We start from the raw sequence: 72,089 nt of genomic DNA on the forward strand, positions 1-72,089 counted from the left end.
CTCCGAATATTCCGCATAGATTGGTCTTCTTCGACTCTTATATTAAACGAAATATCTGCACTCTCCAGCGAACAAAGGAATCCCATGATTTCCTTCCTTGAGACCTGTTACACCTACTCCCACGCTCTCCACAATCCACGTAGCCTCGTGGCCAAATATGCGTGGAAATTGTTGCGCATCCTCGAGCAACCAGTGGTTGCTTCGGCCCCATGCCACAGCCGCTTTGCAGGTGATGACTTTTCCAGCGGTACCACCCTGTCTCTGAAATCGTTCATTGAGAACTTTCATGGAAATTTCTTCATTGAACGCTTCCATGATTCTGCAACCAATCTTCACTATATCTTTCATCACAATTAATGTTAAATTAGATCGTCATCAATCCTGAAATGATCGATGGTCGATCAGCAAACTTGCAACACAGGTTTTGACTCATTTATAAAACACACACAAGCGTACACAACATATACTAGAACATGGTTATATATATTAAACAGAATAGTTACATACTAAGGCCTTTCAGCCTTAGAAACGAGCTCACGATCGACTACATCTTGCTCTCTCAAATTTTCCCACAAAATATATATCTCACGCCCTCTCGATCTCTGTCTTATATACGAAGCGTTAGAAAGGAAGAACCAATCAGATCCCCTCCTTGTTTTTCTCCAACTAAAGACGCATGCATGACAGATAAGTATCCATCTTATCCGCTTTAAATCCATTTTTCTACTTTAAAACAGACTTTTCTTTGCTTTTCTCCCGTGGCCCACTTTCACTTGCTTTGGTGTTGGATGCTCCTGCATAACATTCTCATCTCATATGTTTTCGATTAAGAAACTATGATTGCACCTAAAATTCATACCTACTATTCAGACTGGTATCGTTCATAGCTACCAGTCATTTCAGTGATGGTGTAACTATTTCCCAGCTGATTCAGATTTGCCCCACACATTTTTGTGATTAATTAGACTATATTAATGTCTAGCTTTAGGCAAGATCACGACATCAAAATCATCGAGAGAAAGGAGAAAATATGGGAGATCCTCGATTTGTATCTGGATCAATAGCCATTCTTATTGATAGGGTAGTTCAAGTAATAGAGGGGCACATCAAGATTTCTCTTTGTTGCGGAAAAGAGTTGGGGATTTTGGAAAATTTAGTGAAGGAGATTCAGCCTATAAACATGGAAATTCAACAATATGGAATAGCTATTCGGTAGTCTCAGAGTGATTTAGTTAACAAGATTGAACCTATTACAGTTAACAACTGGCTTCAAACATTGAACAGAATTATGGAAGTTGCAATCAAAATAGTGCATAAATGTCAAGTTCCAGCATATAATATGGTATCTCGATTCTTGTTGAGCAAGAAGATCGGGAAGAGTATTGACAGTCTGCAGAGTCATCTGGAAAGAATGCCTTTGATTGGATTCACTCAACAACTCCTTTTTGAACTGCAAAGCATACAGTTACAGAGCCATGAAGCTGCTCAGAGCCAATCTTCAATTGCTCCAACAAGGTAGCCAAGCCTTACAAGTTACAGGCAGCAGCTAATTCAAGAGGCGTGCATCGTGGGACCAGATGAGGTATTCGAAACCCTTAAATGTCTGCTAACAGATGATAACGAAATCGCAGCCTCCGCGACATCCAGAATAGGCGTTGTTGGCATGGGTGGATCTGGAAAAACTCTGCTCCTCAAGAGAGCCTTGAATGACAAACAAGTGCAACAGCACTTTGAGAAAGATTTGATTCTGTGGTTGACAGTTTCCAAAAATTTGTCAATCATAAATCTCTGCAATAACCTTGGGGGACAAATAGACCTCCATTTAAGTGAGGGATTTGACGTGAGATGAAGCCAAGAAGATTGCAAGAGATGGATTTATCAAAAAACTAGTAGCAGGAGGTTCTTGCTATTTTTAGATCATATTTGGGACGATAGTGAAAATCTATTGGAGATTTTGGGTGTACCAGATGATCAGATGAATGACAGCTCCAAGATCGTTGTATCGACAAGAGATTGAAGATTCCTTTCAAAAATGAGAGTGGGTACCCAAATTGCCATGGATAGTCTGTCTGCATATGAGAGCTGGAGCCTCTTCTACTTTCATTTGTTTGTAGGTATTCAACACACTCCACATGTTGGAATCAAAAAGATTGCCCGGGATGTCTGTGGGGAGTGTGATCGGCTACCGCTCGCTCTCAAAGTAATAGGAGCAGCCATGGTGGGCATCACTGCGCCATCAGATTGGCGGTTGACTCTAGAGAAGTTGCAAAATGCGGATAAAGTGGACCCTCACGTAGAGAAGAAACTCTACAATCGGTTGAGATTGTTGGAACTACTACACACTTACATGCAGACTCTTAGTTAGATCATGGGACTACATGCAAGATTCCTTCTGCATGATTTACTCCTTGATTTGCTCCTTCTTCAACTCCGCTACTGGTTAGTTCTTCTACATGATTTACTCCCTGATTTGCTACTTCTTTAACTCCACAATTGGTTAGTTCCTCTGCATGATTTACTCCCTGATTTGCTCCTTCTTTCATTCCGCAAACTGGCCAGTTCTCTCTTGAGAACTTGTTGTAGGTGTTGAGTCTTTTCATTGATCACCACTATGGTGCATTACCTTGGGATCTTCACCCAGTAATGCTATATCATGAGCATTGTAACCTATTTTCTAATGAATCATTCTTTTGTTCTTTCGATTTTCTTTTAGTGTTTTTGCTCTGCAAAGTTGTGTGTTCAACCTTTACTAGCTAGATTCATCTGTGCAGGTTTTCTAACACATTTACATGGTATCAGAGCCCACAGGTTTCTAAATAAAAGGTGCACCAATACTTTATTTTGCAGGTATTACACCTTGGAGATCGAAAATCGACAGAAAATTGGAGTTTCCCAAAGCATCGATCCTAACATCGTACAACTATCATGAATGGAAGGACCAAATGGCTCGATACCTTCGTCAAAAAGGGTTGTACAGGATTACCATGGCTGCAGAAGTGGAACCAACTTCATCCATAGAGAAATCCAAGTACCTCAATTGTATGGATGAGGCCTGCGGATCCATATGCATGTGCATCTCTCCAGAGTTGCAGTTTCATCTATCTGCCTGCAATACTCCCAATGAGATTTAGAAAAAGGTTGAAGAACTCTACGGAAAACAGGGTGAGATGAAAGGACATCTGCTCGAAGTGGAGCTGCTGTCATTGGATCCACGGAACTATGACAGAATTCAAGAATTCTTCACCAAATATAATGATCTATTGCTGCAACTCAAGGGTTGTGGAATTGACAAATCCAAGGAGGAGAGTCGCCAAGTTCTCTCTATTATGTCAAAGCTCAGACTAGAATACTCCATCTTTGTGTCTACATTTCATTCAGTAAAGCTCACAACAGGTAAATCCTACACTATGCCTTCTCTCAAAGAGTTCATGGAGTCCCTTGCTTTTGAGCAAGGTAAACTCATTGGCATGGGGAAAATCAAACCTCCAAAATCGCATGCACTTGCTATGCATGATGGCAGCCACAATAAAAATCATAGATTTGATTCAAATCAGAAAAATCAGCAGCAAAAAGACAAGGGAAAAGTGCATTCCCATCCAAAGAAGGAAGGGTACACCAAGCCCTTCAATGACTCCTCCGGCTCGAGAAATGAGAAAGGGAAGAAAGGAAACAGATGCACCTATTGTCAAAGAGGATTCCATCTAGAATCCTCTTGCATGAAGAAACAAATTGACCAAATAGCAGAAATCCTTTAGAAGCACAATCTTGGGGACCACATCCCTCAAGGCGCCAAGAAGAAAATTGAGGGTCTGCCACACGGGAAAGGTAACAATTTTCATGCTTTAGTTGCACTTAATTCTTCCCCTGATGCATGGATTATTGATTCTGGTGCATCACATCATATGGCTGCTGCAAAGGAAGTCTATTCCTCTTTGAATGCATGAAAAGGACCTCCCATCCTCATGGGAGATGACTCACCTATTGAGGTCACAGGAAAAGGTAGAGTGGAACTTTTACACAGAAGCTTTGAAGATGTGCTTCATGTTCCAAAAATTTTGGTAAACCTGCTTTCAGTTTATCAGATCACTCATTCTGGCACCAGAAAGAGAGTGGAATTCTCTCCAGATGTAGTGAACATATATGACCTACATAGCAGCTCCAAAATTGTAACCAGTGAGGTAAACAATGGAGCCAGACTGTATACATTTTCTGAATTTATTAAATCTGAATCCTCCTTATTGCTTACACATGCTGATGATAGTAGTAGGATTTGGCATGAGAGGTTTGGTCACTTAAAAGCAGTAGCTAAGCAAGCATGAGATGGTGGAAGGCTTGCCAAATATCAGTTTCTCCAAAGGAGTTTGTGAAAGGTGTGTCCTTGGCAAACATCCTAGAGAAAAGTTTGACACTGAAAAGACTCACAGAGCATCCTCTCCTCTAGATCTGATCCATAGTGATCTCATGGGGCCTTTTCCTCATCCTTCCATCAACAAAGCAAGGTATGTGCTTACATTTATTGATGATTTCTTGCGGTATACTTGGGTGTATCTTCTCAGGAACAAATCTAAAGTTTTTGCGCACTTTGAAGATTTCAAAGCACTAGTTGAGACACAGTCAGAGAGAAAAATCAAAGCCCTCCATACAGACAATGGGGGGGAATATGTTAACACAGCACTTCAGAACCTTTGCCTTGAGTCTGGCATACAGTTGTAGTACACAGTTCCATACACTTTGCAGCAGAACGGAGTTGCTGAGAGAAAGAACCAATCTTTCAAAGAGATGGCTTCCTGCATGTTCCATGCTAAGTCACTGCCTCATAAGCTATGGGCGGAAGGACTTAATTATGCTAACTACATCCAGAAAAGATCTCCTCATAGGTTTTTCAAGGATCAGACCCCCTTTGAGGCCTGAAGCAGCACTAAACTAGAGGTCACCCACTTCCGTGTTTTCGGCTCCTGAGCATGGGCCAGGATCCCCTCTAAAAAGAGGAAAGCTCTTGATCCACAGAGCATTAAGTGCATCTTTGTTGGATGCCCTGATGGTGTGAAGGGATACCAATTCCTGATTTCCTCTACGGACAAGCTCGTCATTGAGCGAAGTGTCAAATTTTAGGAAAGTCTCTCGCATGCACCTCAATTTCCGAATGCAGACACCTTTTATCTACCTCATGTCCGAGATGATGACTCAGTACACTCAAATGCAGATACAGAGCATGCAGATGCCGTGGTAGAGCATGCAGATGCAGAGACAGAGTCTTCAGATACAAATCCAATGCATGCATATGATGATCCACATCCAAGCCCGGATCAGTCTTCTAGCAGTAAATCAAATTCCCCTGTCATAAATCAGAGAACAAGGAGCTTACGTGAGATATATGCACAAGACCACCCAGCTGCTAGAAATGGTCTTGTGGGGGATAATTATGATCTACAGAGGACTAGCTTAGAGTTTATTGAGCCTCCTCTTGTCCTCACTGCCACTGAACCATCGCCATCCTGGCATTGTCATTTGGTTTAGTCTTCTGATCCACAATCTTATGCTGAGGCTGTTGGGCATCCATCTTGGGAGTCCGCCATGGAGGAGGAGTATAACTCCCTCCTCGAGAACCAGACCTGGGATCTGGTCCCCCTTCCTTTAGGAAGGAAACTTGTCCGATGAAAATGGGTCTAGAGGACCAAGAGTGCTGCAGATGGGCAAATCACCAGATGGAAAGCAAGGCTAGTAGCCAAAGGATTCCAACAAGTGCATGGCATTGATTATGATGAGACCTTTGCTCCAGTAGAAAAGATGGATTCCATACACCATACACTTTCCATTGTGGCTACCCAGGGATGGGAAGTACATCAGATGGATGTGAAGAATGCCTTTCTTCACGGAGACTTATCTTAGGAGATCTACATGGAGGAGCCACATGGTTTCATTCAGGAATCATCTTTTGTCTGTAGACTGAAGAAATCTCTCTATGGCCTTAAGAAGGCCCTAAGAGCTTGGTATGCAAAGATGGATTCTTTTCTCTTATCACAAAACTTTGAAAGATGTATGTCTGATCCGAATGTTTACATGCTTAGGACACATGATTCTCTTCTTATCTTAGTTTTGTATCTAGATGATCTCCTAATCACCAGTAGCTCGGCTTCAGCCATTGCTACAGTCAAGAGGGCCTTGCATGATAGGTTATTGATGACGGACTTGGGTCCATTACACTTCTTTCTTGGTCTTGAGATCAGCCAGAATGCCACAAGCATCAAACTCTCTCAGGCTAAGTATGCACGAGATCTCCTCGAGAGATTACGCATGACTGAGTGCAAGCCAGCACCGACTCCTTTTCTGTCTGGGGTCTGCCTTGAGGATGGAGGTGACACTCCATTAGTTGACAGCACTCTCTACCGACAGCTAGTGGGGAGCTTATTTTACCTCACCCACTCTAGACCATATCTCTCATATGCAGTAGGGGTAGTTTCCAGATACATGCAGGAGCCGCATGAGCTACACTAGAATTATGCCAAGTGCATCCTCCGATATGTGCAGTGCACCATCACCTTTGGGATTCACTATGCAACAGGAATTGCATTGAATCTCCTTGGCTTCACAGATTCTAATTGGGCGGGAGATAGCATTGATCGTAAGTCCACCTCCAGATATTCACTCAGTCTAGGATCTAGCCCTATCTGTTGGCCGAGCAAGAAGCAGGTTGCTATTGCTCTCTCTTCGGCTGAGGCCGAGTACAGAGGAGTAGTCAACATCACCATTCAGGATCTGTGGCTACAGCACTTTCTCACTAAGTTGGGCATCCAGTTCCACCAGCCCATTGTCATCTGGTGTGACAACCAAAGCACTCTCAAATTTTGCAGGGATCCAGTACGGTAGCAGCGGACAAAGCACATAGAGATCCATATGCACTGCATGATCAGGTCATTGATTTGCAGTTCTATCCTTCAGCAGAATAGACTACAGACATCTTTACCAAGACATTCACTGAGCAGAAGTTTCGCTCTCTGCACGCTCGTCTTGGAGTGAAGGACACAGTTGCTTAGCAATTGTCTTTTCTTCCTCTTTTCTTTTGATTACATTGTATTTTGAGGGGGGGTTTTTCACATGAGGTTTTCCCTCTTTCCTCAATTTTAGTACAAGTTGCAGCCGGAAGGATTTGAGACCTTCGATCATGAGTCGCATGTGTGCTGACTCAAGAGAGCTTTGTACGGGCTGAAGCAAGCACCTCGTGCTTGGTACACCAGGATTGACAGCTATTTCAGCGGGTTGGGCTTCACAAAGAGTGAAGCGGATGTGAACCTTTACCACATCATGGTAGAAGGTAAGCCATTGATCACTGTTCTTTATGTTGATGATCTGATATTGACAGGTGATGATCAGTTGATCAAGTCTTGTAAGGAGGACCTTGCAAGAGAGTTCGAGATGAAATACATGGGTGTCATGCACTACTTTCTAGGCATGGAAGTGTGGTAGAAGGATGGGGAAGTGTTTGTGTCTTAAGGAAAGTATGCTAATAAGATACTCAGGAGATTCCACATGAAGAAGTGCAAGCCCATGTAGACTTCTCTAGTAGGTAACTGAAGGAAGGAGGATGCTACTTTAGATGAGGCAGTAGCTACTACTGTTTATCGACAACTTGTGGGTTCATTGATGTATTTAGTGAACACATGACCAGATTTTTGCTTTGCGGTGAACCAAGTCAAGCTATGGTTCAGCCTATTAAGCTGTTTTGGAAGGCAGCAAAGCATGTGCTGAGATACCTCAGAGGAACATCTCAGTATGGATTATGGTACAGATGGATAGAGGGAGTGAAGCTTCAAGGCTTCACAGATGCATATTGGGCAGGGAGTCCATCAGATTGGAATAACACTTCAGGAAGAATTTTCAACCTTGGTTCAGCTATAGTTTCTTGGTACAACAAGAAACAGAGGTCAGTTGCACTAGCTCAGTAGAGGCTGAATACATGGTTGCTATTCAGTCAGCATGCGAGGCCATTTGGATGTGGAAAATTCTAGTTAGATTGTTTGATCAGAGGTCGGATCCAACTGTGATATATTGCGATAATCAGAGTTGTATCAAACTCTCTGAGAATCCAGTATTTCATGACAGGTCCAAGCACAACGATATTCAGTATTATCATCTTTGAGATTGTGTGATGAAGAGGATCATGTTGTTGCACTATGTTTCGACCGAGGAGCAGGATGCAGATATTTTGACTAAGGCATTGTCAAAATGAAAATTCGAGTTCCATAGAGACAGGATTGAGGTGGTAGATAATCCATTTCTTGTTGAGAGGGAGTGTTGAAAATAGCAACAAGAAATGCTAAATATAGAAGTGCTAAAAATAGCATTGCTATAAATAGCATTTCGGGATACATTCAAATTTTAGTTAGTCCCTGAACTAAAATTGAGAATTAAAATTCGAATTTGATCTTAGCAGCTATTCGTAAAATAATTAATTAATTCATCTTGAGTTAATTAGTTGGAGAAAATCAAACATGAAGTCTATGTGAAGACATGCAACAGTTATCCATTTGATTGAGGAAGTTATCCCTTAATTAAGGAGATCAGGATGAGTTGTACTTTGAGTTATAATTAGTTACCTCAGTTAACTGAGTTAAGTCCAGTTAGATTAGTTCCAACAGTTTCTGGAACTGATTGTGAGTTCAGTTAATTAATGCATGCATGCATGTAACTAGTGTACTTCAGATAACTGAATATTCTCTCATAAATAACTCATGCATGTCAATTCAGTTAGAGGCCCAGTTGAGATCAAAGGATGGGACAATATACTATCAGTTGCAAGAATATTCCATTGAGGATATCTCTTGCATGCAGAAGGAATTCATTCCTTGAGGATTGTGCAGTTATTTCTGAGTTTGGGAGTTGTGTGAGAGGTAAATTCACACAGGTGGCAGCTAGAGGACCCAGGAGAAACTGCGCAAGGAAATAGGAGGCTTGGAGGACTGAAGGAAGGCATATGTTGTGTCTATTCTATCTATGAGCAACATTGAGGGATTGTACTGAGATCTGGGTAGCTTGTGAGCTAAAGCTTTGTGTAATTCGGAGATGTTTCCACTTGTATGATAATACAGATAGCGAGGTTTTCAGCTGTGGCTTTCCTCAGAATATTCTTCTGTGTTCATGTGTGATTGATTTCTCATTCTCTGTTATATGTGTTCTATTTGATCTTGCTCAAAATCGATTAAGCTTCCACAAGTTTGTTTGTAGAAGTAGATCAAGTATTTTGCTTTAGTATATTGCATTATCAGGTGTTCTACAGTGAGAATTTCTACAACACCAGCAAGTGACATGTCAAGGTCACAACTCCAAGTAATTATTTACTTTAACATTTAAAATATTTTCTTGCCTTCAATCTGATAAGTTCAGATAAGCACAAATACAAAACGATTTTTGGTTTATGTCCTTCTAGATTTGTTTCTTCAATTAGTCACAAGCACAAGCACATCTTAGTATGTTACATGTATCGTATTTATGTTAACTGTCCACATTTGTTTCTTCAATTGACCATAGAACTTAGCCCTACAGCTAGGTCTTCGACATGCTCTCTTCACATACAGAATTGAGCATTTCTCACTTGAAAATATTGAATAACGATATTCCCACGTAGCCAAAGTTGAGGAAGGATATTTGTTTGACGTTATGCAAATATTCCCACGGAACCAAAGTCGAGGGGAAATAGTTATTTGACCTTACATATACTTCTAATTCTAGATTTCATCAAACTCCATTCCCTTAAAAAGTATAATATTGTTATGTAAACATAAGATTAATCTTTCTTCTCTTCATTAGAGGACCCTTAATTATTCCCATTGTTCTCTATGATTTAATTCTAGGGTGAAGCATTCAAGAGAATGATACCCATGATGACATGGAAGATGTGTCCAAAGGGAAGGAATTATGCATATACAACATAGAAGAAAATAAGTAGGGCATAAAAATGTTTTTCTTTTTTGGTTTAGCCTAGAGAAACTTTGGGTTGAAAACTACCTCCATGCTTGTTAGGAACCAGCATAGGCACCTACATTCTCCCTGTGGATTGGAAGGTCAAAAACCAATCCCTTATAAATATTTTAGCTATAATGGTAAAATGACTTATGATTTCTTTAATAAAAATTTCGGTGCTTCAGGGAAATCTAAGTTAAAATTCTCCTGAAAGGATGCAACCAAACAACTCTAAGAAAAAGGTAGTAATCAAGTGATGAGGCTAAATTGGAGGCAGGGTCGATTTGTTGTTGAAAGAATATTTAGCTGAAAGGTAATTGTTAGAAAATTTTTACGAGGCAAAGGAGAAGAGTCTCACTGAAAATTTGGTTGCGGCAAGCAAATCGCAACTAATCTTAGGTTGTGTTTTGGAAATCGCAACTACACATAGGCTTAATAAAACATAGAATTAATAAAACAAAGTAAAACATAAAAGATTGCGGTAAATCTACTTGTCAAAGATTAATACCATAATGTGACAAGCCACACTTTATATTATATGCCAAAACATAAGGAAAGACATTAAAGTGACAAATGGAGGTTGCAGCTCCAAGTGAAAAACACAACAAACTTAGTGTGATTTAGGCATCACTAGGTTGCGAAGTAAAAATGTTTGTAAAACTGGTTTTCACGTGCCCACAAATATTTCCTCCACGATTTTCTCCTCGCTACCTCAAATACTCTCTCACTCTCTAACTTGACCAACAATACAAATGACTTTTACATCCATATTTATCTCAACATACAAATTTGACATTAATACATGACAGTGCAAATAATTAATACGTAGCATTGGCAATTTTACATAGTAATTGGTTTTGTGAACTTACAAGTGTTGTGGAGTGTGAGCAATAGTCAAGGAGTAAATGTTTGTCTATGTCTATTTACCAAAATTTATTGAATGCCTTAACTTCTGTGCAGTGGTTGACTAGGAAAAACATGGTGTTTGTCAATGTGTTTAAGGCAATGGTTGGAATTAATATTTCCAACAATAACGACATAAACATCTTACTAAGCATATTTTTCGTTAGGGTAACAAAGACCATAAAGGTTGTTGTTGATATTACCTCCATATCCGGGCGACGGAAGTTAGAGGGGATGCAATTTTGCGACTCCCGCCGGCGGTTATAGCAAGGAGAGGCCACTGATGCCTTACTCAGATGTAAAATTTCAAACCTTCATTCAAATTTGAGTGCTAAAGTGTAATAACTGTGCTTAATGATTGAAGAGAAGGAACATGTTTAATAGCCATGCTTATAGCATTTCTAAATATTCTATTAACAACACATTGACCTAGATTTTAAATATATTTAGCAATTTATAATATTGCAAATAATCATTAAAAATGGGAAAAATATTCATTACAAATTGATGAATTCATTGCAAATTGATGGATGTAGCTGATTAAGATATTAAATGCATCTTTCTTTTCTATCAAATTCAGTTGGATTAATGCTAATTTTTTCTATATTAATGTATTTGGTTGTTTGTTGTTGTACTTTAGGATTGAACTCTTCTATTTAGGTGCAAGATCCTATTATTTAGAGAGTGGTTCAAACCACTAAACAATATATGATTTTATATATACGAAACTTTGATTGAATGAAATGTGTTGAGGGCTTAAACATTCATTCTCTAGGTAAAAATTGACTCACTTGAAAAACCTCTTCATTTTATCTCATACTTTTTCCCCTTAAATTCCGTTGTCCAAGCGAAAGATATTCTACCACTCCTTGGCAAGCAGATACACTATGAACTCATCTACAATGGTTCAACCATATGTGTTGGATCCATCCTACATCAGGCTATTGGAATGTAAGAAAGGCACTGGAACTAGACTTGCCTTGCCTGGGCTTTTTCTGTGCCACTGTACCACTTTTTTCCATATTTCCACTTTGTTGTCTGTTATGATTTCTTTTAAGTCCCTACAGAGGACCCTGGTAGTTTTATTTTCGTTCTGGGCTCTCTCCAACATTCGCTCTATTGTTGAAATAATAATTTCACCTGCCGCATTTAATTTCTGAAAACCACCAGTTTCCCTTCGGACCGCTTTTGCTGAGGTAGTGGTATTCTCTCAAACGCCCCCGATACAATCAAAATTTGACGCGTGTGTCCAGTACGTTTTGCAAAACAACTTTTTATCGGGACGTATTGTTCGTTTAGTTTGGGCAAGCGATATTCATCCGATTGCAAGGATGGATGATGTCCGTTGATTAAAGTCAAAGATGCATACAAGCCTGCAACATGACATTGCGTGAAGTTTTTGTTTGACCGTCGTTTACTGCAGTAAAGTAATTAATGGTATTTACGTTGGTTCGTAGATTGTAGGTGAAATGTTTCAATTTTAATGTTTTTTTATGCACGGAAGTATGGAAAATTAAAAGATAGGTATGGTCATTTTTTTTGTTAAAAAAAAATCATATGCAATGTAATATGTAAAAAATTGGAAAAGCTTGTGTGTCATTTTTTTTTTTGTTGTTGTTTAAGGAGATACAAGGGAAGCAGAGCGCAGGTGAAAACACACACAACAGTGTGAATGGTAATGCAAAGCAGCGTGGAATTTTTTTTTTTGTGGAGCTCATGCATTGAAATGCATAGCAATGAAATGTAAGTTTTTTTTGTTGTTGGAGAATATGTAGTAAAAACACACAGCAGTGTGAATACGAAAAATGCAGCAGCATGAAGATTTTTTTGTTGTTGAAGAAACGAAATGTAATGGGCAGCAGCACATGTAAAAGAAATTTTTCTTTACAACAGTAAATGTAAGATTTTGTTTTTACAGCAGTGAATGTAAAAGAGATTTTTACACACAGCAGTGTAAAATCTCAGGAGGAGACAGAGTAATTTTTTTTGTTGAAATGTCCTTGGTGTAATCCCTCAGGCAGAGGAAGAATATTTTTGTAACAACAGTTTTATTTTAATGAATACAAAGCTTTTGTGGGTGTGTGTAGTACTCTGTTCTTAGAAATCAATTGTAGCGTCCCTGCTCTAAGATCCTGTGGCAAAACAGAGCATTGTCTCTGTGTTCAGTTTATTTGTTTTGGAATTTATCAGAAAATTCCCAACAGTGGTATCAGAGCATGTCCAGGCTCTTTGAAGGTGTCAAAGAAGTTGAAGGGAAGGATTTTCTTGCTGCAGCAGCTTCTCCAGCAGAGTGAATACTGAGTCAAGAAAGGATCCAGGTATTTCTCAAAAAAAAAAAATGTGTTGCTGTTGAAGACACTCAGTGATTTTCAAATACACAGTCAAATATTTGAAACATAGCTGGGAGTGCAAGGAATGGCTGGCTCCAGCACCAGCACTAGCATGGGTATTTTTAATACTCAGCTCCCACAATTTAATGGGAAAAACTATGACTATTGGGCAATAACCATGAGAGTCCTGTTTGCTTCTCAAGATTTATGGGAACTTGTTGAATATGGGCTTGAAGAACCAGCAGATGAAGAAGAGTTTAATAACTTAACTCAGGCAGGGAAAGATCTATTGAATAAGAAGAAGGATTCAAAAGCCCTGGTATTTTTATATCAAGAAGTGCATGAGAGTGTGTTTCCAAGGATAGCAACAGCCAAGACATCCAAAGAAGCATGGCAAACTCTCAAGACAACCTATCATGGCATGGAGAAAGTGAAGACAACAAAACTAGAGTTGCTGAGGAGAGATTTTGAGAACCTATGCATGAAGGAGTCAGATAATATTGACTCATTCTTCACACATGTGATTGGCCTACTCACACAGATAAGGTCTCATGGAGAAACTCTTGAAGAAAGGAGGATTGTGGAGAAACTGTTCAGGGTCCTACCCTCAAAGTTCGATGTGATTATCACCACCATAGAAGAGACAAATGATCTCACAAACTTTTCAGTTGATGAACTTCATGCATCACTGATAACACATGAACAGAGGTTGAGTAGAAATTAAAACTCATCTCTAGAGCAAGCCTTCAAGACCCAGATGTCCTTTGGAATAGGAAGAGGTCAAGGCAGAGGAAACAAGAGAGGGAGAGGCAGAAGCCAAAACAGAGGTGGAAGGAACAATCCAACAAATGCTCAAGGAAGAGGCAGCAATCCAAATCAGAACCAAGGCCAAGGCAGCAGCCAACAAAGTGGACAACAGCATGCTCAAGGACAAAGGTATGAAAAATCCAATCTCCAATGTTATTATTGTAAAAAATATGGGCATTATGCAAATGAATGTAGGAAGAAGCAGCATGATATGAGTAATAGATCTAGTGCAAATATCACTAGAGAAAATATCAGCCAAGATAATGTGCTTTTAGCTTGTAACATGGCTGAAACAAATAGTGATGATATATGGTTTCTAGATTCCAGTTGGAGCAACCATATGACAGGAAACATAGCCTTGTTTTCTGCTTTAGATCAAAATGTGAAATCACAAGTCACACTTGGGACTCATAGTAAAATTTCTGTTATGGGAAAAGGAGAAGTTAAAATATTTACAAAGAAAGGTGAAAAGAAAACAATAGCAGATGTTTATTATGTTCCTGGAATGAAGTGTAACCTCTTAAGTATTGGACAGCTTGTTCAAAATGGGTACAATGTTTTCTTTGAGAATGATGTATGCACCATCATGGATAGAGCACCCAACAAACGATGTATTGCTGAAGTGAAGATGACGAAGAACAAGATGTTCCCTCTCAGAATAAAGGTAGATTTGAAAAATAAAGAAGTAATTGCAGCAGTGACACAAGAGGCTTTCCAAAGCATACCAAAGGATGAAAATTGGTTGTGGCACTTGAAATTTGGACATCTCAACTTTGGAGGTCTTAACTTGTTGAGTAGAAAAGGAATGGTAAGAGGATTACCGTTGATAGAGAAACCGGACAACCTTTGTGAAGGTTGTATCTTGGGGAAACAACACAGAGAAAGTTTTCCATAAGGGAAAAGCATCAGGGCAAAAGCACTCTTAGAGATTGTCCATTCAGACTTATGTGGACCGATGCAAACTCCATCACTAGCAGGCAGCCAATATTTTCTAACATTCATTGATGATTTCACCAAAAAGACTTGGGTTTATTTCCTGAAGAACAAAAGTGAAGTGTTTGAAAAATTTCGAAATTTCAAAGCACTTGTAGAAAATCAAAGTGGGTTGCATATCAAAGTTTTAAGAACTGACAGAGGAGGTGAGTATATCTCCAAGGAATTCCTACGGTTTTGTAGAGAAAATGGTATACACAAACAGTTTACCACAAGGTACACCCCGCAGCAAAATGGAGTTGCTGAAAGGAAGAATAGGACAATCATGGATATGGCGAGGAGCATGTTAAAGGCAAAGCATTTGCCAAATGATTATTGGGTTGAAGCTGTACACTATGCAGTATACATTTTGAATAGATGCCCAACAAAAGCAGTCATGAATAGAGTGCCGGAAGAAGCATGGAGTGGGAGAAAGCAAGGAGTCACCCACATGAAAGTTTTTGGATGTGTGGCTTATGCACACATTCCAGATCAGCTAAGGAAGAAGTTGGACAGCAAAGGGGAGAAATGTATTTTCATTGGATACAGTGAGGAATCCAAAACTTACAGGTTGTATATCCCATCTACCAAGAAGTTTTTTGTGAGCAGAGATGTTCAGTTCATTGAGGAGGAAGCTTGGGATGGAAGCATAGAGAAAACAGTGAATGTTAAAAACTGTTTGTCTCATGATGAAGATGATGAGGAGATGGCTGAAATACATCTCCAAACAGCAGCACCAACACAAGGATAGCAAGAGACACCTTTGAGGAGAAATGAAAGTGCTTCTACAAGCACACCACAAGGAGGAAATTCAAATGCTTCTTCAAGCACTTGCACACCAAATGAAAGAGGTAAGAAGTTCATAAATTTAAGTGACATTTATGATGAAGGTATGAATTCTTTGTTTGCTTTATATTGTCATGTTGATGACCCTATTCATTTCGAAGATGCAATTAAGGATAGGAAATGGATAGAAGCTATGGATGAGGAGATTAATGCCATAGAAAAAAACAAGACATGGGATTTGGTTGAACTACCAAAAGGAAAAGAAGTCATTGGAGTCAAATGGGTTTACAAGACCAAGAGTAATGCTGAAGGAAAAATAGAAAGACATAAGGCAAGACTTGTTGTCAAAGGATATAAGCAGTAGTATGGGAGAGACTATGAGGAAACTTTTGCACCGGTTGCAAGAATGGAAACCGTGAGAGAAGTGTTGTCCATAGTAACACAAAACAAGTGGAAAGTTTACCAAATAGACGTGAAGTTAGAATTCCTAAATGGAGTGTTAATGGAAGAGGTTTATGTTGAACAACCTCTAGGCTATGAAAAGAAAGGCCAAGAGCACAAAGTATGCAGATTGAAGAAAGCTCTTTATGGGCTGAAGCAAGCACCAAGAGCATGGTACAGTAGGATAGATTCCTATCTATTGGAAAATGGATTTGAAAAATGTGAGGGAGAACCCACCGTCTACATCAAAGAAAAGGATGGTAAAATTCTAATTGTTGTGTTGTATGTTGATGATGTTATTTTCACAGGCAATGATGTTTATCTTATTGAAAATTTCAAAGCAATCATGAAAGAAGAATTTGAAATGACTGACATGGGTTTGCTGAGATACTTCTTAGGAATAGAAGTAGATCAAAATGAAAATGGAATTTTTATTTCACAAGAAAAATATGTTAATGAAGTATTGGAAAGATTTAAGATGCAAGAGTGCAAGGCAGCAATCACTCCCACAGTGATGGGATTAAAACTCACCAAAGAGGACAGTAGTAAGGATTTTGATCCTAGTTTGTACAAGAGTATAGTTGGCAGCCTTATGTATTTGACTGCAACTAGGCTGGATATAATGTTTGCTGTTAGTTTAATTTCCAGATTCATGGAGAGGCCAAAAGAAGCACATTGGCAGGTAGCAAAAAGGATTCTGAGGTATGTTAAAGGTACAAAAAGGTTTGGCATTTTATATACTGTTTCAGAATGTTCAGATTTAATTGGATACACTGATATTGATTGGGATGGAAGTGTAGATGATCGGAAAAGCACATCCGGTTATGTTTTTCACATGGGTTTAGGAGCCATCTCATGGGCTTCTAAAAAACAGCCTATTGTAGCGCTGTCTACAGCAGAGGCAGAATATGTGGCAGCTACAGCAGTAGCATGTCAAACAGTTTGGATGAGAAGAATGTTAAGGAACTTAGGCCAAGAGCAGACAAAACGCACTGTGATTTTTTGTGACAATAGCTCAGCTATTGCATTATCCAAGAATTCAGTGTTTCATAAGAGAACGAAACACATTGACACAAGGTTTCATTACATCAGGGAATTGGTAAACAATGGAGAAATTGTTTTAAAACATTGCAGGACTCAGGAACAGGTTGCAAACATTCTGACAAAGCCATTGGACCAGAAAAGCTTTGAATTTTTGAGGAAATGTCTGGGTATGACTGATAACCCAGCAGTTGAAATTAAAGGGGAGTGTTGAAATAATAATTTCACCTACCGCATTTAATTTCTAAAAACCACCAGTTTACCATCAGACCACTTTTGCTGATGCAATGGTATTCTCTCAAACGCCCCCGATACAATCAAAATTTAATGCGTGTCTCCAGTACGTTTTGCAAAACAACTTTTTATTGGGACGTATTGTTTGTTTAGTTTGGGCAAGCGATATTCATCCGATTGCAAGGATGGATGATGTCTGTTGATTAAAGTCAAAGCTGCATACAAGCCTGCAACATGACATTTCGTGAAGTTTTTGTTTGACCGTCGTTTACTGTAGTAAATTAATTAATTGTATTTATGTTGGTTCGTAGATTGTAGGTGAAATGTTTCAATTTTAATGTTTTTTTATGCACGGAAGTATTGCAAATTAAAAGATAGGTATGGTCATTTTTTTGTTAAAAAAAAATCATACGCAATGTAATATGTAAAAAATTGGAAAAGCTCGTGTGTCATTTTTTTTTTGGTTGTTGTTTAAGGAGATACAAGGGAAGCAGAGCACAGGTAAAAACACACACAGCAGTGTGAATGGGAATGCACAGCAGCGTGGGATTTTTTTTTTTTTGTGGAGCTCATGCATTGAAATGCATAGCAATGAAATGTAAGCTTTTTTGTTGTTGGAGAATATGTAGTAAAAACACACAACAGTGTGAATATGAAAAATGCAGCAGCATGAAGATTTTCTTTTGTTGAAGAAACGAAATGTAATGGGCAACAGCACATGTAAAAGAAATTTTTCTTTACAGCAGTAAATATAAGATTTTGTTTTTACAGCAGTGAATGTAAAAGAGATTTTTACACACAGCAGTGTAAAATCTGAGGAGGAGACAGAGTAATTTTTTTTGTTGAAATGTCCTTGGTGTAATCCCTCAGGCAAAGGAAGAATATTTTTGTAACAGCAATTTTATTTTAATGAATACAAAGCTTTTGTGGGTGTGTGTAATACTCTGTTCTCAGAAATCAATTGTAGCTTCCCTGTCCTAAGATCCTATGGCAAAACAGAGCATTGTCTCTGTGTTCAGTTTATTTGTTTTGGAATTTATCAGAAAATTCCCAACATCTATGTTATCAGGTTATGGAATTTCTCTTTCAAAAGCTACAGTAACCTACAAATTGAGTTATAATTTATATATAACTATCGCAATCTATAACTATTAACATTTAATATGAGTACATATCATTTTTATTTTTTATTTATATGAATCAATCATCTGCCATTTGTATTTTTCTCTTCTAGTCGATAGCTTAGGGCTTAGAATATTTTTTCTGAAACATTCCTGGTTTTCTCCATGTTGGAATTTCTCTTTCAAAAGCTAACACAGAGTCAGCGTCACTGCTTTTACTTTTTGAAATGTTAAAAGGCATGACTTTACCTTGGGACCCAAAACCTTCAGCAACTGTAGAGAACAAAGTTATTTTGACAATGTAACAAGGGTAGAAGCCTTTCCTTTCCATTCAACATACACTCTTCTTGGAATTTTACCCTTAGGAAAGCAAATATTCGACTCCAAGTTACAGAATCTTAATTATTTTGACAATGTAACAAGGGCGGAAGCCTTTCATTTCCCATTCAACATACACTTTTCTTGGAATTTTACCGCTGGAAACCAAATATTTCACTCCAAATTACAAAATCTTAAGTTAATTGTTGAAGTTGAGTGCAAGTTCCATCAGACAAAAATAAATAAAATATAGTAGTGCAGCGTCACTTGGTAGGTATACCTTCTTCTTGCATACTTGTCTTTGATTTGATTCAAATTCCATGTATGGTTTTGATTTGCCACTCATTCCACTTTGACACATTTGGCCTCACTTGAGTTATGATACATGAATGACTATTCAAATTTGCTTGCGTAAATTATAATTACTTCCCTCTTTCATGAAATCAAGATCACATCATCAAGATTCAAATCTTCATGTGATATTATTAAAAAAAATGTGTCATGTTAACATAGGGGAAAAAGAAACATATGTCATCTGAGTTATAAGTTAGAACTTAGTAAATTCAATGTTTTAAAGTTACTCTTGAATCTTTACATGTTTGGCAACGACAACCTCCTTTAGCTTTACTTTCTCATAGATGAAAGCCTGCTTCAGCTCTCCTACTACCTCACTCATGTTGGGCCTCCAAGATGATGTATGCTCAACACATCTCAGTGCTATTTTGGCAACAATAGTGATTAATTTCATTTCATATTTTCCATCCATCTCCTTGTCTATGATTTTCACCATTTTTTCAGGGGTTTCATTGATCTCCACATAGTCTTTCAGCTGTGATGATGTGCAAATATAATTATTCGTACACGCACTTAAAATGAAAGCCTATGTATGGATGATTAATTACAAATAAATTCCTTACCCATGTCAAGAGGTCCCTTTCTTCCTCAGGTAGAGTTACATCGATGGGATTTCTCCCACATATAATTTCTAATAAAACCACATCAAAACTGTATACATCGCTCTTTCAAGTGAAGTGCTCAGTCATAAAATACCTGTAAGAATATCCAACAATAAAAATGAAATTGCCGTTTCTCTTAATAATTAATCGAATTCCTGGGGCATCAAAAATAATATTTCGAAGAGAAATGCAAGGTATATGTGTCATTTACTCTGGATCCAGGTATCCCAAAGTTCCTTTCACTGAATCCTCGATAGGAGCCTTCCGATCCATTGTCATCATCGACAAAACGAAATCGCCTGTCGAGGAGAATGTTTGAAGTTCTCACATTCTTGTGAATTATCATTGGAATGCATCACACGTGCAGGTATTGCAGTGCTTCGTACAGAAACAGAAATGGGGGAATATGGTTAATCACGATTTCTCTTATTTAGTGGTATTCAAATACATAAAATTAAACAGCGTTTACACTACAAAATTGTAGTGTGAAAAACATTATTTATTTAAATTACCCTCAGCCACATCGATTGCTATTTTGAGCCTGCTTTTCCAATTTAGTTTGGAAATTCGTGCCTTCTGACCTGAAAGACAAATTTATAATTAAATGTATACTGTTTTTGTTGCAATATCAAACCAACCAAACAATATCCCTCCTTTAAAGACGTATTTACCATAAAGATGGTCCTTTAAAGACCCTTGAGACATGTACTCGTAGATAACCATACGCTGTTCGGATTTAGCAAAATAGTAACCAGGTAGAGACACCAAGTTCTTATGATGGACTCTAGAAAGCAGATCCACCTATTGGGAATTTCTGATATTTCCAGAACAAAAATGAACAGAGAATAATGCTTTGTTTCTTAACACAAAGAAACTAAAATTGTTTCTAGGAAGACAGAGTTTCACAAACACACAAAAAAAACTTGTATTCATTAAAAATACTAACTATTACAAAAGATTCTTCCTCTAACAGAGGGATTACAACAAGACTGCTTTAGATGCAGTTCAAAAAAAACTTCACTTTGTCTCTCCTGGAAAATTAACACTGCTGTGTGTAATTTTTCTTTTTCACTTATTACTTTCACACTGCTGCGTATTACATTGCATCTACCAAAAAAAACATAACATTACATTTTACTTGTATCGTAAAAAAAAAAGAATTAAAAAAAACAATAAAATTAAAAGTCTTCACCTACATTCAACAACGGTAATGAATTAACATTAATTACTTCACTGATAAATTTGGCCATCAATGTAAATGCCAATTCACATCAAGTAATAAATAGCTCCATGGTGCAGGCCTTGCAAAGGGAATCTGTAGCCTAGAGGAGTGTACCCAATCGGAAGGTTGTCGGCAAAATCGCATGGCCCTTTTTTACCGAATTTTACGCGCCAGGGAAAAGGTTGTATTGGCAAACTGCTTAGGGTACGTGTCAGCCGATGAGTGTGATCGTTGCCCCCCCGAGAATTACCACCATTCTGTAAAAGCGGTGCAGGAAATCCCATGACGGTTTTCTGAAGAAAAAAAACGCTGCAATTGAAAGTAATATTTCAACACTCCCCTTTAATTTCAACTATTGGGTTATCAGTCATACCCAGACATTTCCTCAAAAACTCAAAACTTTTCTACCCCAATGGTTTGGTTTGGTCAGAATATCTGCAACTTGCTCCTATGTTCTGCAATGTTCTAAAACAATTTCTCCATTGTTTACCAATTCCCTGATGTAATGAAACTTTGTGTCAATGTGTTTCGTTCTCTTATGAAACACATAATTCTTGGATAATGCAATAGCTGAGCTATTGTCACAAAAAATCACAGTTCATTTTGCTTGCTCTTGGCATAAACTCCTTAACATCCTTCTCATCCAAATTGCTTGACACGCTGCTGCTGTAGCTGCCACATATTCTGCCTCTGCTGTAGACAACGCTACAATAGGCTGTTTTTTAGAAGCCCATGAAATGGCTCCTGAACCCATGTGAAAAACATAACCGGATGTGTTTTTCTGATCATCTACACTTCTAGCCCAATCACTATCAGTGTATCCAATTAAATCTGAACATTCTGAAGCAGTATATAAAATGCCAAACCTTTTAGTACCTTTAACATACCTCAGAATCCTTTTTGTTGCCTGCCAATGTGCTTCTTTTGGCCTCTCCATGAATCTAGAAATTAAACTAACAGCATGCATTATATCTGGCCTAGTTGCAGTCAAATACATGAGGCTACCAACTATGCTCTTGTACAAACTAGAATCAAAATCCTTGCTTTTGTCCTCTTTGATGAGTTTTAATCCCATCACTGTAGGAGTGATTGCTACTTTGCTCTCCTGCATATTTAATCTTTCCAACACTTCATTAACATACTTCGCTTGTGAAATAAAAATCCCATTTCCATTTTTTTCTACTTCTATTCCTAAGAAGTATCTCAGCAAACCCATGTCAGTCATTTCTAATTCTTCTTTCATGACTGTTTTGAAATTTTCAATAAGGTAATCATCATTACCTGTGAAAATAACATCATCAACATATAACACAACAATTAGTATTTTACCATCCTTTTCTTTGATGTATAGGGTGGGTTCTCCCTCACACTTTTCAAATCCATTTTCCAGTAGATAGGAATCTATCCTACTGTACCACACTCTTGGTGCTTTCTTCAGCCCATAAAGAGCTTTTTTCAATCTACACACTTTGTGCTCTTGGCCTTTCTTTTCATAACCTAGAGGTTGTTCAATGTAAACCTCTTCCATTAAAACTCTATTTAGGAATGCTGACTTCAAATCCATTTGGTAAACTTTCCACTTATTTTGTGCTACTATGGACAGCACTGCTCTCACGGTTTCCATTCTAGCAACCGGTGTGAAAGTTTCCTCATAGTCTCTCCCATGCTACTGCTTATATCCTTTGACAACAAGTCTTGCTTTCTGTCTTTCTATTTTGCCTTCAGCATTACTCTTGGTCTTGTAGACCCATTTAACTCCAATGACTTCTTTTCCTTTTGGTAGTTCAACTAAATCCCATGTTTTGTTTCTCTCTATGGCATTGATCTCCTCATCCGTAGCTTCTATCCATTTCCTATCCTTAGTTGCTTCTTCGAAATGAATAGGATCATCAACATGAATATAAAGTAAACAAAGAGTTCATACCTTTATTTGTTGCCTCTTGTTCATAAATGTCACTTAAATTTCTGAACTTCTTACCTCTTTGATTTGGTGTATAAGTGCTTGAAGAAGCACTTGAATTTCCTCCTTGTGGTGTGCTTGGAGAAGCACTTTCATTTCTCCTCAAGGGTGTCTCTTGCTTCCCTTGTGTTGGTGCTGCTATTTGGGGATGTATTTCAACCATCTCCTCATCATCTTCATCATGAGACAAAGAGTTTTTAACATTCACTGTTTTCTCTATGCTTCCATCCCAAGCTTCCTCCTCAATGAACTGAACATTTCTACTCACAATAAACTTCTTGCTGGATGAGTTATACAACCTATAAGCTTTGGATTCCTCACTGTATCCAATGAAAATAGATTTCTCCCCTTTGTTGTCCAACTTCTTCCTTAGTTGATCTGGAATGTGTGCATAAGCCACACATCCAAAAACTTTCATGTGGGTGACTCCTTGCTTTGTCCCACTCCATCCTTCTTCCGGCACTCTATTCATGACTGCTTTTGTAGGGCATCTATTCAAAATGTACGCTGCCCAGTGTACAGCTTCAGCCCAATAATCATTTGGCAAATGCTTTGCCTTTAACATACTCATCGCCATATCCATGATTGTCCTATTCTTCCTTTCGGCAACTCTATTTTGCTGCGGAGTGTACCTACTGGTAAATTGATTATGAATTCCATTTTCTCTACAAAATCGTAGAAATTCTTTAGAGATATACTCACCTCCTCTATCAGTTCTTAGAACTTTGATATGCAGCCCACTTTGGTTTTCTACAAGTGCTTTGAAATTGCAAAATCTTTCAAACACTTGACTTTTGTTCTTCAGGAAATAAACCCAAGTTTTTCTAGTAAAATCATCAATAAATGTTAGTATATAGTGGCTGCTTGCAAGTGATGGAGTTTGCATCGGTCCACAAAAATCTGAGTGGACAATCTTTAAGGGTTCTTTTGCCCTTATGCTTTTCCCAGATGGAAAACTTTCTCTGTGTTGTTTCCCCAAGATACAACCTTCACAAAGGCTGTCTAGTTTCTCTATCAATGGTAGTCCTCTTACCATTCCTTTTCTATTCAACAAGTTAAGACCTCCAAAGTTGAGATGTCCAAATCTCAAGTGCCACAACCAATTTTCATCTTTTGGTTCGCTTTGGAAAGCCTCTTGTGTCACTGCTGCTATTTCTTCTCCATTTTTTAAATCTGCGTTCATTCTGAGAGGGAACATCCTGTTCCTTATCATCTTCACTTCAGCAATACATTGTTTGCTGGGTGTTTTATCCATGATGGTGCATACATCATTCACAAAGAAAACATTGTACCCCTTTTGAATAAGCTATCCAATACTTATGAGGTTACATTTCATTTCAGAATAAACATCTGTTATGGTTTTCTTTTCACCTTTCCTTGTTAAGACATTTACTTCTCATTTTCCCATAACAGAAACTTTACTATCAGTCCCTAGTGTGACTTGTGACTTCACACTCTGATCTAACATAGAAAACAGGGCTATGTTTTCTGTCATATGGTTACTACAACCAGAGTCTAGAAACCATGCATCTTGACTCTTTGCTTCAGCCATATTACAGGCTAAAAACAAATTAACTTGGCTGATATTTTCTCTAGTGAAATTTGCACTAGTTCTATTATTCATATTCTTCCTACATTCATTTGCATAATGCCCATATTTTTTACAATAGTGACATTGGACATTTGATTTATCATATCTTTGTCCTTGAGCATGATGTTGTTCACTTTGTTGGTTGTTGTCTTGGCCTTGGTTCTGATTTGGATTGCTGCCTCTTCCTTGAGCATTTGCTGCACTGTTTCTTCCATCTCTGTTTTGGTTTCTGCCTCTTCCTCTCTTGTTTCCTCTGCCTTGACCTCTTCCTCTTTCAAAGAACATCTGAGTCTTAAAGGCATGCTCTAGGGATGAGTTTTCATTTCTACTCAATCTCTGCTCATGTGTCATCAGTGATGAATGTAGTTCATCAACTGAGAAGTTTGTGAGATCCTTTGTCTCTTCTATGGTGGTGACAATCACATCGAACCTTGAGGGTAGGATCCTCAATAGTCTCTCCACAATCCTCTTTTCTTCAAGAATTTCTCCATGAGACCTTATCTTTGTGACCAGACCAATCACATGTGTGAAGAATGAGTCAATATTATCTGACTCCTTCATGCAGAGAGTCTCAAAATCTCTCCTCAGCATCTATAATTTTGCTGTCTTCACTTTCTCCATGCCTTGATAGGCTATCTTGAGAGTTTGCCATGCTTCTTTGGATCTCTTGGCTGCTGCTATCCTTGGAAACACACTCTCATGCACTGCTTGATACAAAAAGTAGAGGGCTTTAGAATCCTTCTTCTTATTGCTCTTCAGCAGTTCTTTCTCTGCCTGAGTTAAATTATTAAACTCATCTTCATCTGTTGGTTCTTCAAAACCATCATCAACAAATTCCCATAAGTCTTGAGAAGCAAGCAAAGCTCTCATAGTTATTTCCCAATAGTCATAGTTTTTCCTATTAAATTGTGGGAGCTGGGTATTACAGATACCCATGCTAGTGCTGACTCCAACCATTCTTGCACTCTTAACTATGCTTCAAAATACTTGACTGTGTATTTAAAATAACTGACTGTCCTCAACAGTAACTAACTTGAAAAATACCTAGGATTCTTTCTTGACTGAGTCTTCACTCTACTGGAGAAGCTGCTGCAACAAGAAATCCTTCCTTCAGCTTCTTTGACACCTTGAAAAAGCCTGGACAAGCTCTGATACCATGTTGGAAATTTCTAATAATTCCAGAACAAAAATGAACACTCTGTCTCTTAACACAGAGAAACTAAAATTGTTTCTGGGAAGACAGAGTTTCAGAGACACACAAAAAAAAAAAACTTGTATTCATTAACAATACTGATTGTTACAAAAAATTCTTTCTCTAACAGAGGGATTACACCAAGACTGCTTCAGATGTAGTTCCAAAAAAAACTTCACTCTGTCTCTCCTCGAAAATTAACATTGTTGTGTGTAATTTTTCTTTTTCACTTCTTACTTTGACGCTAGTGCGTATTACATTGCATCTACCAAAAAAAACATAACATTACATTTTACTTGTATCGTAAAAAAAAAAGACTCCCGTGAATTAAAAAGAAACAATAAAATTAAAAGTTAAAGCTGGCCATCAATGTAAATGCCAATTCACATCAAGTAATAAATAGCTCCATGGTGCAGGCCTTGCAAAGTGAATCTGTATTCATTTACTAGTACGGGCAGCCCAAAGGAGTGTACCCAATTGGACGGTTGTCGGCAAAATCGCATGGCCCTTTTTTACCAAACTTTACGCGCAAGGGAAAAGATTGTATTGGCAAACCGCTCAGGGTACATGTCAGCGGATGAGTGTGATCACTGCCCCCGAGAATTACCACCATTCCGTAAAAGTGGTGTGGGGAATCCCATGACGGTTTTCTGAAGAAAAAAAATGCTGCACTTGAAAGTAATATTTCAACACCACTTGTAAAGAAAGTGAATCTGTGTACATCAATTTTACTGTGTTCACATATCTTTTCTTCTTAATTGCGAGAGAAACAAAATGATTCGGAAATTGGAATTACCTCAGTCAAGAACTCCTGAAATCCGTCTCTTGTATTCACTGAAAACCTTTTTATTGCTATCTCTTTTGCGTCCGGCAGTTTACCGAGGAACACCGTTCCAAAGGCACCAGATCGAATCTGGTGACTAACGTTTTGTGTGGCTTCCACAATCTGGTTTAGGATAAAAACCATTCAGTCATCTATAAAATTCACAAAGTATGAAAGCACCATCTTACTTAGCTTCATATGGGGAATTCCCACTATATTTCATATTAGAATGTTCATAAAGAATTAAGTTCTTGACCTTCATTGTATAGTTTTTCCCTGTTTTAATTTTTTTCTTCTCCTCATGTTTTTCCCCAAATGGAACATTGAACATCTGAATTTAAATTCTAACCTTTATTGAGAAGCAGCTGAATTTCTTCCAATATACGGTAATACCCACCATCATCACTAAAGTCCTGAAAAACTACTTAAGTTAAACCCTTAACAACCCAACTGGTGGATTCTTTAATTCTTAGCCCTCACAGGTTTTGCTCATGATCTGCTATTTACTTTCCTATGGTTCTAATACCAATGGGTTGAAAAGACATAAAGAAAAACACAAAAATTGACACATACAAATAATATGAGCTTGATCAACCAAAACTTGATTCTAACAATGAATTCGGTGAGGAATATTTATACTTAACTAAATCTCTTAAATTTAACCAACCTTAACATGCTGGAGTCATTACAATTTCTAACCATTCCCAAAATAACACCCACTTTGTTCTTCCCTAAATTATTTCTGGTTTCTTGAATACAATCCCCGCCCTTATACATACAGATAAGGATTTCCAGAGTATCTGCAACACACCAAATGAAGGATTTTCTCTATAGTCGTGAACCTCCTGCAGTAAGATTTTATAAAATTTCAACCGTTTATGTATTACTGTTGTACTAGGCATTCCTTACTTTGCTGGTAACAAAAATATCAAATAAAAAACATAACTTGAACATTTGATAATGGAAATTTGTTGTGAATACAAATAAATGTTATATTGCTCAATTCAATGAAAGCTTGTCGAAAACGTATGCACGAATTATACAGGTGAAACAATTGTTCCATATAAACCTGCGACAATAGTAAAGAGATTGTAATATAATATTTAGTGATTAAAATTCCCTTCAGAGAATATAAATAGGTATAAACATGGAACTCTTTAGGGTTTCTGAGATCAATACCCAGTCTGGAAAATTAGCACTCAAGTTGTTGTTTTGAAGATGTATGCACAACAAGCGAACCGATCCGCAGCAGTTTTCTTTGAAAATGACTATCAAGACAGAATTTATGTAAAGAATAAACACTTGCAAAGAGAGAGCGAGCTTATCTCCAGAAGAAACGCTTACAATTTCTCCAGCATGCTTAAACTGGAGAAATCTGGCAAAGGTCCGATCTGACCGAGTAACTACCAGTAATCAATGCAAGCCCTATGGAAAATAAGACTACAATCAGGTATCACTAATCGCTGAAGCAAATCGACTAATTTTATGTCTTATAGAAAAACTACATTCATTATATTATTGCACCTCACATGCTTAAGTATTCTATAAATTTGGAATATCTTTTATAATTTATAATTATATTTATAAATTAGAATATCTACTTTTATATATATATATAATTTCAAAATAATATAGCTCATTACTATATTTAATATTTATAATATTGAGGAACAATTATCAATCATATTTACAAATTTGAAATGCACAAACATATTTATATTAATTAGCATTCAAATAATTGAGTAAAAAAATTATATCTTTTATATATATATATATATAATTTCAAAATAATATAGCTCATTACTATATTTAATATTTATAATATTGAGGAACAATTATCAATCATATTTACAAATTTGAAATGCACAAACATATTTATATTAATTAGCATTCAAATAATTGTGTAAAAAAATCATATCTTTTATATTATTGCACTTCACATTTATAGTTGTTATTCACAATTACTATTTATAATTATTTATTATATTTATAAATTTGAAATATTTATTATATATAAATTGCGGATGGGCAATTAATTGAGTAGGAGAGGCTCATTTTACAGTCCAATATGGTGTGTAACTTTGTCAGTCCATCATCAAAGTTGAAATTTTGCTATATCTGTCCAAATTAAACTAAACTGCAAAAAACACTAACTATACAACCTTATTAAATTTATAATTTATTTTCTCAATTAACAAAAACAAATCATTTTGAAAAAATTAAAAATTAAAAAATCAATAACCAAATCACGGACGATTAATTAATAAAAGCAAATCATTTTGAAAAAATTAAATATTAAAAAATCAATAATCAAATCATTGACGATTTCCCGCCAAATTTTATTCCTATGTGCCTACTAACATTCAAGCGATGAAATATAATATTACGGATCATTAAAAAAAAATCCAACAAATATGGGGCCATCGTTCCTTGTTCTTTTCCCGTCGTGCCAACTAACATTCAACCGATGATGTAGATTGAATGTTTATGCTCGATCTCCATGATGTAGCTTGTAGTTGGATCGGGAAACGTTGCTTTGGCCATATCTAAACTCTTCTTCAGCTCCTGGTTGGTGGCCACAAGTTCTATGCATGATCTCTTAATATGGTCATAGCAGTCAGCCAAAATGATGGCCAAAAAATCATCAGGCTCTTCAATTACTAAATCGACCACAATTGGCCAAAGTGCTCTTAGCTTTGATGTCACCTGCTTGACCTGCGATTGTAGTTGTTGATTGTTATGTCAAAGACGATCTCGCTCAATCGTGATAGTGACAATTTGTTTCTTCTCCTATTCATGCTCGACGACCATGTCATTGTTTCTCTGTTTATCCCTCTGAGCTTCTTGTTGGATAAATCTGAACAGTTGTGTAGATGACCAATGGTAAAGGTTCTTAGGTTTCATTGTTGATGGGTCTACGCAGTTTCTTTACAAGGGTTGGCCACTAGCAATGGATTTTTCTAAGTGGCCTTGGGGGGAAGTTGCAGGCTGTGTGGTTTCAAGAAATTGGGGAGCAGGAGGGATAATTACTCACTTTGGAACCACTGAGAAATTTATAGGAAATGAGGCTTCAAACAGTAGAATACACACCTCCATATATAACTGGCTCAATTGCACTCGGGTAGGCTAGTAATACAATGGACATTACTTGGAATTTTATATTCTTTTTTGTGTCTTCGATATCCTCAAATACATGTTATGTTTATATTAAGTTTAATATTTTGATTCATCATGAATTTTATTTAGACAACCAGTAAATAACAATTTGCTCAAAGATTGGTATAGCACCTTGATCTTAAGCATTTCCATCACTCTTAATAACCTTTGTCTTGTAGTTGTAGGTTGCCCATTAACTTCAACACTGAACTTATAACCTGGTTATTCCATTCAATCATAATGTTTGAACATTATATTGTTATTCTAACCTTCGCTATATAGCAACATCTATGATGTGTTGCTGAATTGACAAACTCTACATATCTAGTTCAATGGCTAGTAACCATACTATTTTCTTCCTGTTAGGTCCGAGATTTGAACCTAGGGCTCTGATACCATCTGTCACATACCGAGGGTTAGCACAAATTTCTCACATACCAACTCACATTAAAATCACATCATTGTTATAATTTTTTTTTTCTAATGTATCCAAGCATTATACTGTGGAGATGAACAGTCTAGTTTACACCATGGGTAAATTTACTACACTTACCATTCTAATATTAGATAATTGTCTCTCACCTTCTCTTTTATAATTATGAATTCAATGATATTCTTGGTATGATTGGGTTTAGTGTTCAATTTGGAAGGGGTGTTCTAGGGTCACAGTCCCTCTTGTTGGGCTACCATTATAAACATTGAGGTTATGGAACCTAACAATGGAAAAGAGGTGCCCCATAGACTTTGCTGATGAAGACAACCTAATACCCCACCCTTATGCTCTTAATTATTTTTTCCTAAAATCTATCCTCTCCTCCCTAATTTGGGTTTTTACCCTTAGTTATATTCAGGTGCAGCCCACGTTATTTTTTTATCCCTTTATTTAAATTCATACAACGTGACTAGGGTTCATCCTTATGTTAGCGCTTTTTGTGGGGATCTAATGACATCTATTTTCTTGCATGACCTACCGCTTCTTTATATCCACCACACATCTCTGACCACGTGATTAGGTACGACGACCCTACAATTTCCGCATTCACCAAGGAGATGAGCCATCTATGGTTTAGATCACCAGGATCACATCAACGACGTACATTTACTTCGAAAACCCTAAACTCTAGTGTTGGCCTCCATTCACCGATTTGGCTTTTGGTTTCACTATGTAAGAGGGAGGGTTTGGTATTCCTACTCTGTGTTGACGCTCTCAGTTGCGTAACCATTTCATTACTCTATCTGACCACATGGTTACATCCCAAAGTGATTCCAGTCCTCTCCTGGTCTATCCTATGTATTACTCTCTTCAGGATAGAATTGTGGTTATATTTGGAGGGGTGATACGATATCTATAACTCTCCCTCAACCAGGTAATTCAGCTAAAATCTATTTAGGTCTGTGAGTTTTATTTTTTTACTCTGCCCTTTTTTTTTCTTTAAGTTCTAACTCATTACTATTCCTCTGTTGATATGTATGCAGAGGAAGGGATCTCCAAGTTTGGCATGAACTCCGTCCTTTCAGCAAGAGTGCGTCTCTGCATTTCATCTCACAGTAAGAAGCTTTTTTCTCATGAACATGTGTTTCAACTAAGTTTTTGTCCAAGAATGCTCACAGTTTTTCTAATTCCTGTATGCTTGCTCTTGCTATCTTGTCTAGACACACTATTCCAACATTTGCAGGCTTTTTAGTCGTCGCCCTTGTTTCAGGTATTTATATGCCCTTCTCACATTCCTTACTCAATTTCTTTTATCGTCATTTAGGATATTTATTTTACTAACGCCTCTGCCCCTATGGTGGAATATGTCGCAAGTATTTCATTTGCCATTTCTTTTGTCTAGTTGCAGCTCCAGTATGTTGCTGCTCCTGAAAGGGCAAACCCTGATACATCCCTCTCCTCTCTCCAGGTTGTTTATGCAATGTTTCCCTCCTTTTGCGGGTTCCTTGTTCACTAGTTGAACAAAATATTTTAGAACATTAAAGAGAAATTTGGGTTATTTACAATTTTTAAATGAGGGTGTCCATAGTGCCCCTGGTTTGTTTGTTTTCTAGTTCATGATCACTGGACTCCTTCTGACAGTCGGCTACATGCCCTTACTCAGGGGTTTAGCCATTCATGGCTGGTAGACAGTATAGTTGATTGAAAATGCCTCTTAAGTAGGTTGTACATTTAATGTATCTATTTACTGTTTCACTATTATGAATCCCTATCATTATGAATATACTCCTATTTTTTCATGTTGTTACTTCCATGCACTTGTCTATTATGTGTTGGTTTCTTCATAAACTTCTTTTGTTACAATGTTTTGTTTATGTGGAGGTATTTAGCTGTAATTTTCTCTCTCATCTCTCTTTATATATTGTCCCTTGCAACCAATAACAACTTTGATAGTATTCCCATCATGCATTCCCTTAAGAGATGACCATACGTCAATTTTATGAGTAATTTGTTTCAATACTAGTTTATATTTTGCGCAATGAATGGCTTATCATGCTATACTATAGTACAAAATGTCTACCTATTTATTTTCGCTTGTTGGTTAATCTATAACCATATGTTTTCTGTACAATGATTTATACGCATACTTGAGCAATGGCTAGTCTATCTTTTGCTATGAGAAGTTTTATGTTTACCTTCCCAGTAAATTAATTTGAATGGTGAACAACAGTCACTTCATAGGTTACTGTTTCATTTTTGTAGATCCTATTCATTCCTCAAGGAAATAATTTAACCTATATAAATTAATCATTTCATATATACAGAGAACTGTACCAGTGTTATCGTAGTCCTACTCATTCCATCTCAATCAGCTACCCTTATTGTTCTAAACAATGTTAAAACTATTGTTCTAATTATCTCCCCTGAACATTGCACTAGATCAAGGTGCATCTAGCGCACTGTTTGGATGGGTTCCACAGATCGCATGAACTTTTGTTAATTCTTTATTTAACTCAAATCCCTATTCAACTCCTTAACATTATATGAAGTATGTTGGATACAAATATCTTCGTTGCAATGATTCCTAAGAACTTTCTCAGTAACCCGTTCATACGGAACTAGTGTTGGAATGTTAATTCCAACTGCAGGTGGCAGACGTGGACAATACGGCTGCACCCAAAACCACTGAACAAAACCACAAACCGCCCAGACCATATCGCACCGCCATCCAGGGAAAAGCAGTTTTCGTATATTGGCCTCCGATGCGATTTGGTGAAGACATGTGGCTCTCACCTGACATCAGCATCTCTGACATATCGGGAGGTAAAGCTCAGCAACAAGGTGGCTTCCGATATCATTCTCCACCGTTGGATTTGCTTCTTCATCCTCCACCGTCGATCTCCGAAGCTGCATACGGCCTGCGGCAAATCAATGGTTTGCGTGGCGTGTGAGGATTCCTGTTGACCGCCAAAAAGGGAATTAAATGCCTTTAATGATTTTCGTAGTTTTTGGTAGAGACTTTTAATTTTGGTTATGGGCCTGTGTCCCATATGATATACGTCATCTTTTTTATATGTTTTATATATATTTTTATATATATACGTTGTCATAAAAGTATACGATGTGGAGTTTTTAGTAAGTGCGTGCTGCAGTCTTCATTGGTGTTGTGCCTGCAAGCAAAAGGAAGTTTTATGGGCATGGTTGCTGCGCACGATGTGAGTGCGTTTTTTTTATATGTGTTGCCCATTAAAAACCAGAGAAGCAACGGAAAGCAAAGAATGATTGCACAGCAGTGCATATAAAAAAAAATGTGGAGCGTATATATTTTTTGAGTTAACATTGTATTATGGGAGATATGTAAGAGCGCAACAGGGAAAGAGAATAGTGTGAGCTAAATGAAAAGAGCTTGTGGGTTGAATTTTTTTTGTGGAGCATTGTAAAATGATGGTGCAGTAAAAGGTGAAACACACAGCAGTGTGTAAAAAGACAAGAACAGGGTTGTAATGTTTTGTGTGGCAATTTTGTAAAACAGAGGTGTAAGAAAAACCATGTGTGGTTTTGCACAGCAGTGCATAAAGAAAATGGTGGAGCGTTTTTTTTTGTAAGTCTGTGTAAAAATTTGTTTTACAACAGTAATGTAAAAATGGGTTTTACAGCAGTAAACCCAGCACAGTGAACTCTCAGGTGGAGAGAAAAGACAGAGTTTTGTTTTGATGGGTGAATGTAAGTTTTGGTGAATCCCTCTCAGTAAAGAGGATGAATGTTGTTTCAGGCTTTATATTTTAATCAATAGAAATGTTTTTATGTTGTGTAATGGACTGTTATGAGTCATTTTGGTTTTAATAGTTTCGCTGTACAAAGATCCTGGAACAGTAGAAACAGAGCATTGCCTCTGTGGTGTTAATGTTTATTTGGTTTTGGTATTTTCCCCATTCAAAAATATCCAACAGTGGTATCAGAGCTAGTCCAGGCTCTTTGAAGACTCAAAGAAGCTGAAGGAAGGTGTGGTTGCAGCAGTCAAACCTCTCCAGCAGTGTGAAGACTCAGCCAAAAGAGTTAAGGTATTTTTCAAAGCTTTCCTTTCTGTTACTGTTAAAGGAACAGTGAGTGATTTAAAAAAAAAACACAGTCAAGTATTTAAAGCCTAGATAAGAATGGCAAGGTCAAAGAAGAAAGCCTCCAAGCCTGCTAAAAATGTGCCTCCCTCCTCTACTAAAATAGAAGGCAATCCATTAGAATACATTCTATTTGAAACCCCAAAGTTTGATGGAAACTTTGATGTATGGGAAATAATGATGAGGGCTTTCCTAATGTCTGAGGGGATTGAAGTCTGGGAGTCAGTGATTGATGACAGCAAGATGGATAAAGAATCCATGGAGTATGATGCACAAGCAGCAAAACTAATCTTGGATGGACTCCCTGATTCAGTAAAGAAGAATCTAGGAAAATATACATCAGCAAAAGATATATGGGACAGACTGCATGACCTTCATGCAAAGGGAGCACTGACCATGACAATGAGTCAAGAAGAACCCATCATAGAAGCTGAGAATGAAAAGCTTGACCTCATCAAGCTTCAAGTAAAAGAAAGGGATGAAGAGCTTGCCAAGCTTAAGAAGGAGCTGGATCAATGCAAGAGGAAGCATCATGAAGAAGTCATGTCTATGACAAATCAGTTGAACAGAGCAAAAAAGCAGGAAGACGCCTTGTCAAGTCAACTTGAACAAAGGCACAAGATAGTGAACAAACTTGCAGAAGAGATTGGACAGTACAAGGTAGAGGTCACCTCCCTTAAGTCTGATCTACAAGAAGCCAAGAAGCAGGCACAAGGAGCTGAAAAGAAAATGGAGAGCAGTCAAGCAGAAATCTCCAAAATGAAGACAGATATTATCTCCTTCAAAATAGTAGCAGCTGAAGCTACTCGTAACAAGGAAGAAACTGAGGGGCAGCTTGCAAAGAAAAATAATGAATGTAAAAAGTTAGAAGAAGAGATTGTCCTCCTCAGGAAGAAGGTTGAAGGGATGAACAAGATCATGAAGAGCTCTCAAGCTTTGGATGACATGCTCAGCTATCACAGATCTCCATCTGATAAATCAGGACTTGGGTATGTAAGTGAACCCTCAAACAAGCATGAGGATGCTTTAAGCAAAGGAGATGTGAAGAAGCCAGAAAGAAGGTGTGATGCTCCTAGTTCCAGCAAAGGCAAGGAGAAAAATGAAGGCAGTAATAGAAGAAATCATGCTCCAAGTAGAAAACCAGCTCCAAGAGGAAATGTAGCTGATGTCAAAGAGGCAAGATGCAATGGTTATCATCAAAGGATCTCAAGGCAGCAAGGTTTCAGAAGTACATCAAGAAAACCTCCATCTCCCAGGTACCAAAGTTCATTTTATGGATTTTGTTATGCTTGTTCAAACTTTGGTCATATGGCAAAAGACTGTAGAGCATTTCATAAAGATAGATGTTGTGGTCTTCGACAACCTCCAAGAAACAATTTTAGAAGAAATCATGAAATGTCATTCATGAACAATGTTGAATGCTTCAAGTGTCATAACATTGGGCATATGGCACGTGACTGTAACTTGACATGGGCTCTTACACAAGCTAGACCCATGCAAAAGAAGAAAGTTACACAAGTATGGAGAAGAAAAGAAATACAGTGTGAAAGCCCCTTAAGCAACGCAGCTGATCTAAGTTTGTTTTGAGAAAACTTGCCAAAAGAAGACAAGCATACATGAATGGGGAGCTTGAATTTTTTTTGTTTGCTGAACTATATTAACAGTCATTTGTTGATGCAGGATGTATTGCAGCGCAGCAGTTGCAAATGAAATCTTTGTTAATCCCTCTAAAAGGTAATATGCAACAGTGATGAAATCAGCAATGTTTTTGCTTTGTGTTTATGCAATATGCACAGAAATGCATAAAGAAGAAAAGATGCAGCGCTGAAATGTAAAAAGCAGCAGCAAGATGAGAGAAAAATGCAAAGCATGGAGACCCTCACAGCAGTGGGAGGACAAAACATAAAACAACAGTTTGAATTTTTTTTATGGAGTACATGCATTGAAATGCATAGCAATGGAATGTAGTTTTCCTTTTATGTAAAGTGAGAGAATATACTCACAGCAGAGTGAGTATAATACACAGCAGATGGAAATGTTTTGTATTGGGAATGAAGATGCAAAGCAGTGAGAAGAAAATGAGAAGAAGGCAAAACGCAGCAGAGCGTAAATGCCGAGTGGCTGAGAATGCAATGAAATTTTTTTTCACACAGCAGTGAAAAATGTAATTTTTTTTTGTATGCAATGCAACATGCAAAGAAATGCATAAAGAAAAACAGGGACAGCAGATTTTTTATGCACACTGGATGTATAAGAATGTGTGTGGCAGTAGAAATCCAAAGGAATTGCACAGTAGTGCATTGTGTAAAAAAAATGAAGACTAAGATTGTGTGAAGCAAGGGTGCATAAGAAAAGGCAGCAGCCTGTGTTATTTTTTGTGTGGAGAATGAAGTGCCAAGAGTATGGGCACAGCAGTATGATGAAACAAAAGGCAGCGACAGTGCAAATTGCAGAGGCAACGCAGCAGCAAATAAAAACCCAGGGATGACAGTCTATGGTTATGGGTATGGACAACAGTGAATATGAAAAATGCAGCAGCAAGAAGTTATGGACAACAGCATGATGGCAAGAAGGAGAAGCACACAGAAATGCAAAAGTGAAAAATGCAGCAGCAAGAAGTTTTGAACAGCAACACATGCAAAAGAAATTTTCCTTACAACAGTAAAGGTAAATGTAATGAATTTGTTGTTCATTGAATTGAAATGCAATATATGCAACAGCAGTGAGTGTAAGAAATGTTTACACACAGCAATGTAAATTTGAAAATTGGGACAGCGTAATTGTTCCAGAAAAGACAGAGTATTTTGTCTTTGAAAAGTGCAGAAGCAGTGCAAGTGTAGACATAGCAGTGTGGGGTAGACACAGTAAAGAAGATGGCACAACAGTGCAGTAGAGAGTATGCATCAGCATAGGAGAACATTGTAATGAGTTTGCACACACAGCAGTGCAATGATTGTTTGTTTTGGAATTGCATTTGAAGCAGTCATTTGGTGAAACCCCCTGTTAAGGAGGAAGGTGCTTTTCAGCACATTGTCATTAGTGAATCCCTCTGTCAAGAGGAAGATGCTTTTTAGCATACACATGGTAAATCCCTCTATCAAGAGGATGATGCTTTTCAGCATAGTCACAGGTGAATCCCTCTGTCAAGAGGAAGGTGCTCTTCAACACATTGTTATGGTGAATCCCTCTGTCATGAGGAAGGTGCTCTTAAGCACAGTTTCAGGTAAATCCCTCTATGTGAGGAAGATGTCTTTGTAACAGCAGTGTTGGTGAATCCCTCGATGTGAGGAAGTGTTTGGGTAAGATTGAATGCCCAGCAGTTGAAATTAAAGGGGAGTGTTGGAATGTTAATTCCAACTGCAGGTGGCGGACGTGGACAATACGGCTGCACCGAAAACCACCGAACAAAACCACAAACCGCCCAGACCATATCGCACCGCCATCCAGGGAAAAGCAGTTTCCGTATATTGGCCTCCGATGCGATTTAGTGAAGACATGTGGCTCTCACCTGATGTCAGCATCTCTGACATATCGGGAGGTAAAGATCAGCAACAAGGTGGCTTCCGATATCATTCTCCACCATTGGATTTGCTTCTTCATCCTCCACCGTCGATCTCCGAAGCTGCATATGGCCTGCGGCAAATCAATGGTTTGCGTGGCGTGTGAGGATTCCTGTTGACCGCCGAAAAGGGAATTAAATGCCTTTAATGATTTTCGTAGTTTTTGGTAGAGACTTTTAATTTTGGTTATGGGCCTGTGTCCCATATGATATACGTCATCTTTTTTATTTGTTTTATATATATTTTTATATATATACGTTGTCATAAAAGTATACGATGTGGATTTTTTAGTAAGTGCGTGCTGCAGTCTTCATTGGTGTTGTGCCTGCAAGCAAAAGGAAGTTTTATGGGCATGGTTGCTGCGCACGATGTGAGTGCGTTTTTTTTATATTTGTTGCCCATTAAAAACCAGAGAAGCAACTGAAAGCAAAGAATGATTGCACAGCAGTGCATATAAAAAAAACTGTGGAGCGTATATATTTTTTGAGTTAACATTGTATTATGGGAGATATGTAAGAGCGCAGCAGGGAAAGAGAATAGTGTGAGCAAAATGAAAAGAGCTCGTGGGTTGAATTTTTTTTGTGGAGCATTGTAAAATGATGGTGCAGTAAAAGGTGAAACACACAGCAGTGTGTAAAAAGACAAGAACAGGGTTGTAATGTTTTGTGTGGCAATTTTGTAAAACAGAGGTGTAAGAAAAACCATGTGTGGTTTTGCACAGCAGTGCATAAAGAAAATGGTGGAGCGTTTTTTTTTGTAAGTCTGTGTAAAAACTTGTTTTACAACAGTAATGTAAAAATGGGTTTTACAGCAGTAAACCCAGCACAGTGAACTCTCAGGTGGAGAGAAAAGACAGAGTTTTGTTTTGATGGGTGAATGTAAGTTTTGGTAAATCCCTCTCAGTAAAGAGGATGAATGTTGTTTCAGGCTTTATATTTTAATCAATAGAAATGTTTTTATGTTGTGTAATGGACTGTTATGAGTCATTTTGGTTTTAATAGTTTCGCTGTACAAAGATCCTAGAACAGTGGAAACAGAGCATTGCCTCTGTGGTGTTAATGTTTGTTTGGTTTTGGTATTTTCCCCATTCAAAAATACCCAACAACTAGTTCACAATACCTAGTGACACAAAGTTGGTTCATAATAACCATCGCAGTTGTAATGAATTTATCAATGCTATCTGAACCATAGATTTTACGACTCTCTAAACTAAGTTCTATGCGTGAAGCGTATTATTGACTTATCTGTTTATGTCTGAAGCTTTTCTGGCACCACTTGCGACAGTGATTTTGGGCAGCATCGTATCATCGGGCGCACTCATAATAAAATATTAATTCAAAGGTACTGTTGTGCTTCACTTAGTCATAGAATTCATTATAGAAAAGAGGTATATAGCACTAAATTGCATATGGGCCTGATATTTGGTTGTTCATGCACCCTCACCCTTCCATTCAAGAACTAGATTGATTTCAGGATTCATTAATTCAACTGATCTGGTCGGGTGATCAAGTGGATTGAATTTAGTGGAATCATAAGGTGATTAGTATTGAATTCTTACTGAAGCGATAATGTGTAAAACATATTAATAACATCTTACTTCATAGGATGTAATACAACTCAGATTTATATGCATGCTGCATGTATTTAACCTGTTGGTGGTAATTTTGTTGGTCATACTCATTTAATTGAACATTTCTCACGTGAAATAAACAACAAATCTTTGTATCTAATATGTACAACTTCCACCTCTTTCGTTTCTATAATATGGGTAACCATATTTCTACATGGATACACTATACCGACTGTCTTATAATTAATTGAGCTATTTACCCGTAAACACATTGAACTTTTTTATAGTAATATTGCAAAGAATGTCAGTACCCATTTCCCATTTATTTAGAACCCATAAATTTTCCTAGGCTAGGATCATAAACTACTATAAATTTCCTTTATTGAAAGCAAATTTACAATATTTAGGTAAATTCAAATCAGATTACGAAGTTCAGCATAATAACTAATCATTTAACCTCTATTATATATTCGCTTTCATCTACTAAACTTCTACTCCTATGGTGCATGCATACAGTAATACCATGAAAAAGTATTCCCACAACATCTTTTCCAATTCCCTCATTACTGGACACATCCCTTTTAGATTTAAATTCTTATAATGTTAGCTCTTCAATTTCAAATCAGAAATCCGACATTTCAATTTTTTTTTAAAGGGAGTAATTTAGGTATCTATTCAGGAATTGGAGATTAATTAACATAAAAGCAGATGAAACCAAAGAAACTCATAACACAAATAATTCAAACCAGTATGACCAGCAGGAAGCCACTTGGGAATCGAACACCACATCCCAACCAATAACTGATTTTCTCAAGTTCACCCTCGAGTAGAGAATGCTTGCCCAAGATTCAACAACCTCTTGTTGATCCCTTCCGTGGGTATTTGATTCTCTTCTTTCATGATAAGGTTTCCTTTAGCGGAGTCTCACTTTTGTGGATATTTTTATGCACTTGCCTGGGCTTTTCCCATAAAAGATCGTCTTTATCTCCCGCGATATTTTAATTTTTGTTCCCAGTTTAACATCTTTCTCCATGTAAGCAACTTAATAGATATTTGTCTCCCATCCATTAAGCTTATCTAGAATTTGATCTAGAATTCTTATCACGAAAGAATTATATATTCTCATTCACCAATGAGATTTTATTTGGCAAGAGTCTTATCTCTAGGTGTCTCATTCCTAAATACATACACTCTATTTATTTATTTATTTAGAACCCATATCTTTTCCTAGGATAGGATCATAACCTACTATAAATTTCCTGTATAGAAAGCAAATTTACAATATTTAGGTAAATTCAAATCAGATTACGAATTTCAACATAATAACTAATCATTTAGCCTCTATTATCCATTCACCTTCATCTACTAAACTTCTACTCCTGTGGTGCATGCATATAGTAATACTATGACAAACTATTCCCACAACATCTTTTCTAATTCCCTCGTTACTGCATACATCCCTTTTAGATTTAAATTCTTATAATGTCAGCTCTTCAATTTCAAATCAGAAATACGACATTTCTATTTTTCTTTTAAAGGGAGTAACTTAGGTATCTATTCAGGAATTGGAGAGTAATTAACATAAAAGCAGATGAAACCAAAGAAACTCATAACACAAATAATTCAAACCAGTATGACCAGCAGGAAGCCACTTGGGAATCGAACACCACATCCCAACCAATAACTGATTTCCTCGAGTTCACCCCCAAGTAGAGAATGCTTGCCCAAGATTCAACAACCTCTTGTTGATCCCTTCCGTGGGTATTTGATTCTCTTCTTTCATGATAAGGTTTCCTTTAGCGGCGTCTCACTTTTGTGGATATTTTTATCCACTTGCCTGGGCTTTTCCCATAAAAGGTCATCTTTCTCTCCCGCGATGTTTTAATTTTTGTTCCAAGTTTAACATCTTTCTCCATCTAACAAACTTAATAGATATTTTTCTCCCATCCATTAAGCTTATTAGAATTTGATCTAGAATTCTTATCATGAAAGAATTATATATTCTCATTCACCAATGAGATTTTATTTGGCAAAAGTCTCATCTCTAGGTGTCTCATTCCTAAGTACATACACTCTATTTATTTATTTATTAGCAATTATTCATTTACATCATTGTTCCCATATTTTTCATGGATTTTCCACCATTCTATCCCCAAACAAGATTAAGTATCGAAGGGATATTACACTTCCTTTGCCCATGACAAATACTTTCCTATCAGTCCCTAATGTCTCTTTAGATTTCACACTTTCATCTAGATTGGAAAACATGTATATGTTCCTTGTCATATGGTTGTTGCACCCTTAATCTAGAAGCCATACATCACTTTGCTTTTTTTGTGTTACATTACAAGCTAAAAACATGCTATCTTGGTTCTGATTTTCCTTTGTGAAATTTACACTTTGTTTGTTACTTATATCATGTTGCTTCTTTCTAAATTCATTTGCATAATGACCATACTTCTTCCAGTAATGACATTGAACTCGAGATTTATCATACGGCTGACCTTGTGCTTTATTTTGGCTTGGCCCTTGACTTGGATTTTTATTGTTGCCCCTTTCACTTGAGTTTGAAGGGCTTCCTCTTCCACCTCTGTATGGCCTTCTTCCTCTTCCTCTAGCATTTGAACTTCCTCTGTCTCTACCTTGACCACATGAAACTTGTGCCTTGAAGGCATGCTCCAATGAGTTTGTTGCTCTATTTAGTCTATGTTCATGAGAAATCAGTGATGCATGAAGCTCATCCACTGAAAACTGTGAGAGATCCTTTGTCTCTTCTATGGCCATAACAATGGCATCAAACTTTGCTGGCAGACTTCTCAAAATTTTCTCAACTATTCTCCTTTCCTCAAGTGTCTCACCATGAGATCTGATTTGAGTAACTAGTCCAATTACATGTGTAAAGAATGACTCTACATTCTCATACTCTTTCATACAAATAGTCTCAAAACCTTTCCTCAACATTTGTAGTTTTGTTGTATTCACTTTTGCCATGCCTTGGTAGGTTGTCCGGAGAGTGTCCCATGGTTGGTTGGACTTTGTTTCTACTGCAATCCTTGGGAAAATACTTCCATGAACTTCTTAAAGAATTTAGAAGAGGGCTTTTGAATCCTTCTTCCTATTGTCCCTCAATAAATCCCTTTCTGCTTGTGTCAAGGCATTGTATGCTGTTGCATCTGCTGATTCTTGGAACCCGTTTTCCACCAAATCCCAAATATCTTGAGAAGAAAACAGAGTCTTCATTTTTATATCCCAGTAGTCATGATTTTCGCCATTAAACTGAGGTATTTGAGGATTAGTCAAGCTTGTGCTTGATGCTACAATTTCTGAGTGTAAAAAAGACCTTCTCACTCCAAAAATCTGTCTTCAAAACAACCTTTTAATTTCTAGTAAAAACACTTGTTTTTACACTAACAAAAGTTTAACCTGCTCTAATACCACAAAATCTATCTTCAAAACAACCTTTTAATTTCTAGTAAAAACACTTGTTTTTACACTAACAAAAGTTTAACCTACTCTAATACCACATGAAAGAAATTATGGGCAGAGAAGAGTGTCTCTCAACAATTCAGTCGCTCTTCAAAACAACCTTTTAATTTCTAGTAAAAACACTTGTTTTTACACTAACAAAAGTTTAACCTACTCTAATACCACATGAAAGAAATTATGGGTAGAGAAGAGTGTCTCTCAACAATTCAGTTGCTGAGATCAAATCGTAATTAGACATGAGCTTAAAACACACAAAAAGTGACTATACCACATGAAAGAAATTATGGGCAGAGAAGAGGAGTCTTTCTCTCAACAATTTAGTAGCTGAGATTCAGTAGCTGAGATCAAATCGCAATTAAACATGAGCTTAAAACACACAAAAAGTGACTATACAACGTGAAAGAAATTATAGGCAGAGGAGAGGATTCTTTCTCTCAATTTGTCTAGATCAAATCGCAATTAGACATGAGCTTAAAACACAGAAAAAGTGACTCACCATAGAACAAAGTAAAATAGAGTGGTTGCAGTAAAACTAGAGGTATATACTTTAGATTATATTTTAAAACACATGAAATACATTCGCATAATAGATGGAGGCTGCATCTCCTTCACCAAGTAAAACAAAATTCTTACGAGGTTAAAACACCCAAAAAATGACTCATGATAGCATAGAGTAAAACAAGTTAAAATTAGATGAAATTTTAAAACCATGTTGCAACAAACTATATTTTAGATTATATTTCAAAACAAATGAAAATACTTTATATTATATTTCAAAACACATGAAAATACATTCGCATAATAGAATGGAGGTTGCACCTCTAAAATAGAATTGTTACCCACCAAAATTTGCTCTACAATTTTCTCCTCTTCACCTCTCACACTTACACCCACCACTAAACTAAAGACTTTTACACATGTATATTCAAAACATTTCAACACATATATTTATGACAAAGTCAAAGTATGAAGACATGGTATGGGAATTTGTATAAAATAAATGATTTTCTGAACTTGTAGATGTTGTGGAGTGTAACTAATACTTGCAGAGTGAGTGTTTTCCCAACCCTTCATTAAATAAGCATTCCTTCTTAATTACTTGATGTGTGTTGTGGAATGGTGTGATGTGTACTCATTCTCAGAACTTCATGTAATTTGTCCTTCAAACTACAAACAAAAATCCAACCTGCAAACAAAATCTACTTGGCAAGTATGGTTGTTGTGAGTATTTTTAAAGGAATGGTTAGAATTAATTTTCCAACCATTAAGATATTGAAGGCATCTTTCTCTTCTATCCAGTTCTGCAGGATTAATTTTCCAACAATTAAGATATTGAAGGCATCTTTCTCTTCTATCCAGTTCTGCAGGATTAATTTTCCAACAATTAAGATATTGAAGACATCTTTCTATTCTATCCCGTTCTGCTGTCCAAGCGAGGATATTCTGCCACTCCTCGACAGACAGATACACTATGAGCTCATCTACAATGGATCAACCATATGTGTTGGATCCATCCTGCACCAGGTTGCCGGAATGTAAGAAAGGCACAGGGGCTGGTCTTGCGTAGGCTTTTTCCGTGCCACTGTACCACCTTTTTCCATATTTCCACTTTTATGAATTTTCTTTGGTCCCGACTGAAGACCCTGCTAGTTTTCTTTTTGTTCTAGGCTCTCTCCAATAGCCACACTATTTTATCATGTTATGGAAATTTTGAAATATGCTCTCTACCGTAACTGCCAAATTCAATTATTTTCTGAAATCTGCTCACTACAGTAACCTGCAAATTGAGCTATATGAATCTAATATGAGTACATATCATTTTGATTTTTGATTTATATGAATCTATCATCTGCCATTTGTATTTTTCTCTTCTAGTCGCTAGCTTAGGGCTTAGAATATATTTTTTGAAATATTCCTGGTTTCTACATGTTGGAATTTCTCTTTCAAAAGCTAACACAGCGTCGGCGTCACTGCTTTTACCTTTAGAAATGTTAAAGGCATGACGTTATCTCGGGACCCAAACCCTTCAGCGACTGCAAAAAACAAAATTATTTTGACAATGTAACAAGGGCGGAAGCCTTTCACTTCCCATTCAACATACACTTTTCTTGGCATTTTACCCTGGAAAATGTTGGGTATTTTTACATGGGAAAATACCAAAACCATACAAACAGACATCACAGAGCCAATGCTCTGTTTCATTTCTTCCAGGACCTTTGCACAGCGAAGCTATTAAAAACAAAATGACTCAGAACAGTCCATTACAACAGCATAAAACATTTTTATTGCTTAAAATAAAAACTGTTACAACTTTCATCCTCTACGCAGAGAGGGATTCACTGGAGAAACTCTGTCTCCTCATTTCTGGTCTTCCACTGCTGTGGGTATTACAACAACAATTTCTTGCTGCTCCTATGTTTTACAATGGCGAATAAAACAATTACATCCCTGTTTTTGTTTTATCGCACTGTTGTGCATTTACAAAAATCGCACTACTGTGCGCAGCCACCACATAACACCATTCCATAAAAAGAATTGTGCGCAGGCACAATACCCATCACCAAAAAAAATCGCGCACATCACTATACGCTACCGCAGCCACAATACACCATTACATAAAAAAACATAACACTTACCACACACGGGCTTACATAGCCATATATAAAAAAATCTAAAAATTAACATAAAGGACGTATGCCCCATAACCTTATTAAAGGCCTCACCTAAATCACGTAAAAGCATTAAAAACATGACTTTTCACCTACGGCGGTCAACCAAAGAAAACGACAAAAAAAAAAATTGATTTGACGCGGGCGGGGGTCGGCTGACGTCACTTCGGTGCCACGTGTCGCCACCCCATTCGTCGTGCCCGGTCATTAACTTCCGCGCAGCTTCGCGCCGATCCGAGCCTCCAAAACCGATCCGACGGAATTCGCACGCCAAGGTCCGGCAAACGAAATGACCTTTAGCGTCCGGGGAAAGCGGTTTTGGGCGTCGTACAAGAGACGCGTGGCGGCATTTGATTGTGTCGGGTCCCCCTTTATGGATACCACCTTCTGCGAATGGTGGTGCGGGGAGACCGGGCCGGTTTTTCCAAAAACAACCCTGCGCTGTTGAAATTACAAATTTAACACTCCCCTTTAATTTCAACTGCTGGGCATTAGGACATACCCAAACACTTCCTCACATAGAGGGATTCACCAACTGCTTCTGATGCAGTTCACAAACAAACAAAGTTGTCTTCCTCTTAATAGAGGGATTCACCTGAAACTGTGCTTAAGAGCACCTTCCTCATGACAGAGGGATTCACCATGTGACTGTGCTTAAGAGCACCTTCCTCTTGACAGAGGGATTCACCATTACAATGTGCTGAAGAGCACCTTCCTCATGACAGAGGGATTCACCATTACAATGTGCTGAAGAGCACCTTCCTCATGATAGAGGGATTCACCTGTTATAAAAACATCTTCCTCTTAACAGAGGGATTCACCAAATGACTGCTTCAAATGCAGCTCCAAAACAAAACATTCATTGCACTGTTGTGTATACTCCACACTGCTGTGTGTTCACTTGCACTGCTTGTGCACTTTTCAAAGACAAAATACTCTGTCTTTTCTGGAACAATTACACTGTCCCAACTTACAAATTTACACTGCTGTGTGTAAACATTTCTTACACTCACTGCTGTTGCATATGTTGCATTTCAATTCAATGAACAACAAATTCATTACATTTACCTTTACTGCTGTAAGGAAAATTTCTTTTGCATGTGCTGCTGTCCATTACATCTCATTTCTTCAACAAAACTTTAATGCTGCTGCATCTTTCTTGTTTGCATTGCTGTGTGCTTCTCCTTCTTCACGATGGGAAAACTTTTCTTCAAGCTGCTGCTGTCCATACACTTGCTGTTGTGTTGCTGCTGCAATTTGCACTGCTGTGTGCACATACACTTGGTACTTCATTCTCCACAAAAAGATTAACACGGGCTGCTGCCTTTTCTTATGCACCCTTGCTTCACACAATCTTCAGCTTCATTCATTTTATTTTCACAACGCACTGCTGTGCAATCCCTTTCAATTTTCTGCTCCCTCACACATTCTCATTCATTCCATGTGCATTAAAACTATGCGCTGCCCCTGTTTTTCTTTATGCATTTCTATGCATATTGCATTATAAAAAAAATTCAAACTGCTGTTTTATATTTTGTCTTCCCACTGCTGTGAGGGTTTCCAAGCTTTGCATTTTTTTCTTATCTCGCTGCTGCTCTTTACATTTCAGCGCTGCCATCTTTTCTTCTTTATGCATTTCTGTGCATATTGCATAAAAACAAAGCAAAAACATTGTTGATTTCATCACTGCTACATATTACCTTTCAGAGGGATTAACAAAGATTTCATTTGCAACTGCTGCGCTGCAATACATCCTCCATCAACAAATGACTGTTAATACAGTTCAGCAAACAAAAAATTACAAGCTCCCCTTTAATGTATGCTTGTCTTCTTTTGGCAGACTCTTCTCAAAATAAATTTAGATCCACTGGGGAGTTCAAGGGGTTTTCAGATTGTATTACCTTCCTTCTCCATACTTGTGTAACTTTCTTCTTTTTCATGGGTCTAGCTTGTGTATGAGCCCATCTTAAGTTACAGTCACGTGCCATATGCCCAAAGTTATGACACTTGAAACATTCAACATTTTTCATGAATAACATTTCATGATTTCTTCTAAAATTGTTTCTTGGAGATTTTCGGGGACCACAACATCTATCTTTATTAAATGCTCTACAGTCTCTTGCCATATGACCAAAGTTTGAACATGCATAACAATAACCATAAAATGAACTTTGGTACCTGGGAGACGGAGGTTTCATTGATGTACTTCTGAATTCTTGCTGCCTTGAGATCCTTTGATGATCACCATTGCCTCTCGCCTCTTTGACATCAGCTACATTTCTTCTTGGAGCTGGTTTTCTACTTGGTGGAGGATTTCTTCTATTGCAGCCTTCATTTTTCTCCTTGCCTTTGCTGGAACTAGGAGCATCACCATCTCTTTCTGGCTTCTTCACATCTCCTTTGCTTAAAGCATCCTCATCCTTGTTTGAGGGTTCAGCTACATACCCAAGTCCTGATTTATCAGATGGAGATCTGTGATAGCTGAGCATGTCATCCAAAGCTTGAGAGCTCTTCATGATCTTGTTCATCCCTTCAACCTTCTTCCTGAGGAGGACAATCTCTTCTTCTAACTTTTCACATTCATTATTTTTCTTTGCTAGTTGTTCCTCAGTTTCTTCCTTGCTACGAGTAGCTTCAGCTGCTACTATTTTGAAGGAGATAATATCTGTCTTCATTTTGGAGATTTCTTCATCTTTTGCTTGACTGCTCTTCATTTTCTTTTCAGCTCCTTGTGCCTGCTTCTTGGATTCTTGTAGTTCGGACTTAAGGGAGGAGACCTCTACCTTGTACTGTCCAATCTCTTCCATAAGTTTGTTCACTCTCTTGTGTCTTTGTTCAAGTTGACTTGTCAAGACATCTGCCTGCTTCTTTGCTCCATTCAGCTGATTTGTCATGGATATGACTTCTTCATGATGTTTCTTCTTGCATTGGTCAAGCTCCTTCTTAAGCTTGGCAAGCTCTTCATCCCTTTCTTTTACGTGAAGCTTGATGAGGTCAACCTTCTCATTCTCAGCTTCTATGATGGGTTCATAACTTTCTTCTTCACTTATGGTCATGGTCAGTGTTCCCTTTGCATGAAGGTCATGCAGTCTGTCCCATATATCATTTGCTGATGTGTATTTTCCTAGATTCCTCTTCACAGAATCAGGGAGTCCATTCAAGATAGTCTTTGCTGCTTGTGCATCATACTCCATGGATTCTTTATCCATCTTGCTATCATCAATCACTCACTCCCAGACTTCAATCCCTTCAAACATTAGGAAAGCCCTCATCTTTATTTCCCATACATCAAAGTTTCCATCAAACTTTGGAACTTCAAATAGAATGTATTCAAATAAATTGTCTTCTATTTTAATAGAGGAGGGAGACACATTTTTAACAGGCCTGGAGGCTTTCTTCTTTGACCTTGCCATTCTTATCTAGGCTTTAAATACTTGACTGTGTTTTCTTTTAAATCACTGACTGTTCCTTCAACAGTAACACAAAGGAAAGCTTTGAGAAATACCTTAACCCTTTTGGCTGTGGCTTCACACCACTGGAGAGCCTTCAGTGCTGCAACAAGAGTCCTTCCTTCAGCTTCTTTGAGCCTTCAAAGAGCCTGGACTAGCTCTGATACCACTGTTGGGTATTTTTACATGGGAAAATACCAAAACCATACAAACAGACATCACAGAGCCAATGCTTTGTTTCATTTCTTCCAGGACCTTTGCACAGCGAAGCTATTAAAAACAAAATGACTCAGAACAGTCCATTACAACAGCATAAAACATTTTTATTGCTTAAAATAAAAACTGTTACAACTTTCATCCTCTACGCAGAGAGGGATTCACTGGAGAAACTCTGTCTCCTCATTTCTGGTCTGCCACTGCTGTGGGTATTACAACAACAATTTCTTGCTGCTCCTATGTTTTACAATGGCGAATAAAACCATTACATCCCTGTTTTTGTTTTATCGCACTGCTGTGCATTTACAAAAATCGCACTACTGTGCGCAACCACCACATAACACCATTACATAAAAAGAATTGTGCACAGGCACAATACCCATCACCAAAAAAAATCGCGCACATCACTATACGCTGCCGCAGCCACAATACACCATTACATAAAAAAACATAACACTTACCACACACGAGCTTACATAGCCATATATAAAAAAATATAAAAATTAACATAAAGGACGTATGCCCCATAACCTTATTAAAGGCCTCACCTAAATCACGTAAAAGCATTAAAAACATGACTTTTCACCTACGGCGGTCAACCAAAGAAAACCACAAAAAAAAAATTTGATTTGACGCGGGCGGGGGTCGGCTGACGTCACTTCGGTGCCACGTGTCGCCACCCCATTCGTCGCGCCTGGTCATTAACTTCCGCGCAGCGTCGCGCCGATCCGAACCTCCAAAACCGATCCGACGGAATTCGCACGCCAAGGTCCGGCAAACGAAATGACCTTTAGCATCTGGGGAAAGCGGTTTTGGGCGTCGTACAAGAGACGCGTGGCGGCATTTGATTGTGTCGGGTCCCCCTTTACGGATACCGCCTTCTGCGAATGGTGGTGCGGGGAGACCGGGCCGGTTTTTCCAAAAACAGCCCTGCGCTGTTGAAATTACAAATTTAACAGAAAACAAATATTTGACTCCAAATTACAAAATCTTAAGTTAATTGTTGAAGTTGAGTGGAAGTTCCATCTAACAAAAATAAATAAATTATAGTGCATCATCACTTGGCAGGTATACCTTGTGCTTGCATACTTGTCTTCGATTTGATTCAAATTCCATGTATGGTTTTGATTTGCCACTCATTCCACTTTGACACAGTGGACGTCACTTGAGTTATGATACATGACTGACCATTCAAATTTGCTTGGGTAAACTATTAGTTCCCTCTTTCATGAAATCAAGATCACATGTGATATTATAGAAAAAAATGTGACATGTTAACAAATTTCCATTGATCTTCTAATAAATATTTTAAAGTGCTTGAAATGGGAACAAGAAATATCCGTCATCTGAATTATAAGTTAGAACTTAGTAAATTCAATGTTTTAAGGTTACTCTTGAATCTTTATAGGTTTGACAACGGCAACCTTCTATAGCTTTACTTTCTCATACATGAAAGCCTCTTTAAGCTCTCCTACTACCTCACTCATGCTGGGCCTCCAACATGGTGTATGCTCAACACATCTGAGCGCTAGTTTGGCAACCATAGTGATTGATTTCATGTCATATTTTCCGTCCATATCCTTGTCTATGATTTTCACCATTTTTCCAGGGGTTTCATTGATGGCCACATAGTCTTTCACCTGTGATGACGTGCAAATATAATTATTCGTACACACACTTAAAATGAAAGCGTATGTCGTAAATTTGTTGGGTATTTTTACATGGGGAAAATACCAAAAACCAAATAAACAAACACACAGAGGCAATGCTCTGTTTTTACTTTTCTCCAGGATCCTTTTGTGCACAGAAGACTTAAAAAAAATCACAGAGAGACAGAGTATTTCAACACCATAAAAGATTTCTGAGAAATTACTGGGTTAACTACTGTAAATCTCTTTTTACATTCACTGCAGTGAAAACAACTTACTGCTGTAATAAAAGTTTACATAAGTTTACTGCTGTAAACAAAATTCACACAGGCTTACAAAAATCGCTCCACCATTTTCTTTATCCACTACTTGTCCAAAACCACACATGGTTTTTCGGTTTTTACTGCATCTTCGTTTTACAATGCTCCACACAAAAACATTACAACATATTTGTGCACTGCTGTGCATACACCCTCTGATTCTTCACATTTTACACACTGCTGTGTGTTTTTCTTTTACTGCGCCATCATATTTTTACGCTGCTGTGAACACAAGTTCTTTACCTCCCGTGTGCCCCATAATAAAAAAAGTCAACACAAAAAAAACTAACTTATTACATACGATTTTTGGTTTTAATACATGCCGTATAAAAAGTATATAAAAAATATATGTTAAAATGTGCCCATAACCATATTTATGATATCCACCTAAAACTATGTAGCAGCATTAAATTTCAGGACTATTCTTCCACGGCGGTCAACCAAAAACTCTTTCACTCCACGCAACATTTAATTTGATGCAGGCCCGTGTGCAGGTTTAATCAATCAACGGCTAAAAGGAGTGGAGCAGATCGAACGACGGATAATGATATCGGAAGGCCAACAAGTGTTGAACGTTAACCTCCGAGAAAATGACGTTGCGTTATGTCAGGGGTCAACCACGCGTCAGCTCCATATTTTCTCGGAGCTCCTTGCCGGATTATTCCTTCTGCCTGAAATCAACCCGAGAGCTTTCCGGCGAGGTTTGCTTAACGTTTTTTGGCAGCTGCGTTGAAAGCGTACGGCAGCGTTGAAATTAGATTTCAACACTCCCCTTTAATTTCAACAGCTGGGCATTCAGTCATACCCAGACACTTTCTCAAGAATTCAAAGCTCTTCTGATCAAGTGGCTTTGTCAAGATGTCTGCAACCTGTTCTTGAGTCCTGCAATGTTCTAGGACAATTTCTCCATTGTTCACCAATTCTCTGATGTAGTGAAACCTGGTATCAATGTGTTTCGTTCTCTTATGAAACACTGAATTCTTTGACAATGCAATAGCTGAGCTATTGTCACAAAAGATCACTGTCACTTTTGCCTGCTCTTGGCCTAAGCTTCTCAACATTCTTCTCATCCACACTGCTTGACATGCTGCTGCTGTAGCTGCCACATATTCAGCCTCTGCTGTAGACAATGCTACAATGGACTGCTTCTTAGAAGCCCATGAAATGGCTCCTGAACCCATATTAAAAACATAACCGGAAGTGCTCTTCCGATCATCTACACTTCCAGCCCAATCACTGTCAGTGTATCCAACCAAATCTGAATGTTCTGAGGCATGATATAAAATTCCAAACATTTTGGTACCTTTGACATACCTCAAAATTCTCTTTGCTGCCTGCCAATGTGCCTCCTTCGGCCTCTCCATGAACCTGGAAATTAAACTAACAGCATACATTAAATCAGGCCTAGTTGCTGTTAAATACATAAGGCTGCCCACAATACTTTTATACAAGCTAGGATCAAAATCCTTGCTGCTGTCCTCTCTGCTGAGTTTTAATCCCATCACTGTGGGAGTGATTGCTGCCTTGCATTCTTCCATCTTAAATCTGCTCAAAATTTGATTTACATATCTTGCTTGAGATATAAAAATTCCTTTTTCATTTTGATCTACTTCTATGCCTAAGAAGTATCTCAAGAAACCCATGTCAGTCATTTCAAATTCAATCTTCATGACTGATTTAAAATTCTCAATAAGATGATCATCATTACCTGTGAAAATAACATCATCTACATACAAGACAACAATTAAAATTTTACCATCCTTTTCTTTGATGTAGACTGTGGGTTCTCCTTCACACTTGTCGAATTCATTATCTAATAGATATGAATCTATCCTGCTGTACCATGCTCTTGGCGCTTGCTTCAGCCCATAAAGAGCTTTCTTCAATTTGCACACTTTGTGCTCTTCTCCTTTCTTCTCATATCCGAGAGGCTGTTCCACATAAACCTCTTCCATTAACACTCCATTTAGGAATGCTGATTTCACATCCATTTGGTAGACTTTCCATTTATTTTGAGCTGCTATGGACAGCACTGCTCTCACGGTTTCCATTCTTGCAACCGGTGCGAAAGTCTCCTCATAATCTCTCCCATACTGCTGCTTGTAGCCTTTGGCAACCAGCCTTGCCTTGTGCCTTTCAATCTTGCCTTCAGCATTGCTCTTGGTCTTGTAGACCCATTTCACACCAATAACTTCTTTGCCTTTTGGTAACTCAACCAAATCCCATGTTTTGTTTCTCTCTATGGCATTCATCTCCTCATCCATAGCTTCTATCCATTTCCTATCTTTGATTGCATCCTCGAAATGAATAGGATCATCAACATGACAATACAAGGCAAATAAGGAATTCATTCATTCATCATAAATTTCACTTAGATTTCTAAACTTCTTACCTCGTTCACTTGGTGTGCAAGTGCTTGAAGATGCACTTGAATTTCCTCCTTGTGGTGTGCTTGGAGAAGCACTCTCATTGATCCTCAATGGTGTCCCTTGCTGTCCTTGTGTTGGTGCTGCTGTTTGGGGATTCATTTCAGCCACCTCCTCATCATCTTCATCATGAGACAAACAGTTTTTAATGTTCACTGTTTTCTCTATGCTTCCATCCCAAGCTTCCTCTTCAATGAATTGAACATCCCTGCTTACAAAGAACTTCTTGGTAGATGGGATGTACAGCCTGTAGGCTTTGGATTCCTCACTGTATCCAATGAAAAGACATTTCTCCCCTTTGCTGTCCAACTTCCTCCTTAGCTGATCCGGAATGTGTGCATAGGCCACACACCCAAAAACTCTCATGTGGGTGACTCCTTGCTTTCTCCCACTCCATGCCTCTTCTGGCACCTTGTTCATCACTGCTTTTGTAGGACACCTGTTCAAAATGTACACTGCACAATGTACAGCTTCAGCCCAATACTCATTTGGCAAATGTTTTGCCTTCAACATGCTCCTTGCCATATCCATGATGGTCCTGTTTTTCCTTTCAGCAACTCCATTTTGCTGCGGAGTGTACCTTGCTGTAAACTGTTTATGAATTCCATTTTCTCTACAAAATCTTAGGAATTCCTTGGAGATATACTCACCTCCTCTATCAGTTCTCAATACTTTTATGTGCAGCCCGCTTTGGTTCTCCACAAGTGTTTTGAAGTTTTGGAATTTCTCAAAGACTTCACTTTTGTTCTTGAGGAAATATATCCAAGTCTTTCTTGTAAAATCATCAATGAATGTCAAGAAATATAGGCTGCCAGCTAATGATGGAGCTTGCATTGGTCCACACAAATCTGAGTGGATAATCTCTAAGGGTGTCTTTGCCCTTATGCTCTTCCCTGATGGAAAACTTTCTCTATGTTGTTTTCCCAAAATGCAGCCTTCACATAGGCTGTCCGGTTTCTCTATCAATGGTAATCCTCTTACCATTCCTTTTCTGCTCAATAAGTTTAGACCTCCAAAATTTAGATGCCCGAATCTCAAGTGCCATAACCAGTTCTCATCCTTTGGCACGCTTTGGAAGGCCTCTTGGGTGACTGCTGCAATTTCACCTTTGTTTTTCATGTCTGCCCTGATCCGGAGAGGGAACATCCTGTTCCTTGTCATCTTCACTTCAGCAATGCATCTTTTGCTGGGTGGTATGTCCATGATGGTGCACACATCATTTTTAAAGAAAACATTGTAGCCCTTATGGACAAGCTGTCCAATACTCAAGAGATTACATCTCATTCCGGGGACATAGTATACATCTGCTATGGTTTTCCTTTCTCCTTGTTTTGTAAATATTTTTACCTCCCCTTTTCCCATAACAGACACTTTACTATCAGTTCCTAGTGTGACCTCTGATTTCAAATTCTGATTTAAGGCTGAAAAGAGGGCTATATTCCCTGTCATATGGTTGCTGCAACCTGAGTCTAAAAACCATATGTCCTCACTATGTGTTTCAGCCATGTTACAGGCTAACAGAACATTATTTTGACTGCTGTTTTCTCTTGTAACATTTGCATTTTGTCTATTACTCATATCATGTTGTTTCTTTCTACAATCACTTGCATAATGTCCATACTTTTTGCAATAATAGCATTGAACATTAGATTTATCATACCTTTGTCCTTGAGCATGAAACTGTTCTCTTTGTTGGCTGCTGCCTTGGCCTTGGTTCTGATTTGGATTGCTGCCTCTTCCTTGTGCATTTGATGGGCTGTTCCTTCCACCTCTGTTCTGACTTCTGCCTCTTCCTCTTTTGTTTCCTCTGCCTTGACCTCTTCCTCTTCCAAAGGACATCTGGGTCTTGAAGGCTTGCTCAAGAGATGAGTTTTCATTCCTACTCAACCTCTGCTCATGTGTTATCAGTGATGCATGTAGCTCATCAACTGAATAGTTTGAGAGATCCTTTGTCTCTTCAATGGTGGTGACTATGGCATCAAACCTTGAGGGTAAGACCCTCAATATTTTCTCCACAATCCTTCTGTCTTCAATGGTTTCTCCATGAGTTCTCATTTGTGTGATTACTCCAATCACATGAGTGAAGAATGATTCAATGTTGTCTGACTCCTTCATGCACAGATTCTCAAAGTCCTTTCTCAGCAATTGTAGTTTTGCTGTCTTCACTCTCTCCATGCCTTGATAGGCTGTCTTAAGGGTTTGCCATGCTTCATTGGCTGTCTTAGCTGCTGCTAACCTTGGAAACACACTCTGGTCTACTGCTAGATACAACAACATACGGGCTTTCGAATCCTTCTTCCTATTGCTCTTCAGCTGATCTCTCTCTCCCTGAGTTAGTGCATTGAACTCAGTTTCATCTGCTGGTTCTTCAAAACCTTCCTCAACTATTTCCCATAAATCTTGAGAGGCAAACAGGGCTGTCATGGTTATTGCCCAGTAGTCATAGTTTTTCCCATTAAACTGTGGGAGCTGGGTGTTAAACAAACCCATACCAGTGCTTGTGCTGGCCATTCCTTGTATTCTGATCTATGCCTCTAAATCCTTGACTGTGTGTTTAAAACAAATCACTGCTTCTTCAGCAACACAAAAAAAACTTTTTGGAATACCTGAATCTTTTGTTGACTGTCTTCTGTCTGCCTGAGAAGTTTTGCTGCAGCAACAACCTTCTCCCTTCAGCTTCTTCGTCTCCTTCAAAGAGCCTAAGCCTGCTCTGATACCACTGTTGGGTATTTTTACATGGGGAAAATACCAAAAACCAAATAAACAAACACACAGAGGCAATGCTCTGTTTTTACTTTTCTCCAGGATCCTTTTGTGCACAGAAGACTTAAAAAAAATCACAGAGAGACAGAGTATTTCAACACCATAAAAGATTTCTGAGAAATTACTGGGTTAACTGCTGTAAATCTCTTTTTACATTCACTGCAGTGAAAACAACTTACTGCTGTAATAAAAGTTTACATAAGTTTACTGCTGTAAACAAAATTCACACAGGCTTACAAAAATCGCTCCATCATTTTCTTTATCCACTACTTGTCCAAAACCACACATGGTTTTTCGGTTTTTACTGCATCTTCGTTTTACAATGCTCCACACAAAAACATTACAACATATTTGTGCACTGCTGTGCATACACCCTCTGATTCTTCACATTTTACACACTGCTGTGTGTTTTTCTTTTACTGCACCCTCATATTTTTACGCTACTGTGAACACTAGTTCTTTACCTCCCGTGTGCCCCATAATAAAAAAAGTCAACACAAAAAAAACTTACTTATTACATACGATTTTTGGTTTTAATACATGCCGTATAAAAAGTATATAAAAAATATATGTTAAAATGTGCCCATAACCATATTTATGATATCCACCTAAAACTATGTAGCATCATTAAATTTCAGGACTATTCTTCCACGGCGGTCAACCAAAAACTCTTTCACTCCACGCAACATTTAATTTGATGCAGGCTCGTGTGCAGGTTTAATCAATCAACGGCTAAAAGGAGTGGAGCAGATCGAACGGCGGATAATGATATTGGAAGGCCAACAAGTGTTGAACGTTAACCTCCGAGAAAATGACGTTGCGTTACGTCAGGGGTCAACCACGCGTCAGCTCCATATTTTCTCGGAGCTCCTTGCCGGATTATTCCTTCTGCCTGAAATCAACCCGAGAGCTTTCCGGCGAGGTTTGCTTAACGTTTTCTGGCAGCTGCGTTGAAAGCGTACGGCAGCGTTGAAATTAGATTTCAACAAAATTTGGACGATTAATTACAAATAAATTCCTTACCCATCTCAAGAGATCAATTTCTTCCTCAGGTAGAGTGTGATCGAGGGGTTTTCTCCCACATATAATTTCTAATAAAACCGCACCAAAACCATATACATCGCTCTTTCGAGTGAACTGTCCAGTACTTATATACCTGTAAGAATATCCAACGATAAAAGTGAAATTGCCGTGGCTCTTAATAATTAATCGAATTCCTGGGGCATCAAAAATAATATTTCGCAGAGAAATGCAAGGTATATGTGTCATTTACACTGGATCCGCGTATCCCAAAGTTCCTTTCACTGTATCCTCGATAGAAGCGTTCCGATCCATTGTCATCATCGACAAACCGAAATTCACTAATTTTCCATTCAAATCGCTGTCGAGGAGAATGTTTGAAGTTTTCACATCCCTGTGAATTATCATTGGAATACAACATTCGTGCAGGTATTGCAGTGCTTCAATCAGAAACAGACGAGGAATATGGTTAATCACGATTTCTCTTATTTAGTTGTATTCAAATACATCAAATTAAACAGCGCTTACACTACAAAATTGTAGTGTGAAAAAAAGTATTTATATAAATTACCCTCAGCCACATCGATTGCTATTTTGAGCCTGCTTTTCCAATTTAGTTTGGAAAGTCCTGCCTTCTCTCCTGAAAGACAAATTTATAATTAAATCTATACTGCTTTTGTTGCAATATCAAATCAACCAAACAATATTCCTGGGAGACATACTTACCATAAAGATGGTCCGTTAAAGTCCCAGACATGTACTCGTGGATAAGCATAGGCTGTTGGGATTTAGCAAAACAGTAACCCAGTAGAGACCAAGTTCTTATGATGGACTCTAGAAAGCAGATCGACCTGTTAACAAAGTGAATCTGTATACATCAATTTTACCATGCTCACATATATTTTTAGAAGCGAAATAATTCGAAATTGGAATTACCTCAGTGAAGAGCTCCTTAAATCTTTCTACTGAATTGCATGAAAGCATTTCTACTGCTATCTCTTTTCCGTCCGGTAGTCTACCAAAGAACACCTTTCCAGAGTCACCACACCCCAGTATCCGACTAAAGTTTTGTCTGGGGTAAAAACCATCGATTCGTCTGTAATCATATAAAATTCGCAAAGTATGAAAGCACCGTCTATATGGGGAAATCCCACTATATTTCATATTAGAATGTTCTTAAAATATAAGTTCTTGACCTTCATTATATAGTTTTTCCCAGTTTTATTTTTTTCTTCTTCTCATGTTTTTCCCCACATGGAACATTGAACATCTGAATTTAGATTCTCACCTTTATTGAGAGGCAGCTTTTCGCTGAATTTTTCCCCGGCACGCTGCTTTGCCCTGAATTTCTTCCAATATACGGTAATACCCGCTATCATCACTAAAGTCCTGAAAAGCTACTTAAGTTAAACCCTTAACAACCGGTGGATTCTTTAATTCTTAACCCTCTCAGGTTTTGCTCACGACCTTCTATCTACAGTCTTATAGTTTCGTTACCAATTTGTTGGAAAGATAGGGAAAAACATAAAAATTGATACAAACAAATAATATGACCTTGATCAACCAAAACTCGATTCTAACAATGAATCTGGTGAGGAACTTGATTCTAACAATGAATCTGGTTAGGAGTATTTATTCTTAACTGACTCTCCTAAATTAAGCCAGCTTTAACATGCTGGAGTAATTACAATTTCTAACCATTTTGGAAATGACACCATTTTGGTTTCTTGAATACAATCCCCGCGCTTATACATACATATAAGGATTTCCAGAGTATCTGCAACACACCAAATGAGGAATTCTCGCTGTAATCGTGAACCTCCTGCAGTAAGATTTTATAAACTTTCAACCGTTTAGGTATTACTGTTGTATCGGGCATTCCGTGGTTTGCTGGTAACAAAAATTTTAAATAAAAAGCATAACTTGAACATTTGATAATGGAAATTTGTTGTGAATACAAATAAATGTTATATTACTCAATTTAATGAAAGCTTGTCGAAATATAAACCTGCGATAATAGTAAAGAGATTGCAATATGATATTTAGTGATTAAAATTCCCTTCAGAGAATATAAATAGGTATAAACATGGAACTCTTTAGGGTTTCTGAGATCAATACCCAGTCTGGAAAATTAGCACTCAAGTTGTTGTTTTGAAGATGTATGCACAACAAGCGAACCGATCCGCAGCAGTTTTCTTTGAAAATGTCTATCAAGACAGAATTCATCTAAAGAAGAAACACCCGGAGAGAGCTTATTTCCAGAAGAAACGCTTACAATTTGTCCAACAGGCTTAAACTGGAAAAATCTGAAGGGAGAAATCTGGCAAAGGTCCGATCTGACCGACTAATTGCCAGTAATCGATGCAAGCTAGTGAGACTACAATCAGGTCTCACTAATCGCTGAAGCAAATCGACTAATTTTATGTCTTCTAGAAAAACTACATTCATTATATGATTGCACCTCACATGCTTAAGTATTCCTTATAATTGTTATTCATAATTATTGATCCTATTTATAAATTTGGAATATCTTTTATAATTTATAATTATATTTATAAATTAGAATATCTACTTTTATATATATATATAAATAATAATTTCAAAATAATATAGCTTATTATTATATTTAATATTTATAATATTGAGGAACAATTATCAATCATATCTACAAATTTGAAATGCACAACATATTTATATTAATTAGAATTCAAATAATTGCATAAAAAAATTATATCTTTTATATTATTGCACTTCACATTTATAGTGGTTATTCACCATTACTATTTATAATTATTTATTATATTTATAATTTTGAAATATTTATTATATATACGAATTACAGATGGGTAATTAATTAATTGGAGAGGTTTATTTTACAGCCTAGTATGGTGTGTAACTTTATCTACCCAAATTAAACTAAACTGCAAAAACACTAACTATACAACCTTATTAAATTTATAATTTATTTTCTCAATTAACAAAAACAAATCATTTTGAAAAAATTAAAAATTAAAAAATCAATAATCAAATCCCCACGATTAATTAACAAAAACAAATCTTTGAAAAAATTAAAAATTAAAAAATCAATAATCAAATCACCGACGATTTATTCCTTTGTACCAACTAACATTCAAGCGATGAAATATAATATTACGGATCATTAAAAAAAATCCAACAAATATGGGGCCATCGTTCCTTGTTCTTTTCCCGTCGTGCCAACTAACATTCAACCGATGAAATATAATATTACGGATCATTAAAAAAATCCCACAAATATGGGGCCATCGTTCCTTGTTCTTCCTGTAAACCAGAAGTTTGTCTCGGACTTTATGATTTCGATGAAGAAACCGTTCACTTTGATGTGACTTGAGCATTTGCCTCTGAAATCGATCACTGCATGCTGGTCGTCAGCTCGCTTTTATCCTGAAATATGGATTAGGATAAAATATGGATTAATATAGTGTTGTTAAATCATTTTAATTGAATTATTTTGTTGGTGATTTGTAAGGGATAGATTTTAAGCATTTCACTTTTATTAAATGTCATTAAGAGATTTAGTAGACTTATTACATGTCACCAAGGAGGTATGGGCACTATAACATAGTGAAGCATGACTCGTGTTAAACCCGTAAGTACTCGCGGGTTTTGGTGGGTTCTATGCCGAGCTGGGTCACTCGCATAGAACCCGCATTTAAGATCCAAACTTTGCGGGTATCTTATACAACTCGTCTACTCATATAAGACCCGCGGGTATTCTATAGGACCTGTATAGAACCCGAGCCTCAAAAGGCACAAAATGTTCAATTCTTTTATTTTTTTTTATTTTTTTATTTTTTCTTTTTTGGAAATGAGGTGATCTATCTTTTGCATTCCAATTAGACTTATACCATCTAGCTCTTTCAATTATTTACTTCCTTGAGGTAAACATCCCGCCACTACCAATGGCTTCTTTGCAACTCTACCCTTCTGAATCAAGGCCTCCATGGCTTATTGACTGAGTGACTTTACTGTGCATTTGTTCTAAAAGCATATAGTTATTCACCTTGTGTGTACCATCCATGTCCATAGTCCTTGAAACCCTCATGAATTCTAACCAAAGATTTTCGATTTCTTTTTATTATAATTCTTTTAATATTTGTATAGTAATGCACTTGTAATTCTTTGCACCACCACCTTCTTGGAAAGGAAATTACCTCTTTGGAAGAAAGTTACATGCTTGCTAAATGTGAGTTATGCTCCAAAATAAAGTGAGGGATCAGGAATGATCCTATGACTCAAAATAGTTTCAGAGGTGGGTGTACACTCTTTTCTATTACGGTGCAATTTTGGCCATACCCGTCACACAATTGAATGACCTTTAAGCTTGCATTATTGGGGTCACACATCCTATTTGCTAGCATGCTTTTACACATGAGTTTGACTTAGATTTAGAGTAGAGTTTTCTTTTACTGTGCTCTTTGCTGGTAGATGCATTCCTGCATTCCTTTTATAGTTATTGATGCATGTTAACTTATTTTGGTCAATTTTGGACGTTAATCAAATTTCAATTTTTGTACATCTTGCATACATTTTTCTGAGATTCCCTCCTAAATTTTGTAGAAAAGTGTCAATCTAACCTTCCTCCTTTGAACTAGGTTTAATGTCCCCTATCTAGTATCAACATCTTCTCTCTAAACTTCATCACTGCTTTATCTTTCACCTACTTAGTGAAGTTTGGCAGTTTATGAACTTTATTCATTTCCTATTGTGGTGGTTTTGGTGGTAGCCCCTCATCTTATTTTTGCTTCTACAAGCCCCCTTGTATGTACTTATTTTGAAGAATGTAATCTCTAGTCCCTTCAACCTAGTTTCATCTTTAGTGGTGAAGAATGTATTCTCTAGTCCCTTTGACCTAGTTTCATCACTGTGAATGTAATATCTAGTCCCTTTTGTGCTTAAAATTTACCATATTTTAACGTTTTTTTGTGTTTTGACGAGTCTTATAAGGGTCATTCCTAAGTCTTATACGAGTTGATGAGTCAATTCCATGATGAGTCTTCCAACATTGCTACAACACATAGGGGATTTTACGACAATATTTGAGACAATTTTTGGGTAAATTGTCTTAACTTGAGACAAAAATAAAAACTTCTATATTGTCTTAAATGTTGTCTTTAAGTGAGCATCTTAAATTATTGTCTTTATAGAGACAATAAAGAATTATATTCAAAGACAATATAATATCACTTTTGCTTCTTTGGAGACAATATAAAAAAATGAATCCACAAAAATATCACACCATTGAAATAAATCAATATAAAAAAGTTTAATTAAAAATAAACTACAATATCATTGATTAATTCATGTTAAGCCACAGTGGAATTGAACCACCAACCTCCTTCTTATAAGGCAAGTGTTCTGCCATTGAACTAACACCCTTTAAAGAATTATGTGATGATATAGGCATTGATTTAAAAAAATGCTTGATACATAATGACATAATATTTATAAAATCTATAATCGCACAACCCCTATTTTTAACTTAATAAAAAATAATTCAATAGAGTTAGATCAACATCACACCCATGTGGCATGACCTACACAACAATAATTACAATCAAATTAATCTAGTAATACAAAAAAACAGTAACTAGAATTAGCACAAGCTGTTAAAATCTTGCCACAACTATTGAGTGGTTTATATTTAGTGTGTTTCCACTATTGATCTCTTTCTCTAGTTCCTCTTTGTCCACACCATTGGTTAAAATATTATATTGAAAAAAGATAAGAAAGGAAATTTTCTGCAACTTGGTAAAGCAAGGAAAATCTTTAAAATGATTATCTTTGAAATCTGGTTAACAAAAGAAATCAACAATGACACGTCTACACAATCTAGATTGCATATTTCATATTAAAAAGATTCACCTCTGTTATCACTCAGGTTGTCCTTAAGCTCCGGAAAAGGATACGGCCGAGGTAACCACAGACCAACTTTGGACTGCAGGTTCTAGCCAACCTGCAATCAAAGAGGGCTCTCTCTTTTAGATTTAGCTTTGTTGAAAAGGATTTTAGGCTAGGTTTTGAGTTCAGAGGGTTTTTGTTTTGTTTTTGGTGGGAAAATTGATGTTTTCTGACAGAGAGGCAAGGCATAGGCTGGGAGTTTCAAACCATTGGGCGTGGAGTCGAGAAGGAGAACTGCTGGTGCACTTCTTCGGTCACAAGAGAGGGAAAATGGAGCAAGATAGCTGCGCATGAAACAGTATTTCAGGTTTAAATAATGGAAAGAATTCTAAGTAATGAGAGGCAGTTAAGAATCTCTTAATCAGCTTAACAGATGGGGGTAACAGAGCTCTACCTAGGGGCAGTAAAGAATCCCTAGATAATTGGCAAGCACAGGTGAATCGGGGTAAATGTGAGCCCGGGGGAATTCACATTCATAACCAATTCATTGAGAGGAAAACATAAAGAAACAACAGAAATTGAACATAGAGTGTACTTAAACAAATTCTAAGCTATTCTTTCTTTCTGCTATCTAGATAGTGGTAAACAATAAACAGAGGTAAGATGCACTTATTTCTTTAGACTGCAGCACAAGAATTCCATCTTCATATCTCCAAAAACATTCATTTACAACAGACAGTTTTCTCTCCAAGCTTTCAGCAATCTTTGATTATAGAAAAACCTAGGTATACAAGGCGAGTCTCCAGTGAAAATTCTCAATTTTCCAACGCTTGTAACAATGTAGAGGGCGCTATATATAGGGAAAAAATCTCTACAACTTCTTTTATTACAACTTGATCTAAACAGGTCTGAAAGAAAGGTGATTACTTGACCTAATCCTATCCAGAAATAAATGCAAAAAATATCTCGGGCTACGCTCAGGGCTGCCTTATCAAAAACTGAGTAAATGATGTAGTCCTTGGCGGCTTGGTGCAGTGTTTTCTGCAATAAATGTGTATGGGTTTCTGCTTCTTTGCTGTCGGTCTGCATTTAAAGCTTTAACTGTGATTTGAGGGCAAGGATGGGCTTACGCCTCTTGATTTGACTTTCTGGGGGGCTCATCAATGTTCAGGTGCTTCGAGCCCCTAAAAAATCTTGACTGATACTCTTTGGCTCTTCTTCTTCCTCTGATACTCTTTGACAATAAACTGGGCCGTTGTTTTCCTTTGTTGTGGGTCTAATCACATTTGATGGCCGCTCCTCGGCCTCTGTTTCCTTCAAAATTGTTTTCTGCTCCTTTCTGAGTGCTTCGCGAAGAAAAATGGTTCATTCGGCGCCTTTCGGGCTTGCTGAGGGCTGCCTGATGAAAAGATTCCCTAAAGATTCCCCATTTCGGCCTAAAAAATCTAGCGATGAGCGATTTGCGCTAGGCGCAAATCACTCATCAAAAATTGCCTCAGAAACTGATTTCGGGGCTCCGAAGTGCGATTTTTGCTCCTTCACGCCAAGAAAGTGATGATGACGTCAGCATGACATCAGCGATGGGACCTCGTACGGCGGGTGACGTTAGCGATGACGTGGCGGGATGACGTCATCACGTACGGATGGTGACGTGACAAGTACGGCGGCTCTGATGATGTGGTAGGACACGTGGCAGGTGACTCGGCGGTACAGTGGCAGGAGGCCACGCAGGCGGATGACGTGTCATGTTGACTGGGCAAGGAGGTGACGCAGGCGGGTGACATCACAAGGGAAATGGCAGTAAGTGGTTTTGGGCGCACCGCCTTAGCGCCTGGGTGGTTTTGGAGGGAGGGGCTCTGCCACACCCGAGAGCTTGACGCGTGGCGGGAGTACGGCGGTAATACCGCCCATCTCCCGGACGCTAAGCTTCGGGTGGTTCGGGGATGGGAGGGCTCGTCAGCCGTAGATCTGTGGGGTGGACGATCCAACGGCTGGTGACGATGGTGAGGCGGCGGGGGTATATGGGCAGGGAATATCCAAGGAATATTCTAATTTTAATATTTGCGCGCGGGGGTTTAGACTTAGGGAAAGGGGTTTTATGGGTTTAAAATGAGCGTGGTTAATGTATTTACAGTTGGGGCTTAGGGATAAGGGGTAAAACATGGTTTTTTGCGCGCGGGTTTAACAATTTATGCCCGAAACTTAGGATAAGGGGGCAAAAAGTGGGTTTTTGAGGGTTTTAGGGCTAGGGAAGAGGCTGTTAGCATGACCAGGTGTCATCTAACTCCTGTTATGACTCGGATGGGCTAAAAACAGCCCCAGGTGGACCATTTTTTCCCGGACTTATAAAAAATATGGCTATATTGCCAGGGAGGGGATATTTACATAGGGGGATTTTTATATACAAAGTTTTAGTAGGGGAAGGGGGGAAACTAATAGGGAGTTATATACTAGAGTTAGTAGTTAATATGGAGATGATAAGCAGGCGCCAAGGTCAGGGACCTTGGGCTAATTTTGGGGAAAAGAATTTGAAAAGAAATAAAATCCTTGAGTGAAGCAGATCTTCACCAAGGCAATCTGATGCGGAGGATGATGGAACTGAGAGGAATCAAGCAGATCTTGACCTCTTTGGGGAAATTAATAAGTGACTTAGGGAATTAGAAGAAGGGGGAGTTAGTGATGTCCACCTTTGAGCTCCTATGAATGAAAACAGCCTGCATTGTGATCCGGAAAAATATACACTTAGTAACACAAAAATGATCATAAGTCATCTTTCTGCAACCTCTCAGCTACCTACCCAGCCTACTCACCTAACATTTTTTCTTCTTTTTTTTTTTGGTTTGGGTGCACTTAGACTTACAGACCCAGATTTACAATTTTTCTTTTTAATGTTTCCTATCTAGCTCTACACTTATTTCTGCCAGGGCCCAGATTAAACAGTTGGGTCCCTTTGATTCTCTACCTATCTACAAATCTGCCAAGATTAAACTGTTTGGACAGACACATTTCTCTATATTCTAAAATAGGAAATTGAAACCTAGGAAGGCCAAGATTAGACTGTTTGGACCTTCCTTAAATGAAAACTCTTCAAAACTGGAACAACTCATCAAAATTGGAATCAGCAGTGGCATTTGGACTAGCACACTTCATGGCTTTCTTCTTTGGCTTCTTCTGGAAATATGGAACACCGCAGCTTGCAAAGTATGACATATTTGGCATGTAAAAATGTCAATCATGAAAGATGAAACCGTGTTGCAACAGGAGGCTAACAACCTCAAACTCGAAATACCATTTTTAAGGGACATCCCTAGATGAAGCATTAGCATGTCAATTTATAGGAAATTTGGAGAAGGTTCTAGCCATTTTAAATCATGTTCTATTGTTCATCTGCTTATATATAAATGAGGCAAATGTCCAAAGAGAAGAGAAGAAAATCTTAGGATTTTATCGCATGCTTAAAGAAACTCGAAATACCATTTTTAAGGGACATCCCTAGATGAAGCATTAGCATGTCAATTTATAGGAAATTTGGAGAAGGTTCTAGCCATTTCAAATCATGTTCTATTGTTCATCTGCTTATATATAAATGAGGCAAATGTCCAAAGAGAAGAGAAGAAAATCTTAGGATTTTATCGCATGCTTAAAGAAACTCTTATATCAGCCCAAAAAAACCCAAAACAGAAGAAGGATCAATGGGGAAAAAAGGGGAACCCAATGAGGAGTGGACAGGTGGGTTGTTGGCACGAAAATGACAAGAAGGAAGAGACCTTGGGGTTCAAGATCAAGGGGCCAACAAGGCTCTATTGTAGTCTAGCAATACATCGACATTTTCACCTTACTCGGACGGCAAGGAGTCTCAGCCGAGGCATGCCACAACTGAATTTAGATGGAGCAGGAGGGGTATCGAGGAAATGTAAATAACATACAAAAATAGCTCATCGCACTCAATTCATTGTACTATCTAAGGTTGTCATTTTGCTCACGCCATCGCAGTAAACTACCTAGTTATTGATCATTCATTTAAAATTTTAAATAGCCCATCAAGAACACAATAATACAATAAGGAACCCAAAATGCATCTTTTGTTAACTGGAATATAAGAGAGTACATGATAGAATATAAAAGGCTCGAGGCCCGTTCATCAAATATTGAAAGAGTACTTTTCATAGAACACAACTCACAAGAATGGACATAAGCAGAGTCAAAGGCAGTCCTAGCTCTTCCATAACCAATTCCACTCTCAGGATCCTATCCTTGCTCACCCACTTCATCACAAACTTCCTCGTGATCTCTTTTGCTTTTTATCCTTTGTTCTACATTCCCACTGCCAGTTTCATTAGGTTGAAGCTGCCCTCGCTTGCCTTCTATTTCCCTTGCTCAGCTACTTCTGTACTCTTCCGCCACATTGTCACAACTTCTCGTTCACTCCCAGTTCCTGTCCCTTTCCTTTGGTTGTCAACTCCGCAACCCAAACTGTTGTCCCCGCCCCATGTTCTTGAACTTCTTCCCACCAAAATCCAAAATGAAGGCCCTAACAAGCGCTGACTACTGTTCTTTGACTCATCCCCAAGTTAATCTATCTTCAGTGTTGTCAGCTCTATTGTTGCTCCTGGTGGGGTCTGTCATTATTGTTTGTTGTTGTGTTGGTTCCTCTTCTTGTAGCACTATTGCTTCTTCCCTTGGGTGTGTTGGTCCTACTTCATTTGGGGCTGCTTCTGCTACATTTTGGCCCTTCTTTCCCAAACGAAGGCCCCAACTCAGTTACCATGACAATCATTTCCTGGTGGAAGCAATTATAATCTTCCAATGTTGTATGCCAGACACTTCTGAGGGTTTATGTCTGTTGGAGAAATTCGGCCGTTGATGTGTAGTTTGGTTGCTCGGGCCAGGCATTTTGCAGGGTGCTCCACTTTTCTTCAACATCGTCACATACCTCCCACAGTGCTCTTACATGTTTATGGACCGGTCACCTCAGATCACGAATTTTATCTTTTGCTTCCACCAATTCCTCCTCAATTTGTTGTACCCTGTCCTCGAGAGAGGCAATCTCATCATCGATTTTCTTCAGTTGGCCTTTGTCCCTACGGGTCGTTCTATCAGCAATGCGTTGTTGGATTTTTGGCAAAGTGGATAGATTGGCTGGTTTTTCAAGGACAAGCTGCCTGACCAATCATTGACTTGCTCCAATAGCACATAACCATCTGTCAGGGCATCAGTTAGCAAGCTTTTAGTGCAACAGAAGTGTTGAGTTTATGCTCGATCTCCATGATGTAGCTTGTAGTTGGATCGGGAAATGCTACTCTAGACATATCTAAACTCTTCTTTAGCTCCTTGTTGGTGGCCACAAGTTCTGTGCATGATGTCTGAATATGGTCACAACAGTCGGCCAAAATGGTGGCCAAAAAATCATCAGGTGCTTCAATTACTAAATCGACCACAATTGGCCAAAGTGCCCTTAGCTTTGATGTCACATGCTCGACCTGCGATTGTAGTTGTTGATTGTTATGTCAAAGACAATCTCACTCAATCGTGATAGTGACAATTTGTCTCTTCTCCTGTTCATGCTCGGCGACCATGTAATTGTTTCTCTGTTTATCCCTTTGAGCTTCCTGTTGGATAAATTCGAATAGTTGTGTAGATGACCAATGATGAAGGTTCTTAGGTTTCACTGTTGATGGGTCCAGGAAGTTTCTTTATAGGGTTTGGCCGTTAGCAATGGATTTTTCTAAGTGGCCTTGTGGGGAAGTTGCAGGCTGTGTGGTTTCAAGAAATTGGGGAGCAGGAGGGATAATTACTCACTCTGGAACCACTAGGAAATTTATAGGAAATGAGGCTTCAAATAGTTCGATCGCAGTGGAGTGTGGTTTTGATGTGATTGGTTCTTCACCCGGGAGTTGGCCCATTCCTAGAAATAAGGATACTAGGGTTGTTTGAACAACAGTATGGCCTTCACCCCCATTTAGTGACTAGTTGGATTGGATAGCCGAATAGACTTCCATTTCTTTTGTGGTTATTCAAGTACCTGGAGGGACTAAGTTAGATAGGGTCATGAAGGTGGAAGTTGTATGGGGGGATGGATCCCACAACCTGGGTGAGACAATAGAGGTAGATTGTGGGTTTTCTTCAACAATTGGGGAGGTTGATGCTGACTTGAGTCCATCTCCGGTGAGGTCAACAATAGTCACGGCAGGCATTGTCTTTTGCTTCTTGGCTGCTGGTACCTTGGTACCTTTGGGCTACCTAGGTTTGGGGATGGTTGGCTTTTTCTGAGAGTGAGGACTATGATGGGGGATAGCCACAACGAGGGGAGTAGTTATGATCAGATTGAACAAAGTAAACCCTTAAGAAGCACTAGACTGGGGAGTCGTACATGTTGAACCGTGGAAGATGGAATTGTTCTACTGAATGGAGCTCATTTGTTGCTCCATTTGACAGACCATTGACTGTAATTCCTCCTCCGACCCCCTCTTCCTTTTTCTCCCACCCATGTCTCTTGTCAGTTGTTGTGGTTGCATGCCCCCAAACAAATATTTGAACTAGCCATATGTAATCTCGCAGACGACCCTTGGCCATGATCCGACCTCCGTGTGGAATTCCCCTTCTATCAATGTGAACCACTGGTGGCCTCATTTGAAAATTCTCTAGATGGACGCATTATGGCTTGATATAAGTCTGGCCATGTGTTACCCCAAACCAGATTTAGTGTGAGTAGTTATCGAGCAATCCCTTGGGGATTCTTTCTGTCGCCCTTATGGTGGCAACAATCTTCTGGTACCAGTCCTTAAATCATACCTCATTGATCTCTTTGCTGCTAAGGTCCCTGGATGTCCTCCATGGTGTGAATTTGGTTCGTCTATATAGATCCTTGCAAGCTTCAAATAACTCATTTAGTAGAAATGTCGATCGGTTGAGCGAAATTCCTTCGCAATAGTGCTCCGCAACTGATATGGTGTCCAATGTGCATTCATTTCTAGAGAAATGTCTCATTACTTTCCCTGCAATGATGTAGCAAGTGAATCTGATGTGGTCCTTGTTGATCAAATATATTTTAGTGCCCTTGCCACCATGCTTGGTGTTATACTCACTGTAATAATCATTGTCCCCCTCCTTCTTGGCTCGCTTCAACCTGGTCTTGAACGCGGTCGAGATTTCATCTCCTGTTGGTGAGAGCTTGGTGAGGCGTTGAATTTCCTCCACATGAATTGGACATTATTTGTCTAACCAGAGTGAGTCACCATGCATATTTCTCACCAGAATGTTAGTGCATTTCATTGTAGTGAAAGACGTTCCGAAAATCGACAAACTCCTCAAATTTATCAAAGTCAAACGCTAAAGTGACTGAGATGTTCCTTTGATATTCGTTGCCATTGTATCATCACCCTTTGGAACTTCTTCTGTATATAACTCTCACTTGAGAGCTAGAAACTAGAAATAATTCAAAAGATCATTGTCTACCAGTGTTGCCTTATCATATTTCCCATACAATGATTCTATAACAGTATTCTGTCATCTAGTTTGTCTTCAAGAACTGATATTATCTTCTTCATACTTCTGCATTGCTGACATATGACAGTTACAGGGGGCTGATAGCGAGTGCTTGAGTAACATTGTTTAGTTTCGAGCTGAGACTCGAAGAATTTTGTCACCTGAATTGGAACTTCTAAAAATTCCTGCATAACCATGCAAATTAAGTAGACCAAATTCGACATGACGTTTCTGACTAGACTCGCTAACTAATTACTACGACCACTTTACCTATGCATACTTGATCATGTTAACTGGTCGTTGGCTGAGTTGTACCTAACTTAGATGATGCATGATGGGAAAAGTACAAAGTGGAGCAGATGGGTAATAATGTGACCGTAATAGCGAATTTATTGGTTAACTCTTTCCATAACAGGAAAAGATTCTATGGAAATTTACCTGATAGCGGTATTATTACCTAATTATTATGGAAAACACTCTGAATATGATGGATAAGACTTGTGAAACGTGTGACTAACCTCCACAATGACTTTCAGTTGCGGTGAGGTGGCATAGGTGCCGCAGTTGAGCTAACACACAAGAATTATTATATGGAAAATAAAATAAAATAAAATAAAACTTAAACGGATTGACTGCTTGATTGTCTTATTCCTACTAACTCTAAACCTACCTATAGGCCCTTTTAAGAGACCTCATCAATTAGAATATTGGGTGTTGTACTAATGGAAAGGCTTCAAGCATGTGCCATTCGCCCATCCTGGTATCAATATTCCATCCAGTTGAGCAAGTTTCACTACTCCGGACTCCCTGATTTCCGCGACTATGAATGGACCAAGACAATGCATCTGAAACTTACCTGGGAACTTCTGAAGCTTGATGTCTTATAATAAAAATTGTCCTCCAACTGTGAACAATTTTCTCTTAATGTGCCTGTTGTGCCATGCTTTCTACCTTGTTTTCTTAATAGACTGGTGGAATTCAGCTTGAAATTTGGCTTCATCTAATTCCATCAATTCCTCCAACCGCTTTTGTAGCGATGCATCATCTTTCATCTTTGTATCATGAGCAATGAATATGCTCAGTGTTGCAAATTCAGCAGGTACCATGGCTTCTCGTCCATATACCAACTAGAATGGTGTTTGCTTGTGTGATCACTTGATTATCGTTCGCTACACCCATAACATAGTTGGTACACACTCATCCCAATTGTCTCGACTTGCTGAACATATCTTTGTTAG

General features: G+C 38.1%; 1 protein-coding gene and 2 long non-coding RNA genes across 5 annotated transcripts; 1 reads left to right on the forward strand and 2 right to left on the reverse strand.

Moving 5' to 3' along the window:
* Positions 1–30,928: 30,928 nt before the first annotated feature.
* LOC149211155 (uncharacterized) lies at positions 30,929–32,019 on the forward strand. Its single transcript, XR_016252337.1, has 4 exons — positions 30,929–31,177; positions 31,287–31,358; positions 31,464–31,513; positions 31,646–32,019. It is a non-coding gene; the product is annotated as an uncharacterized LOC149211155 (long non-coding RNA).
* An 18,556-nt stretch (positions 32,020–50,575) lies between these two features.
* Positions 50,576–58,558, reverse strand: LOC149211156 (putative LRR receptor-like serine/threonine-protein kinase At5g48740). 2 transcript variants are annotated; one of them, XM_089396943.1, is made up of 6 exons: positions 58,423–58,558; positions 58,213–58,337; positions 58,058–58,126; positions 57,740–57,926; positions 57,490–57,622; positions 50,576–50,948 (listed from the first exon to the last, which is right to left on the reverse strand). In XM_089396943.1, the coding sequence occupies exons 2-6, from the start codon at positions 58,259–58,261 to the stop codon at positions 50,736–50,738; spliced, it is 651 nt and encodes a 216-aa protein (XP_089253069.1). In that variant the 5' UTR covers positions 58,262–58,337; positions 58,423–58,558; the 3' UTR covers positions 50,576–50,735. The 2 variants fall into 2 exon arrangements, with proteins under 2 accessions (XP_089253069.1, XP_089253070.1); XM_089396944.1 differs by having other exon boundaries at positions 58,058–58,116; positions 58,212–58,337.
* An 8-nt stretch (positions 58,559–58,566) lies between these two features.
* Positions 58,567–59,956, reverse strand: LOC149211157 (uncharacterized). Of its 2 annotated transcripts, none has more exons than XR_016252988.1 (3): positions 59,605–59,956; positions 59,243–59,308; positions 58,567–58,875 (listed from the first exon to the last, which is right to left on the reverse strand). It is a non-coding gene; the product is annotated as an uncharacterized LOC149211157 (long non-coding RNA). The 2 variants fall into 2 exon arrangements; XR_016252989.1 differs by having other exon boundaries at positions 59,185–59,308; positions 59,605–59,742.
* Positions 59,957–72,089: the final 12,133 nt, after the last annotated feature.

Source organism: Pinus tabuliformis, chromosome 1_2 (assembly GCF_031772625.1).
Source record: "Pinus tabuliformis cultivar Carrire ecotype Pingquan chromosome 1_2, CPIR1, whole genome shotgun sequence".
Classification (NCBI taxonomy): Eukaryota; Viridiplantae; Streptophyta; class Pinopsida; order Pinales; family Pinaceae; genus Pinus; species Pinus tabuliformis.

Excerpts from the sequence above, each read along its gene's own strand:
- LOC149211156 (XM_089396943.1), bottom strand. The coding sequence starts at position 58,261 with ATGCTTATCCACGAGTACATGTCTGGGACTTTAACGGACCATCTTTAT. Across the intron at positions 58,127-58,212 it reads TTTAACGGACCATCTTTATG|GAGAGAAGGCAGGACTTTCC; the intron begins GTAAGTATGTCT and ends TTTGTCTTTCAG. Across the intron at positions 50,949-57,489 it reads AAATTGATCTCTTGAGATGG|GTGAAAGACTATGTGGCCAT; the intron begins GTAAGGAATTTA and ends ACGTCATCACAG.